The sequence below is a fragment of the Trachurus japonicus genome, chromosome 2, assembly GCF_045865225.1.
Source record: "Trachurus japonicus isolate A0001 chromosome 2, Traja_1.0".
Lineage (NCBI taxonomy): Eukaryota > Metazoa > Chordata > Actinopteri > Carangiformes > Carangidae > Trachurus > Trachurus japonicus.
In genome coordinates this window covers 15,281,270-15,345,524 of record NC_140908.1, presented here as the reverse complement: position 1 = coordinate 15,345,524, position 64,255 = coordinate 15,281,270, and the positions used below count along the sequence as shown (strand labels likewise).

General features: G+C 38.3%; 3 protein-coding genes across 3 annotated transcripts in view; 1 reads left to right on the top strand and 2 right to left on the bottom strand.

The window, feature by feature from the left end:
* Positions 1 to 3,773: 3,773 nt before the first annotated feature.
* Positions 3,774 to 35,444, bottom strand: arhgap1 (Rho GTPase activating protein 1). The gene is made up of 13 exons (XM_085802607.1): positions 35,298 to 35,444; positions 22,474 to 22,702; positions 19,792 to 19,890; positions 19,603 to 19,690; positions 18,033 to 18,164; positions 15,959 to 16,045; positions 13,424 to 13,522; positions 12,802 to 12,909; positions 11,655 to 11,731; positions 11,481 to 11,558; positions 9,238 to 9,366; positions 8,474 to 8,577; positions 3,774 to 4,034 (listed from the first exon to the last, which is right to left on the bottom strand). Exons 2-13 carry the CDS (start codon positions 22,595 to 22,597, stop codon positions 3,867 to 3,869), a joined length of 1,293 nt encoding a protein of 430 aa, XP_085658733.1. The 5' UTR covers positions 22,598 to 22,702; positions 35,298 to 35,444; the 3' UTR covers positions 3,774 to 3,866.
* A 4,082-nt stretch (positions 35,445 to 39,526) lies between these two features.
* On the top strand, positions 39,527 to 43,362 carry arl6ip6 (ADP-ribosylation factor-like 6 interacting protein 6). Its single transcript, XM_085803622.1, has 4 exons — positions 39,527 to 39,844; positions 40,627 to 40,680; positions 42,897 to 43,062; positions 43,155 to 43,362. The coding sequence occupies exons 1-4, from the start codon at positions 39,703 to 39,705 to the stop codon at positions 43,246 to 43,248; spliced, it is 456 nt and encodes a 151-aa protein (XP_085659748.1). The 5' UTR covers positions 39,527 to 39,702; the 3' UTR covers positions 43,249 to 43,362.
* Positions 43,363 to 48,978: 5,616 nt separating this feature from the next.
* Positions 48,979 to 64,255, bottom strand: part of slc19a2 (solute carrier family 19 member 2) — a 16,490-nt gene continuing 1,213 nt past the window's right edge. Inside the window, exons 2-8 of the mRNA XM_085802594.1 lie at positions 61,101 to 61,364; positions 59,055 to 59,267; positions 58,890 to 58,976; positions 54,452 to 54,704; positions 52,708 to 52,900; positions 50,418 to 50,559; positions 48,979 to 49,204 (exon numbers count right to left, since the gene is read on the bottom strand). Coding sequence (XP_085658720.1) covers positions 49,046 to 49,204; positions 50,418 to 50,559; positions 52,708 to 52,900; positions 54,452 to 54,704; positions 58,890 to 58,976; positions 59,055 to 59,267; positions 61,101 to 61,364 — 1,311 coding nt within the window. The 3' untranslated portion in view covers positions 48,979 to 49,045. The remainder of the gene's footprint in view (positions 49,205 to 50,417; positions 50,560 to 52,707; positions 52,901 to 54,451; positions 54,705 to 58,889; positions 58,977 to 59,054; positions 59,268 to 61,100; positions 61,365 to 64,255) is intronic.

Genomic DNA, 64,255 nt, shown 5'->3' with positions numbered 1-64,255 from the left:
TTTTGGTGTTTTTTTATTCCACTTATATCACTTTACTATGTTTCAACTACTGACATTTGGAAATTTGGCCACTGATGAAATTACAATAACTCTTGGGTTATTATTATATAATAATAATAATAATAGGAGGAGGCTTTTATTTTGACACAGGAAGTGAAGAGCTTTGGACGAGCCGACTCTGTGACGACGCTGAGATGAGATGAGGACGTTTAACGATAAACTTAAGGCTTTGGAAAACAATAAAACATAAAGCTTGAAGATGTTGTAGCTCGAGGTGGAATTAGGGACTGCATTTCCCAGAATCCTCCTTTTTTAAATTCACTATATTACTTCCTGTAATGAACAAAAACCCAAATTTCACATTAAAGCGTTCCAACACAGGAAGGACAGGAAGACTTTTACTGTGAAAAATGGGGGATGAATACGCCTGTGCTCAGGGCCGTTGTATAGGGGAGAAAGGTGATGATAATTCTAGGTAAAAAACCCCAGTAGTCTAATCTTTGTATGACTGATTTATTCTGCGTAAGACCCTGACTAATACTCATAGTACACTGTAAAAACTCAACATCTTTCCAAGAATATTTGTCTTATTTCTTGTCCAAATGTCTCATTTCTAGTCAAAACTAATCTCTTTCCACTTAAAATAAGACCCATGACCTAAAAATCAACTTGTTTTTAGATCATTTTCACTTAAATTCACAATAAATAGAAAAATCTGCCAGTGAAAGTAAGTTTTTTGTGCTTGTAATAAGGAAGAAAAACTTGCTCCACTATCAGATTTTTCTACTTATTCCAAGTGAAAATCTGCTTGAAAGGAGTAAAAAGTGTCTAAAAACAAGCTGCTTTTAATATGATGAGTCTTATTTTAAGTAGAATGAGATTTGTTTTGACTAGAAATGACATTTTGACTAGAAATAAGACAAATATTCTTGGTAAGATACTTGAGTTTTTGCAGTGTAATGCTGCATTAGCATCAAAACAAAGAAGGCTAAATAAAAAACGATAATACATACGTAGTCTAAGACCACTTTAGTATTCTTTAAGGGGGCCCAGAATTCCTAGCAACGGCCCTGCCTGTGCTACTGTGCCGTACCATTAAAAACAGAATGTCACCGTGGCAACAGAGGGGGAAACACTGTTATTGTATAAACGCGATAAGATAAGAATGAATTACAGCATCGAACTGATTGTCCAAAACATCTGAGACCATCTGGGTCCAGTCGCACAAAGTCATTTAAGATTTCACTTAGAATAAACACTTAACCTTAAGTCTTCTCTTTAAGGGTTCAACGCAACTTCCTGTTATTTTTAAGACATTTCCAAATGTCCTTAAGATTAAAACAAACCAAAAAAACATAACGTTATTCTGCGAAATTGCCCTTAAGCGGATTTGTGCAACCAGCGCCCAGAAGAACCTCAGGCTGTTTGTCCTCAAGAACTGATCCCAGACCTGATATCCCTTTAGAATCAGGTTTTAAACTGGAAACCTGCGTTATTAAAGGGATAGTTCACCCAAAATTCAAATTTCACTACTCATTATCTACTCACCCTCATGTCGACTAAGAGCTGGGAGGATTTTCAGAGTCCTCCGTGCCTGTATTTGTCCATATGATGGTTGTGAATGGAGCTCACTTTTCTTCGTAACAAAAAGACACACCAAAAAACATCCAGATACCTCCATGCTGCTCGTCTGTAATGTCCCTCTTGTATTGAAGCCCCGACATGAGAAATTGTTCCGAAAAAAATTAAATAAGTCTATATTTTAAGCTTGTTTGTAGCGGAAGCTCCCAGTGTCTCAGTTCACTGCTCTTCCTGTGTGACCGGTGGGACAATTTCTCATGTCGGGGCTTTAATACAAGACGGACATTACAGACGAGCAGCATGGAGGTATTTGGATGTTTTTTGGTGTGTCTTTTTGGACAAAGAAAAGTGAGCACCATTCATAACCATCATATGGACAAATACTGCTGCACGGAGCCCCGCTGTAACTCAGAGAAGGAACGGAGGACTCTGAAAAGTAGATAATGAGTGAAATTTGGGTGAACTATCCCTTTAACTACGGTAATTAAAAGACCCTGTTACGCTGCGATACGAAGGATGTAGTACGATCCGATGTGCGGAGAGAAGAACAACTTGGTGTGCAGCTCTTGGATGCTACGGAAAATTAAAAAAACAACACAATCACAAAATGACTTCAACGTTCCAGTCAGGCTTTGGCCCCGCCCCCATCGATCGATCAGATCGGATCGACGATTGACGATTCACCTGAAATTTATTTGCCTGCACTTATCAACATATGAACCGGTCAGACAGACGTTCGTTCGTTCGTCGACTCGGCAGTAATCCAGGGCCAATCAGAACGCGGATGAACGACGCTAGAGGCTAGATGAAATGCGATTGGTCCGCTGGGATGATGGGGGGGTGTTTGGACTAAGTGCTGTAGGTAGAAGTAGAGCACTGGAATAAAAGAGAGGAAGGACACCTCCATTGACTCACATGGTAAGGGTTTAAGGGTTTAAGGGTTTAAGGGTTTAAGGGTTTAAGGGTTTTGCCCCCTAGTGGCAGGATATGGGTATTGCAAAAGCGAAGCCCAGAAAACCCATTCACTCCAATGTATTGAATGTGTGTTGTCCACTTGCTTTGTAAATGGATGAAAACGGCCGTGTTTTTGTTTTTAGGTGTCTTGGTCATATCAAATTACACTTATAATTTGTTTATTACAAAATATAGATTGAAACATTAATGTACAGTGTTTTACTCTCCTATGTGTTAATGTTTATCTGTAAAGGGTCCTCAATGATGCTATTAACGTGGGTGATCTATAAATGTCCTTAAATTATTGAAAACACCCAGGGCCGTTGTATAGGGGAGAAATCTTTCCAAGAATATTTGTCTTATTTCTTGTCCAAATGTCTAATTTCTAGTCAAAACTAATCTCTTTCCACTTAAAATAAGACTCATAACCTAAAAATTTACGTTTTTTTTTAGATCATTTTCACTTGTTTCGAACAAATTTTCACTTGAAATAAGTAGAAAAATCTGCCAGTGAAAGCACGTTTTTTGTGCTTGTAATAAGGAAGAAAAACTTGTTCCATTATCAGATTTTTTCTACTTATTTCAAGTGAAAATCCTGCTTTTAATATGATGAGTCTTATTTTAAGTAGAATGAGATTTGTTTTGACTAGAAATTAGACAAATATTCTTGTTTTGACAAAACTTTATTAACCCTGGTCGTGCAAAGCGCCACACTGCAAAAACATTCTTGTCAAAATGTCTAATTTCTAGTCAAAACTAATCTCTTTACACTTAAAATAAGACTCATCACCTAAAAATGAACTTGTTTTTAGATCATTTTCACTTGTTTCAAACTAATTTTCACTTGAAATAAGTAGAAAAATCAGCAAAAAGCAAGTTTTTTTGTGCTTGTAGTAATAAGGAAGAAAAACTTAACCCCGCTACCAGATGATTTCAAGTGAAAATCAGCTTGAAAGAAGTACAAAGTGTCTAAAAACAAGCTGCTTTTAATATGATGAGTCTTATTTTAAGTAGAATGAGATTTGTTTTGACTAGAAATGACATTTTGACCAGAAATAAGACAAATATTCTTGGTAAGATACTTGAGTTTTTGCAGTGTAATGCTGCATTAGCATCAAAACAAAGAAGGCTAAATAATACGCTTTTGCAATTCCCATATTCGTCCACCAGGAGGCGCTGCCATTGGACCAATGCTGTCGTTACTCTCTTTTACAGAGCTCTAGGTAGAAGTACCTGATGAAGACTAAATGCTGAATGAGAGGAGGAAGAGGGAGGAAGAGGAGGGAGGGGGAAGGGTCACAGTGGTGATGTCACTGCTGGGGGGGCGGGGCTCAGGTGAAGACCAGGTGCTGCTGGTCCAGCAGGGTCCTGGTGAAGTTGTTGATTGGCCCGATGGCGCTGAGCGACATGGCGTTGTCCCGCCCCCACAGCAGGTTGGGGCCGAAGACCACGGCCAGGTTGCTGTTGGTCATCTTGTTCACCTCGCTGTTGGCCGACACCTACACAACACAACACAACACAACACAACACAACACAACACAACACAACACAACACAACACAACACAACACACCGTGTTAGTGGTAACACACCAGAGATGTTCACAAGTCTTTTTTGCAAGTCCAAGTCAAGTCTCAAGTCTCTAAAAAATAAGTCTCCTGTCTCTTCTGGTTGTAATGACCCTTTATCATCTGCTGCTATCCGGTCTAGGCTACTAAGGATACTGCACAGCTAAATCTAAGAGATTCAAAGCATTTACTGTAGGTTATTATCACTCCTTTATCTATACAGTATTGATTAGTTGTTTAGGCTATTAGCATATGATCACTTTAAACAGGATATTGCAATGCAATATGAAGAAAACACACAATGAAAGCTTTCCTTTAAAGGAAACTGAACAGAATCAAGGCTGCTCTGTCCCTCTGCACTGGCCTTTCCTCTCTTTTTTTGCTTTGTTGAATTCAGAAAACCCAGATGAACAACATGGAAAATGATTTAGGCTGTTAATTATAGGTCATTAGATCTGGATGGTACCTATAGCTCACATCTTTATGTGCAGCAAAACCTTTCTGGAACCGCATGTTTCTGAGAGAAGAACTGGTTGTTGTTATTATTTCTTTAATTAGCTCCGTCAACTCATGGGGGCGTGTCGACATGTCCAGACTTCCATACATAGCCTACAGGCCTTCAGTCATATTTCGCAGCAAAAACATAAATAAACAGGAGGATTTATCCTACAGTAGCCTGATATGTGCCAGTTATGCAGCAGCTAGTCCCCGTGAAGGCAGGTCTGACAACAAATTGACGTCGAACCTCACGTGTAGGCTACGGACGGTGCCGCTATTTTAAACCACCACGCTATGAGATAATGACGGAACGATACGAAACGGAGCCGTTTTCGAGGTAAATTCATACAAAACCGCTGATGCGCGTTGCGTTCAGGGACAGTTTTTCAGCAAGCAGTCTCCGTATTTACCCTGTATTTACCTCGAAAACGGCTCCGTTTCGTATCGTTCCGTCATTATCTCATAGCGTGGTGGTTGTGCAGCTCACAACTTGTCTACAAAAGCGCTGTGGAGTTTTGGGATGTTGAATTTGATGAGTTTAATGAGGGAAACCAAGAAATTCCCTTAGCCTCCATAGCGTAGCTCTGAGCAGCCAGCTGCTGCGCTCCGCCGTACTGAAAATAGCTTACACCTACAATTAAAGGTAATGAACCTACTGCTATGACTATAGCGATTATGGCAATGGGCCAATTTGCCAAAATGTTGAACTATCCCTTTAAGTAAAAGTGAAAGTACTGATCCAAATATCTACTCAAGTAAAAGTAAAAAGTACAGGCTTTGAAATTTACTCAAAAATATTATTAAGAGTAAAAAGTATTTCCATTGCACGATTCACTGCAAAGCAAATAACCACACGATAATTTATCTTGAATCCATTTCATCAATGTTATTGTTTAAACAAACATTGTTCACACAGCCTAAGTTTACCTGCCGGACACAAAATATATCCTAATCTACTTCACTATGGTCAATCGTAGGCATTTGTATTGTACACTTCAGGTTTACACATCACACTTATGAACATTACATTTTGGACCAGGATTGGCTTCTAAACTGTGGTGTCACAAATCATGCTCGTAGTCCCAATTAATAATCTTGTGGATTGAGACACTTTATGGGGGGTTATTATTTATGGCCCTTTTCCACTAGCGCGACTCGGCTCGACACGTCTCTGTTAGTTTTGTTTGGTTTTTTTTGTTTTGTTTTTTTTGGGGCTTTTCCACTAGTACTCAGCTCAAGTCGAGCTGTAATTTTATTTTGCCGTGGAAACCCTGATATATTAAAAAAAGTCCGACCACCACCGCTTCCTTCCTCCATGCTGCTGCCTCCATGTTGCTGCTACAGTACAAGTTGGTAACTCGGTTCTCTCTCTACCGCCCCCCCCCCTCCCCCCATCCCTCTTCTTCTCCCTCTTTCCCTCTCTAGTTCGTCACGTCTTTTACCGGTGCTTTTACGTCGTGTCAAAAAAAAAAAGTAACGAGCCTGTTTTTACAATGTAAGGAGTAGAAAGTACATATTTTTGCGTATAAATGTAGGGAGTAAAAGTAAAAAGTCGTCAGAAAAGTAAAGTACAGATACCTGAAAAATCTACTTAAAGGGATAGTTCACCCTAGAATGATATTTCGCTCATTATCTCCTCCCCCTCATGTGGACTAAGGGCTGGAAGAAGTTTCAGAGTCCTCCGTCCCTTCTCTGAGTTACAGGGGGTCTCGGCGTAGCAGTGCATGTCCATATAACGGTTGCAAAGGGACACCGGAGCTCTTCGTAAAAAAACACACACAAAAAAACATCCAAATACCTCCATGATGCTCGTATGTAATGTCCGTCTTGTGCTGAAGCCCCAAATTGCGTAATTGTCCCGAAAAAAATTAAATAAGTCTATATTTTAAGCTTGTTTGTAGCGGAAGCTTCTCGAAGCTCCTCTTCCTGGTCCGTCCAAATCTCGCGTGATTCGCAGTAACGACGGCCGGCGCAAATCACGCGAGATTTGGACGGACCAGGAAGAGGAGCTTCGAGAAGCTTCCGCTACAAACAAGCTTAAAATATAGACTTATTTCATTTTTTTCGGGACAATTACGCAATTTGGGGCTTCAGCACAAGACGGACATTACATACGAGCATCATGGAGGTATTTGGATGTTTTTTTGTGTGTGTTTTTTTACGAAGAGCTCCGGTGTCCCTTTACAACCGTTATATGGACATGCACTGCTACGCTAAGACCCCCTGTAACTCAGAGAAGGGACGGAGGACTCTGAAACTTCTTCCAGCCCTTAGTCAACATGAGGGTGAGTAGATAATGAGCGAAATATCATTCTAGGGTGAACTATCCCTTTAAGTACAGTAACAAAGTATTTGTACTTCGTTACTTGCCACCTCTGCTCTTTAGACTCTGGTGTTTGGCTGCACTCTGTAGGAGTTCAATATAAAGATCTACCTCCATCTGAGTAACGTTACCGGCCATGTGGCGCTGCTCCGCTACTGGTGTGTTAACGGCAAAAAAAAAAAAAAAAAAAAGGTTTGTCGGTCGTCCTGTCAGGAGGGAGGCACGAGCCAAAAAAATAATGATTGTTCACGAGTCTCAAAACACGAGTCTGAGTCCAGTCTGAAGTCTCTGTGGGTGAGACACACACACACACACACACACACACACACACTGACACACACACAGTGGCCCTCATTTATCAAACTTGCGCAGGATCTGGTGTAGATTCTGGTGTAAATATCAGCGAGCACCAAGTGTCACGTGTGATTTACTAAAAGTGTGTACGCTGCTGATTTCGGCGTAGAACCGGCGTGGTGGTGATAAATCCGGCGGCTGAAAACGAGCGTCATTTAAATGTCACGCCCCGATATATTCCTGCTTTAGAGGCGTCGCCCTGCCCCTTTTACGACATGGAGACACGGAAGACGGCCAAGAAGACGGACTTTACCGACATTACCGCGTTGAACAGGGAGAGGGCGGCAACATTAAATATCTGGACATTGATAGATTGATAGGTTTTGTGATTGATAAGCGTCATCCCGGTGGATGGAGGCTGCAGACGCACGTGTCACCGACCACGTCAGGAAACCCAGCGACCTCATGAAACGCTCCTGCAGTTTACTAAACACAAGTGACTGAGGAGAAATCACAGGCATATTACTGCTGCGAACGCGACTTTATGACCATCAGCACCGCTGGCATGGTTCGGCTGATGGAGGGATGTGAAACACCGGCCCGATGTCCCGCTGACAGGTCCCGGTGGCGAGGGAAAAAAAAAAAAAGAAAAACACTCCGCCACGGAGATCAGCTGCACCTGGACAGGTAGCGGAGCCCCCCCCCCCCGGGCTCCGGTGTCCGGCAGAGAGAGAGACTGAGGAGCCGTCCGGTCATGCTCTGGTGCTGCAGATGTTGGACGTTTGTGTCTGTGATCTAACAATAACAGGTCTGTCTGTCATTGACTGTTTCTGTTGACACATCTGATTAATGAGCATCTGTCACGTCGTGGTTTTTAATTCATCTCAGTTGCTCAAAATAAAAGTCGAGTTAAATTTTCAACACGGACTTGGTTGTAGCGTTTCTCTTTTTTGGCTACTTTTTATCTTTTTATCAATATAAACAACAACAACAACATGTGGTCCACATCGCTGCGTTATTAGACTATGGTTTAATAATCATTCTGACACAGCAGCACTCCTTCCTGCTGTTCTACGCTGGTTCCAAATGTACGTACACCTGGTCAGAGCTGGCGTGAGATTTGTGCGTACCGTACGCTCACGCTCAGATTGATAAATGCCGATCCTTGCGGTGAATTTGGTGTACACCCATTTTTTTGGTGTACGCAAGTTTCATAAATGAGGGCCTCTGACAGGCTCTGGGTGGAGGTTGTGTACCTGAGCCAGGAATGTGATGAGGTATCTCAGAGAAGCGTAGTTTTCCTCCGGCAGCGACTCCACCAGAGTCTTCATGGCCGACACCTGGCTGTCACTGGACACAGCTGCAACACAACACAACACAACACACACCTGGAGTCACATCTGGGCTGATCCTAGACCTGCTTCTACAACAGGGTTCCTACATCTTAAGACAAGTTAAATTTAAGACTTTTTTAAAGCCACTTGAAATTAAATTTAAGACCAACTTCACAATGAACACAAATGCAGAAAAAAGAAAAAAAAAACCCCACATCAATTACATAGGGTTAGGGACAATTTGACCCACTTTCCTATGTGATCCAAGGTAAAGTGACTGCTACATGAACATTGGATTGTGTCTCTTTCCAGCTGTCCTTTCAAAATAAATGTCTCTTTCCAGCTGTCCTTTCAAAATAAATGTCTCTTTCCAGCTGTCCTTTCAAAATAAATGCAGAAAAAGTCCCGAAAAAAAAAAACACTGACTCTGGAGCTGGAGGCGGTGAGAAATTTAGTGTTGACGGCCGCCACTAACTTCTCTATGTCAGAATGTTACCAATTATTTTGAGATTTGAGACTAATTACAACCATAAAATACCACTTACCAGGTGTTAACATTTTTAAGACTTTTGAATAATTGATTTAAGACATTTTAATGCCAATTAAGGCCTTGTTTTTAGATTAATGAATTCAATGCCTTTTAAGACTTTTTAAGGATCATTAAGAACCCTGTGTCTCGAACATACAGGTGAAGTTGACGATGTCGTTGTAGAGCTGGTAGGTGAGCAGGGGCTCGGGGAGCTCCCTCAGGAAGGTTTTCAGGATCACAGCAGCCAAGTGAACGTCCTCCATCTCGCTGAAGTTTACCAGTGCTCCTATATTCACAACAACAAAAAACAAGTCGTCAGGACTTCTGTAACTTTGTGATGTCACAACAAAGCCCTGTCCAAGTACACCCTTAGGGGTCGTGAAGGATTAGAGTGTGTAGACCAGGGGTACTCAAATACATTTTTCGAGGGGCCAGAATTTTTCTTAACAGACACCTTGGGGGCCGCACATTCAAATAGGCCGAGATTGAAATTAAATTCACCTTTTTCGTCTAATAATTTAAATATTTTTTATTTTACTTGTAAGCACATAATTTTTATTTATACACTTCATGGTGTTTTGTATGATATAAAATGAAAAATCTTGACATTATCATATCATCATTACATATCATGCTGGAGCTTTACACTACTGACTTGTATCCTCAGACATGCCCTGTGATTTACAGCTTAAATATGACCTGACCATCACAGGACATGTCTGACTCTGTTCTGAGGATACAAGTCATTGGTCCTGAAATGTGTGTTTCTCTTCTATAACACACATTCTACATCTCGGAGGCGACGTCTTTCCACACACGGACTTCCTTCACCTGTCAAACGAGGCAGAGCTCAGTGGGAAACAGTAGGAGACACAGGCCGATGGCACCGGGACACAACACCGGGGGAGAAGCAGGTCGTGCAGCTGTGCGCAGCAGACGTGCACGAAAAAACAATTGCGTCTCATCAAATGCGCGCGGCTACGGCTTTGAGTTGTGAGCGTGCATGACTCGCGGCTACATTGAATGAGTTTGAGCGCGCGAAAAAGACGCTTCATCTGAACGGCCCCCCATGCATGATGCACACACAGGTGAACCAAGACGGCGGTGAAAATCACCCACGGTCTCTGCAGACAGGCAGGGAAAACCCTGCAGTCCAGCCCGCTCCCCGAACACTCGCGCATGGTGATTTGGGTTCGTCAGCGTTTCTGTATCCCAGTGCAGGGCCTCACAGGCACACACAAACGCTCCGCACGTGTTTCCATGTCCCAGCGCTTTGACTTACAGGCGCACGGAGCCCGAGAAATACAGTATACAGTAATATGTAAACTAGTAGAACTCAGTCGCGGGCCTGATTGGAAGGTTCGGCGGGCCGGATGCGGCCCGCGGGCCGCCTATTGAGTACCGCTGGTGTAGACAATCTGCCAAAGTGCAGAGATCGTAGGGTCGTCTGGGGCTCATTCTATAAACTGCAGTTCTATGCTGCAAAGAGCAAACAAAGGACATTTACAAAGTTTGCTAAAAGTGAAAACAACAGTTACTTTAGTTTGTATTTTTATTTGACCCTTTTCAGTAGGACTGGGACGATACGCTTTTCTCCCGATTCGATTCTTCTAAGATTTTTTGGATGGCGATTCGATTTAAATTGTGATTCTACGATATTGCCGATTCTGTCTATGATTTTTAGTCTTTAGCATTTTTAACATTTATCTGCACACAAACACTGCAGGAGCCTAGAAATTAACATACTCCATTATAAAGTGAACTTAAACCCTTTTCAAAACCTGGACTCTCTGCATGTAAAAAAGGCGAACAAATGCACATTGCACAATATTTAAAAAAATTCAAAAAAAAAAAAAAGATTTGATTTTTGAAAAAAAAAATCGATTTAAAAATCGTCAAAAAAGATATCGCGATATTTGTGTGAATCGATTTTTTTCCTCCCACCCCTACTTTTCAATCAGCTATTTAGTGTTTTGATACTTAAAATCCTGTTAAAATGACTGTGTTGAATAAAACAAACAGTAATGTCTTCATTGATATTTTACTTTCATGTTTATTGAAAGCTACCTTTTATGTTGTTTGCACATGTTGGCAAAACTGCAACTATTTAGATTAAAATCTGTTCAGAAAGGTTCTTTGGCCTAAATTGTTGTTTTTCTTTTTTCGATTTAAGATCGTGATGAAATCGAAATCGTGACTTCATTTTAAAAAAAAACGTGATATGATATTTTTGCCATATCGCCCCCCACCCCTATACACCCACCATCCAAACTTGCAGAATTTGCGTTCTGTTGACCTGAAATCTGCTTTAATGTCCCCAAAAAAACCAGTTGGGCCAATCAGAAGAGAGTCTCAGAGCCTCCTCTGTTCTGATTGGCTTACGGACGGAGCTCCACATACCTGAGTTGTATTTGAGCTGGACCTCCTTCACCAGCGTCACGTTGGCCGACCGTCTGAAGATCCCCTCTATATCCAAACCTGACACACACACACACACACACACATTGACACACCGGTCAGTTCTGATTGGACGAATTCAAAGACATGTCTCTACCACCACAGAAGAAGAGTCACCTTGTTCTGAGAGGAAGCCGATCGTGTCTCTCATCACCACGGGAACGGCATCACCATCTGGACTCCTCTGTCTGAGCCTGAAGTGGACATAAGACATATCCACAGTCATCACTTCATTAGGAACACCACAGTCTTAGTGCTGACGATAACTAATGCTGCGTTCAAGACAACTCGGAAGTCGGAAAAAAACGAGCTCCGAGTTGTAAAAAAAACAAATTGAACGGCGTCGAACTCGGAAATTACAGGTGGGAAACTCGGGTATCATATCAGAGCTCCGACTTGATGTCACGACAACATCAAAACATGGCGGCCCTCGTCTTAAACGGTTAGAATTTAGACATTTGAAGTTATTTGTTGAGGTTTTAATGCATATCTTTGCATATTATTGCAGTAGCCTCTATGAAATACGTTTATATTAAGCTGTGATTGTTGTATGGTGTGCAGGGTATATACAGGAATCTTGAAGTTAATTTTAATACCTTTTTAAGACTTTTTCTAGACCTTCTCAACATTTTTCAACACCTCACCGCCACTTCAAGCTGTAACCATTTACATCAGTGACACTTTTAACTTAACAGTTTTAGTTTTTGTAATAAAAACTATAGATCACTATGATACAACAGAATTCAAAAAAGGCTGTGATAATAAATCAAAGGCAAAGTTAATCAAAAAAAACATTGTTGTTTTTGTTTTTTTGAGAGTGGAGCAATCTTCTTTTCTTTTTCATGAACCGGTTCATCTTTGTTTTTAAAAAAAAAAAATAAATTCACACACTTCCGCAATGTTTTTTACAACTCCAACTCTTGGACAGCTAATTCAGAAAAAATACCTTCAATATTTAAGACTTTATAAAGTCGTGAAAAGACTTTGTAATACTTTTTAAGGGTCTTAATTTTCCCAAAATTGATTTATCACCTTTTAATACTTTTCAAGACCTTTTGGGACGATTAACAACATTTTGTATCGCTATAAAAAGTGTTAGAAAGTCTAAGCTTTGGGTTTCTGTTCAGGACCTGGTCTAATGTGGTCCAGAGAAATGTGGTTGGGAACCAGAAGAAAATTCAAAACAACAACAAATAAAACAACCAGATCCCAAAGGTTTCTAAAGGTACATCATGTCCACGTGTTCCTGGCTTGATTGACTTACAGTGTGAGTGGAACTCCAAACACCTGGTTGGGGAGCGGGGGGCTGCGAGGAGGAGAGAGGGGGGGCTGGGCGGCCGGTTTCAGAGACGCTCTCAGCTTGTTGTCGTACCTACAACACAGACCAGGTAGATAGAGATCATCACACTGCAAAAACTCAAAATCTTTCCAAGAATATTTGTCTTATTTCTTGTCAAAACGTCTCATTTCTAGTCAAAACTAATCTCTTTCCACTTAAAATAAGACTCATCACCTAAAATGAACTTGTTTTTAGATCATTTTCACTTGTTTCAAACTAATTTTCACTTGAAATAAGTAGAAAAATCTGCCAGTGAAAGAAGGTTTTTTGTGCTTGTAATAAGGAAGAAAAACTTGCTCCACTATCAGATTTTTCTACTTATTTCAAGTGAAAATCTGCTTGAAAGAAGTAAAAAGTGTCTAAAAACAAGCTGCTTTTTATGTGATGAGTCTTATTTTAAGTATAATGAGATTTGTTTTGACTAGAAATGACATTTTGACTAGAAATAAGACAAATATTCTTGGTAAGATTTTGAGTTTTTGCAGTGAGATGGACAGATACAGATACATAACCTGTGTGAATGGAAGTTTAGTTTTAAATATCGTACTCTTTGACCCGGGCTGGGATGAGCAGCTGGTCACACTTCACCACGTCCTCCAGCTCGCTCAGGTAGCTCACGTAGTTGATCTTCCTGCCAAACTTAAAACTACACACAAAGACAAGATTACACATGAGCAGCTGTTGCCAACCTCTTAGTTTGTCTCAATCATTCTGTTGCAATTCCAGTTTTAAATGGATTTTCATTCATTTGCTTCAGCAATTTCTTCACTTAATTCAGCATTGTTTCAACAATTTATTCAGCTCATTCAGCTTTTTCAGCATTCACCAGTCACTAGGGCTGGACGATTATGGAAAAAATAATAATCACGATTATTTTGATTGATATTGAAATCACGATTAATAACCACGATTATTAATTGATTTTGGAAAAAAAAGTATTTATTGAGCCACCAAAACTCAACGTTAAATATAACTTCAACTGAGGTTTCACTACAGGCTTCTTCTGGCTTCAGCGATGAACGAATAATACCAATACCAATGTGAAAACAATAAATAATCCATATCCAGTGCCATTTCATTACTCGGACACTGCAAAAACTCAAAATCTTTCCAAGAATATTTGTCTTCTTTCTTGTCAAAATGTCTCAATTTTAGTCAAAACTAATCTCTTTCCACTTAAAATAAGACTCATCACCTAAAAATTAACTTGTTTTTAGACAGTTATGACTTGTTTCAAACTAATTTTCAATTGAAATAAGTAGAAAAATCTGCCAGTGAAAGTAAGTTTTTTGTGCTTGTAATAAGAAAGAAAAACTTGCTCCACTGTCAGATTTTTCTACTTATTTAAAGTGGAAAATTTGCTTGAAAAAAGTAAAAAGTGTCTAAAAACAAGCTACTTTTTAAATGTGATGAGTCTTATTTTAAGTATATTGAGATTTATTTTGACTAGAAACGACATTTTGACTAGAAATAAGGCAAATATTCTTGGTAAGATATTGAATTTTTGCAGTGGACCATTTCACTGTGCTTTTACAGCACAGTAACTTGCATACACGCTGCGCGGCGGCAGCACATTCATCGTTTTTCTTCGATTACAGTGTTTTCATGATCGTGAGAAGCCAAAATCGTAATCACGATCAAAATTCAATGAATCGTCCAGCCCTACCAGTCACCCGTATTTCCTTCAGGAAATGCATTCTCTAGTTTTAATTGTAACTTCTAAACATCATTCTCACTATCCTTATAGTCCTTAATGCAGTTAATTTACACACAAGTGTGACTTAGAGGACTGTAATGCTTCGAGCATACATTTATATTTGTGTAGACTTCAGCCTTTCAATTTCTTCATACTAATCTTCAACAATTCAAGTAATTTCCAACAATTTCATACAACCTCCTTCTTACATGTTTTGTTTTACTCTTCAGATATTGTTTCATCTTTTCCAGATTGCTTCAGCAGTTTCTTCACTTAATTCAGCATTGTTTCAAGAATTTATTCAGCTCATTCAGCTTTTTCAGCATTCACCCGTATTTCCTTCAGGAAATGCATTCTCTAGTTTTAATTGTAACTTCTAAACATCATTCTCACTATCCTTATACAGTTAATTTACACACAAGTGTGACTTAGGAGGACTGTAATGCTTTGAGCAGACAGGCCAATCAAAACCCATTAATATGAAGCTATTTTTTTAAAATTAAGTCCATTTCATTAAATGTACTTCTATAGAAACACTGATTTCTTGTTCATAAAATATTTTTGAAGGGAAATATGTTTAAAGCAACCTACAAAAATAAAAGACTACAGTCTCACAATCCGTAATAAAACCTGTTCTTCTTAATAAAGTGCTCAGACTAGAACCAAACACCAAACATCCCATGTCACAGTGGTGCTGTACTTTGCTGCGGCCACTAGATGGCGCTGCAGCCTCAGTCATTGTGCTGCCAAAGCTTCACCAAGTCACCACAACAGTCTAGTCTGCTCTTAACCATAATCACTGGTTGGAGTAAAACGTTCAGTAAAAAACAGAAAACAGAGGAGCTCAAAAACAACTTTTAACAAATGATGTTGAACAAAACGGCCCCGAGGCTTCTTCTTCTCAAGGCTTCCTTCAACGGGTCACTGGAGTATTTTAGCTGTTCTCCTTATTTGGTCTTGTATTTAAGGAATCACTAAAGGTCAGTTCAGCTATTCCGCAGAAAACCTCAGAGACCAAACTAAGAAGAAATGAGCTGCATCCGACTGTATCTGAACCTGAAGCACTTTTGTTTTTGTTTTTTTGAGAATTGTACCACTTTTTTCCAGAAATCTCTCTATAATATTTCCAAAAAATTCACACCATTGGCCCTAATTTGAATGTACAAAACTTTATTCAGTCTCGAAACAAATATTTATATGTGTATTTCTGGCAGGGCTGCCCCCAAATAGTCGACCAAGATTTCAAAATTTTGGTCTAATTTGTGTCAACTTAGGGGTCCTTGATGTAAAAAAGTTTGAGAACCACTGCTCTAGAGGAGTTGAGGTTTGAGCAGAATCACCCTTTACCTATTTCATTCAACAGTATTAAATAAAGGGATAAAGTACCTGATAATTGGTTTGAAGAGGATGAGCAGAGTCTTGATGAACATGGTGGGGTGGACGATGTACAGGGCCTTGATGTTCTTCTTGTACCTGCAATCGCCCAGAGCAGAAACCATGACAACGGGAAGGATGGAGGGGTATAAACCTGGTACAATGTCTAGTCTTTCACACATCAGCTGACCTTACCTGGTCTAGAATCCAGTCATCTGGACTTATCGGGGGCAGAAGGCCCCTGTAAAGACTAAAGACCACCTTCTATCGACTCCAAAACACTTTCCTTTGTGAACCAGTATCTTGACTTCATTATTACAGGGTTCCTACACATTTTAAATTTCCAAATTCCATACTTTTTCCAGACCCAAATTTCATTTTCATGTCATTTCTAGTCAAAACAAATCTCATTCTATTTAAAATAAGACTCATCACATTAAAAGCAGCTTGTTTTTAGACACTTTTTACTCCTTTCAAGCAGATTTTCACTTGAAATAAGTAGAAAAATCTGACAGTGGAGCAAGTTTTTCTTCCTTATTACAAGCTCAAAAAACTTGCTTTGACTGGCAGATTTTTCTACTTATTTCAAGTGAAAATTAGTTTGAAACAAGTGAAAATGATCTAAAAACAAGTTGATTTTTAGGTGATGAGTCTTATTTTAAGTGGAAAGAGATTAGTTTTGACTAGAAATTTTGACAAGAAATAAGGCAAATATTCTTGGAAAGATTTTGAGTTTTTGCAGTGTCTCAGTAAAAAAAATCAAATAATTTGTGACATTTGAGCCAATAGATGTGTTTCATGTTATAAATCATGCAATTAATCACTTGTTTTCATTATTCTGAATTTGTATGCCATTATGTAACCAAATAATTTCCAGGAGATTGTAGCTAGGTAGCCTACAATAGCGCATATATATTTCCATACAATAGTTTCCATTTTCCATACTTTTCAAGACCTGGAAATGTATAAAATCAAATTCCATATTATTCCATACTTTCCATACTTGCGTAGGAACCCTGTTATTACCACTTGGGTAACACTTTACTGTAATAGGTATTCATCAGATTGACATAACACTGTCATAAACACCAATGAATACTTATGACAGCTGTGGTTAAGTGTCATTCGGTAAGTTATGTCACTTTTGATGCAAAGTTGACATTGTTTGAGATGTTTTTGTTCTGACAACTTGACATCATTGTTAAAGTTTGTCCATTAGGTCTGCTATGACAGTTTAAATTGTCTTTATGTCAAGTTGTCAGAACAAAAACATCTCAAACAATGTCAACTTTGCATCAAAAGTGACATAACTTACTGAATGACACTTAACCACAGCTGTCAGAAGTTTTCATTGATGGTTATGACAGCTGTTATGTCATGGTTAACAGTTGGTTAACAGTTAGTTAGTTAGTTTAAGTTTATTTCAGACATGTTAAAAGAAATAAAACATAATAATACAGAAATGGACAGACATAACATATAAAAACTTTGCAAAAACAACATATGAACAAAAAAAAAAATATATATATATATAATAAAAAAAAAAAAAGAAAATAATTGAAAATAAAGGTAATTTGTTTTTTGTTTTGTTTGTTTATTTGTTTGTTTCATATCTGAAAAGGAGTGGGAAGAAGTAAAACTTATTTACTCCCACCCCTTATTCATAAATTATCTATCAAGTTATCTAGTCATTATAGTCTATACAGTAAGTTAATTTATGAGTTATTTAACTGGATTTATTCTAATATATTATCATATTTATATACATATAGATTTATTCTAACATATGATTACTAATCTTTATCTCTCTATATAGTCATATACATATAATGTATAAACATATAATACAGTGTTATGTCAATCTGAAGAATACCTATTCAAGTGAAGTGGTACCAAAACGTGAGTGGGTTAAGAGTGTCTCTCAATTTCTGATTGGATAACCGTTGATTTTGGTCAGTCCCTCTCAAAAACACAGCTATAGTTGATTGGATTCTAAAGTTTTGGAGCGTTTGAAGTAAAAACTTAGACGTTAAACCTTGAAGCTGCAGCAGTCAAACCAAAGTTTTAAATACCAGACTAGACTTACTTCCTGTCAAACTCCCTGTAGGCGTCTCGCAGCCAGCTCAGGGACGGTTTGTTTTCGCTGGTCAGTCCGTGATGGAAATAGATCAGAGTGTAGTCGCTCTCCACATACTGGTCCAGAGTTCCCTTCAGGTACCTGCAGAAACAAAACACATCTTCTGTCAAAGTCTTTTCCACTGGTCTCCAGGTCCTTCAAGGAAACACATCTTCGGTTTGGTCGTAGGAAGCTGGACCGACTCATCTAACATTTGGTGGACCGTTTCTGAATATTAGTATCAGTTTTGTTTTTGCTAGATTTGGGTCAGGATTAGACCAGATTGAACTTTTTCCATAGTTGCTGGCAACATCTCTTTGAGGAACTAGTGCACACTGCAAAAACTCAACATCTTTCCAAGAATATTTGTCTTATTTCTTGTCAAAATGTCTCATTTCTAGTCAAAACTAATCTCTTTCCACTTAAAATAAGACTCACCACCTAAAAATGAACTTGTTTTTAGATCATTTTCATTTGTTTCAAACTAATTTTCACTTGAAACAAGTAGAAAAATCTGCCAGTGAAAGCAAGTTTTTTGTGCTTGTAATAAGGAAGAAAAACTTGCTCCACTATCAGATTTTTCTACTTATTTCAAGTGAAAATCTGCTTGAAAGAAGTAAAAAGTGTCTAAAAACAAGCTGCTTTTAATGTGATGAGTCTTATTTTAAGTAGAAAGAGATTTGTTTTGACTAGAAATAAGACAAATATTCTTGGTAAGATTTTTAGTTTTTGCAGTGCACTTTCTGGCAGTCCTTTATATTTACGTTTTAAAAAAACCCAAAAATAGCTGTTTTCTGTTTTTTCCGCCAAAAATTTGACCTCTATGTCCATGTCCTTTAACTACTTTTCTCCAACTTTAAAGGGATAGTTCACCCAGAATTCAAATTTCACTCATCATCTCCTCCCCCTCATGTCGACTAAGAGCTGGGAGAAGTTTCAGAGTCCTCCGTGGCTTCTCTGAGTTACGGGGGGGTCCGCGCAGCAGTATTTGCCCATATAATGGTTGTCAATGGATACCAACTTTCTTCGTCCAAAAAGACACACCAAAAAACATCCAAATACCTCCATGCTGCTCGTCTGTAATGTCCCTCTTGTATTGAAGCCCCGACATGAGAAATTGTTCCGAAAAACATTAAATAAGTCTATATTTTAAGCTTGTTTGTAGCAGAAGCTCCCAGTGTCTCAGTTCACTGCTCTTCCTGTGTCAGTGCAAATCTCGCGTGATTTGCACTGACATTACAGACGAGCACTATGGAAATATTTGGATGTTTTTTTTTTATGTCTTTTTGGACGAAGAAAGTTGGTATCTCTTAGTCGACATGAGGGTGAGTAGATAATGAATGATAGTGAAATTTGAATTTTGGGTGAACTATCCCTTTAAAATTTTACCAAGAGAAAATTATAAAAGGGACATTAGTTAACACCAGAACTGAAGAGTTTCCTCAAAAATGTTTGAAAAAAATGTCTGTATTTCTGTATTTTTTTATTTCTTTATCACTATTCCACCTAATGTTTGACTCTCTGTCCCACCAGGACTTACATCAGCAGCTTGTGGTGGTCCAGCTGGTGCTGGGGGGGCATCCTGCAGGCGTTAAACACTATCACCTTCCTGCCGAAGTTATCGTCACCTGCACACACACACACACACACACACACACACACATACTTCATAAGTGATTCATATTAACTTCTATCTGTATAGAGCTGTTTCCTCTGGACCAGGACTGACCGGCCACTTCAATGATCTGATGCCGGGCGATGTCGTAGAAGGGGTGGTCCCACGGCAGGTGGGGGGAGCCCCCATCGAAGCGCTGGGAGATGTCTGTCTCTGAAACACACACACACACACACACACACACACACATACACACACACACACACACATACACACACACACACACACGATCCAGGATGAATATATAGTTAAAACATTCAGGATAAAACAAACTAGAGAATGCATTTCCTGAAGGAAATACGTGTGAATGCTGAAAGCTGGATGCTGAATAAATTGTTGAAACTAGGGATGTCACCATTACTTGTTTTCACAATTAACCGCGGTATTAAACGCCACAATTAATTAATCGTCATGATTCCTAAATAACGTCACTTTACAAAAAAGATTATGTCGGAACTATATTGGCAAATAAGCGCCAAAATAAAGATAAATGCTCAGATACTGGTTTAAATTAAGTTCATTCTCCTAATGTAACATTGAATTGGTATACTGTATGTTAGCGTGTCATTTGTAATAAAAAAAATGTAAATAAACTTTTTGGTATAGATGACAATTATTAACTATATTATTTTGTGTAAATAATTAGTAATGTAACCTATAGTTTGACTATATTTGATTTTACACTTTCATAGTGTTGTGAAATTAATTCATGTACAATAATCGTGATAATCATAACACCGTGATTATTTCTCCGACAATAATCGTACCAACAAAATGTATAATCGTGACATCCCTAGTTGAAACAATGCTGAATTAAGTGAAGAAATTGAAAGTCTGAAATCTACTCAAATATATTTAAAACCAACAGCTTGAAAACATTGTAGAACCATTACTAATATAGATGAAACAATATATTGATATATACTGTATATTGTTTCATCTTTTCAAGATTGCTTCAGCAGTTTCTTAACTTAATTCAGCATAGTTTCAACAATTTATTCAGCTCATTCAGCTTCCAGCTTCCAGCATTCACCCGTATTTCCTTCAGGAAATGCAGCATTCTCTAGTTAGGCTATGAAATGGTTGGAAATTACTTTAATTGTTCAACATCTACAGAAAACTGATGAACCGATGCTAACATGGCTGAAGCAACAAGGGAAAACAGATTAAAAAGTGTAAGATGGAGGCGGGTTTTGTAAGAAATGGTTGGAAATAACTTGAATTGTTGAAGATAAGTGTGGAAATAAATTAACATTCAAGTCTACTCAAATTAATTAATATATATTATAAACTAGGGGTGGGAGAAAAAATCGATTCACATAAATATCGCGATATCTTTTTTGACGATTTTTAAATCGATTTTATTTATTTTTTAAATATTGTGCAATGTGCATTTGTTCGCCTTTTTTACATCCAGAGAGTCCAGGTTTTGAAAAGGGTTTAAGTTCACTTTATAATGGAGTATGTTAATTTATAGGCTCCTACAGTGTTTGTGTGCAGATAAATGTTAAAAATGCTAAAGACTAAAGATCATTGAGAGAATCGGCAATATTGTAGAATCGCAATTTCAATCAAATCGCCATCCAAAAAATCGTAGAAGAATCGAATCGGGAGAAAAGGGTATCGTCCCAGCCCTAAAACATAAACAGACAGCTTGAAAACATTTGTTGAACAAATATTAAGTAACAAATATTATATTACTCAAACTTTTATTAAAAAAATCCAAGTTTTTCTTGGAATTCTGACTTTTCTTTTTAAAGTTGTAAAAGAAATTCTTACAATTCTAAGATTGAAGTCAGAATCCTAAACAAAAAATAAATCAAACGTGGTCCTAATATAATTCTTTATTTCAAATGAAAAGTCCTGAACTCTGCTGCAGCCTGGACTGTGCTGTGTCAACTCGAAACGACATAATAAAACTGTCAGCAAACTATTTCAGGAAGCTTTCCAACTTCTTCCTCTCATTCAATAAATCTGATTTAGAAGAAGAGGAAACGCCGACAAAACATGAGACCAGGCTCCCAGAATTCATAGCAACCTGTGTGTGTGTGTGTGTGTGTGTGTGTGGACAGGGCCGTTGCTAGGAATTCTGGGGCCCCTTAAAGAATACTAAAGTGGGCCCCTCCCCCTAACTTTTCCTTTTTTATTTTCTTAGACTACGTATGTATTATCATTTATTATTTAGCCTTCTTTGTTTTGATGCTAATGCAGCATTACACTGCAAAAACTCAAGTATCTTAGCAAGAATATTTGTCTTATTTCTGGTCAAAATGTCATTTCTAGTCAAAACAAATCTCATTCTACTTAAAATAAGACTCATCATATTAAAAAGTAGCTTGTTTTTAGACACTTTTTACTTCTTTCAAGCAGATTTTCACTTGGAATAAGTAGAAAAAATCTGATAGTGGAGCAAGTTTTTCTTTCTTATTACAAGCACAAAAAACTTACTTTCACTGGCAGATTTTTCTACTTATTTCAAGTGAAAATTTGTTTGAAACAAGTGAAAATTATCTAAAAACAAGATAATTTTTAGGTTATGAGTCTTATTTTAAGTGGAAAGAGATTAGTTTTGACTAGAAATGAGACATTTTGACAAGAAATAAGACAGATATTCTTGGAAAGATGTAGAGTTTTTACAGTGTACTATGAGTATTAGTCAGGGTCTTACGCAGAATAAATCAGTCATACAAAGATTAGACTACTGGGGTTTTTTATGGTTTTTTTTATCTGTCTTACCTGACTTGGTGAGCGTGGCCTCGTCGGCGGGCCACTGCTGGTCCTCTATCGTGGCGAGCTTCAGCTGTCCCAACTGAGCCGTCGCAGGGTCTTCGCCCAGGTCCACCAGCAGCTCCGAAGACATCACACACACACTAGCGGGACGACGCTACGCCTACGCACACACACACACACACACGCCGGGCAGTCTCAGATACGCAAAAAGCTGCGACTTCCACGTGGCAAAGTCCTGCAGGAGACACAGACCTGGAATCAGCTGGGTGAAGCATTTCAAAACAGTTTCCCTGTAAACAGTCAAATGAATTCCTCTGGATTCTGGACTTTTATTACTACCAAGGAAAATGTGGGTCAATTTGTAAAAACAATTTGTAACTTCCTTTATGTCACGTCTGAGCTGCTGAGTGTGGTCAGTTCACTTTGAATAGGGTTGAATGATAAGAACAGGACTACAAAAGCAGAAGGAGAACTACATTTCCCACTGTACCCTCTGTGTGTGTTCAGGGCCGTTGTACAGGGGAGAAAGGTGGTGATAACTCTAGGGGCCCAGCGCCCAGTGGGGCCCATAAAAACCCCAGTAGTCTAATCTTTGTATGACTGATTTATTCTGTGTAAGACCCTGACTAATACTCATAGTACACTGTAAAAACTCTACATCTTTCCAAGAATATTTGTCTTATTTCTTGTCCAAATGTCTCATTTCTAGTCAAAACTAATCTCTTTCCACTTAAAATAAGACTCATCACCTAAAAATTAACTTGTTTTTAGATCATTTTCACTTAAATTGACAATAAATAGAAAAATCTGCCAGTGAAAGTAAGTTTTTTGTGCTTGTAATAAGGAAGAAAAACTTGCTCCACTATCAGATTTTTTCTACTTATTCCAAGTGAAAATCTGCTTGAAAGAAGTAAAAAGTGTCTAAAAACAAGCTACTTTTAACTCATTGAGTGCCGCGCTCCTTTCCAAAGTTTTAGTCAAGTGTACCGGCAAATTAGACCATATTTGACTTTTTATTTTAGAGCCATAGTGTATTCTATATTATTGCCACCAACACATACTGTAGCTCATTTGAAAGGTTTAACTTTATCCTTCAAATGGCCACAAACCGTTTGTTTCTACGTGCCTCCGTTCCTGAGAAAAGTCAAGCTAAACATGGCTGGGTTTCACCAAAATCCCTCCTTTTTTTCTAGAAAAGGAGATAGAGCGTCTTTTATGAAAGGTCTGTTTGTGTCTGTCGCTCTTCTGACACTCGCATTTCTGGATCAAAGGGCTCGTATAAGATAAATATACACAACAATTGTTGTTCTATTCACAAAACCACCATCGGGGGCGGGGGGGGCGCCACTAAACAACAATAACACAGACGCACCGTGCCGTGTCACAGCCTCTCGCCGCGGAACGTGAGGCTCTGCCGGCCACAGCGGCTCGCGAACACCGGTCCCGCCGGTGGTCGCGGTCCGTCTGTGGTACGGGTCGGTGCCGGCGGTCTGCTTTGGTCCAGAGACCATCAGATTTTACCGCGGGAGGACTTTGGGGAGGACACGGTGTTGCTCCAGATGAAGACCGGGCGAGACAGTGGGCTGAGAGCTTCCTGGTTCAGCTCCCAGCTGCTGCAGCCTCGCGGGTGAGAGCGGAGCAGCAGCGGAGCAGCAGCGGAGCAGCTGCTGCATCCACATGCAGACCTCCGTTTGCAGAAGCTGAGTTATGATAAAAACTTCCAGATCATGAGCTGTCATGTGACTTTGATCGTCATCTATTTCAGTTCTCCTCGTCGTAGAGTCCCCAAATTTACATATAATGTGTATTAAAGTGTCTATTTTCATAATTTAAAAAAAAAGCAAAAAACGAAAAATTTCGTTTTTGGCACTCAACGCATGGGAACGAAAAACGAGAAATTACGTGGTTGGCACTCAATGAGTTAATATGATGAGTCTTATTTTAAGTAGAATGAGATTTGTTTGGACTAGAAATGACATTTTGACTGGAAATAAGATTCTTGCTAAGATACTTGAGTTTTTGTAGTGTAATGCTGCATTAGCATCAAAACAAAGAAGGCTAAATAAAAAACGATAATACATACGTAGTCTAAGAAAAAAAAAGAGGAAAAGTTAGGGGGAGGGGCCCACTTTAGTATTCTTTAAGGGGGCCCAGAATTCATAGCAACGGCCCTGGATGTGTGTGTGTGTGTGTGTGTTGAGTTTGGGGAAGTCTCAGAGAACACCACTAACAAACCAACTGGTCATTTCCTGAGCACCAACTGTAAGCTTTTAAATTATACTTTCAACGTTTAGGGTCTTTTATTTTGGTAACCTTGTTGCCATGACAATGAGTATGATTACGATATCATTAAAGGGGATGAAAGGAAGCTGATTAAATGGTGCGTTGCAAAGAATTTCCAAACTCTGAGTTGCAATTTTATTCTGGAACGCCCCGTGAAGTCCGGCGAATCCCACACGCCACAACATAAGAATTCAAGATGGCCGCCACTTGCGCCAACGCTACACAGTTTTACAGTTTGTTTTATTTCTCTCGTAACTGTTGGCACATTAAAGGCAGCCCTTCACATGGTACTGTTCAATTCTTATCCTTGGACATTTTCCTACATCGTTTGTGTGTAAAAAACTGCCTAGAGTGTTGCTATGCTAACAATGGCTAGCCGTGGCTAACGACTAGCCCGTTCGTTTTGGTGAATGTTACATATTTTTGTTCTAAGTTTGTACGACTTTTTGAAAACGTTACCAATTGTTTGCATTAAAATTCAATATTTACAAGTAAAATCATAATATTTTCTTTCGTTAGGTATATCAATCGTCCATTTTTCCAACTTCCGTGTTTCGTTTTCAACTGGAAAGCTAGCTCTGACTTCTGACTTCCGACGTAAATGTAACGCACAATAATTAACGGAAAACAAATGGAAAGGTATTATATGAGATATTGTTGCATCACCTCGGATTATGAAACTCCTGCTAACAAGCTATTGTGTAAATGTGTATGTCATTGTGCTTTGTATTTTTGGTTACATTACTGTAAATAGTAATAGCTTGTAATATTATCTTAAAGGGATACGCCAACTTTTTTTTTTTCCGTGTCTTGCCTCACTCCCGAGTCCATGACCAGCAGATAGACACCATCCTTTCTACTGTGCGTGCAGTAACAAGGGAGATAGAGCCGTATCGCCGTAATTAGCTTAGCTCAAACACTGGAAGTGTATGGGTAGTGTTAGCCTAGCTTAGCTCAAACACTGGAAGTGTATGGGTAGTGTTAGCCTGCCTCCAACTAAAGTCACTAATTAGCTTAGCTCAAACACTGGAAGTGTATGGGTAGTGTTAGCCTGCCTCCACCTAAAGTCGCTAATTAGCTTAGCTCAAACACTGGAAGTGTATGGGTAGTGTTAGCCTGCCTCCACCTAAAGTCGCTAATTAGCTTAGCTCAAACACTGGAAGTGTATGGGTAGTGTTAGCCTGCCTCCAACTAAAGTCATCAGAGAAACTCTTCAGCAACTCTAAACGGACCGATCTTGGTCTCAGAGCTGACAAAACTCTCCGGTAAGGCATCTTGAGCGGTCAAATGCCGCTAACGGGACCAGATCGGTCAAAACGGAGGGTTCAAGCAAAGACGCTTTATTTTGGTTCAAGCTAGCTACATCGAGGGTAGGTTAGCTTCCTGTTTCAAAGTAAAAGCACAAATTCTATCGTCATGGTTTTCTGTATGTAAAGGGCAACGGGTGTTTTATTTTGTGAAAGTAACCGGAAGTGCGTTGGTCACAACGGCTAGCTTGAGTAGCGCCGAATTCGTCCGAACAAAATAGTAAACAGCTGTTATTAACGACACACTGCTGATCTAAACGGCTACTTTCTCACCTAAACATGTTTGAAATGTTGATAAAGTGATATATTTACAGAGTTTAGAGCTAAAATGAAATCAGCTTCTGACTGCTGATTTCAGCTCAGGTAGGAGGCAGGCTAACACTACCCATACACTTCCAGTGTTTGAGCTAAGCTAATTAGCTACTTTAGGTGGAGGCAGGCTAACACTACCCATACACTTCCAGTGTTTGAGCTAAGCTAATTAGCTACTTTAGGTGGAGGCAGGCTAACACTACCCATACACTTCCAGTGTTTGAGCTAAGCTAATTACGGCGATACGGCTCTATCTCCCTTGTTACTGCACGCACAGTGGAAAGGATGGTGTCTATCTGCTGGTCATGGACTCGGGAGTGAGGCAAGACACGAACAAAAAAAATGTTGGCGTATCCCTTTAATGCTTATTTCTTATCTTTTATTTGCTTCGATGTGCGGAAATATTTAAAAAATCCATTTAAATAAGTACGTTTTAACGGTAATTTACTGATGCTGTCTGTGTTTATAATGTACATTACATATTATATGTTCATTTTAGATTTTATCGCATCTTCAGCCTCTTAGGGACTGTCGCTAAGGAAACTGGAGAGCTCGCCTAGTTGAGCATCAGTACGCTTCACCATCATCTGGCTAAGTGTGTGTGTGTGTGTGTGTGTGTGTGTGTGTTATGCTACTTTATATTCCTGTATGTAGAGAGCAGTGAGCCTGACTGTAATCTGCATCTCTGATCCTCTTCTCCTCTCACACATTAACTCTCTCCCCCTCTTTTTTTCTTCACTTCCACTTCCTCTTTTGCCCCAACCCCCACTTATTTACTCAGCTTTCTCTCTCTCACACACACACACACACACACAGACACACAGACACACAGACACACTCATAGCCTGTGTTCCCTATCTGCTGGGTGACGTTATACAGGCTGACAGCATGTTGCTTTAAATAAATATTGCTACTAACCAACAGGCACAGTTCAGTTGGGTCTATCATCGCTGCTGCTGCTGCTGCTGACCAACAAAACACACACATGCACACACACACACACACACGTGCACACGCATAGCGAAACAGCTCAGTCAGCCAATGTGGAGGTAACTGCTTCCTCTGTTTTTTCCTGTGTGCACCTGAATGCAACATAGAAGGTCAGACAGAGGTTATAACCCCTCCCCAAGCATCTGATCCCACGGCTGCTGCTGACTGAAGCTGCATCATGTGACCTCACCGTGGTCACAAGACCGACCGACCGTCTGTGAACATCACTCACTCAGCTGATGAGCCAATAGGGAGAGGAGAGGAGATTCTCACATTTGATGCACTATGGCAACTAGAGGATTTAACTTTTAAAGAGATAGTTCAACATTTTGGCAAATTGTCCCATCACCATAATCCCTATAGTCATAGCAGTAGGTTCGTTACCTTTAATTGTCGGTGCAAGCTATTTTTAGAACGGCGGAGCAGAGCCGTGAGCTGCTCAGAGCTACGCTACGGAGGCTCATGATGGGATTTCTTGGTTTCCCTCATCAAACTCATCAAATACACAATCCAACAACTCCACAACGCTCTGGTGGACAAGTTGTGAGCTGCACATTCACCACGCTATGAGATAATAACACAACGTTACCACACAGAGTTGTTTTAGAGGGAAATTCATGTAAAACCACTGATGCGTGTTGCCTTCAGGGGCAGTTTTCCATCAACAGTCTCTGTATTTCCCTCTAAAACAACTCTGTGTGGTAACGTTGTGTTATTATCTCATAGCGTGGTGAATGTGCAGCTCACAACTTGTCCACCAGAGCGTTGTGGACTTGTTGGATTGTGTATTTGATGAGTTTGATGATGAGTTTGAAACCAAGAAATCCCATAATGAGCCTCCGTAGCGTAGCTCTGAGCAGCTCACGGCTCTGCTCCGCCGTTCTAAAAACAGCTTGCACCGACAATTAAAGGTAACGAACTATACTGCTATGACTATAGGGATTATGGCAATGGGCCAATTTGCCAAAATGTTGAACTATCCCTTTAAAAGCTAAATTTGACTATCCGGAATTAGGGGTTGCAAATGGGCGGAAAATTTCCAGTAAATTTCCAGAAAATTTCCAGAAACTTTCCATGGGAAGTTAAACTGGGGAATTTTGGAAATATTCCAAATTGGGAACTTTCCATGGGAATTATGGGAATTATTGGGAATTAGCTGGGAATTAACTGGAAATTGGGGGTAATTTGAACAAACTCTATCATATCCAAACATAACATGTTTTTATTTTTTGTTTTTATTTATTGTATTTGCACCAGGGAACATCTATGTATGGGACAACGGATGGAAATTAGCCTGTAGCTACAATCCGGCTTGTTTACGATTTTATGTTTCGTTCATGAACATGCACTGTCCCACTTCAAATAAATTGAATTGAAGCAGACATCCATGCAAAATAATACAATTAAAAAACATTTCAACTGATTTATTTGAGTAGTACTTTATCAAGTTTTGAATCTTGTATGAACAATCAGTTCTTTAACTGAATAACAACATGATGAATGTAAAATACTACTCCCCCCCCCAAATAAAAAAGAGTAAGCAGTGTGCTGTGTGCATGTGATTGAGGAATAGCAGAGATATTCAAGTGTACTTGCATTAAATCTGGTTGTTTTAGCCAAGATTATGCTACAATATATTTCCCCCAACTATATTTAAGTTCCCTGTTAATGGCCAACCTTCAATTGGATAAATTTCGGATTTATTCCTGTTTCAACGTCATTTTGACTAGTCATAATTCCATTTACAGATATCTACAACTTAATTTAAGATATCTGAAAAGGGACATGTAGGCCTAGATATCTTGAACTGGAATTATGACGAGTCAGAATCAAATTGTAGATATCTCAAACTGGAATTAGTACTAGTGGTAATTCAGTTACAGATATCTGTAATTCACATAGTGGATATCTGCAACTGAATTGTAGATATCTATTCTGTAATGACAAACCCCATACACATGAATGGTTAAAGTGACGTAATTTGTCCTAGGAAGAATGTAGTTGCGGATATCGGGAATATTCTTTTTGACTAGGCAATTTTCTGCAACACACATCCAGTCTGGCTTTTAAATGTTAAAATGGCTTGACATCGATGTGCGAGGCCTGAACTGAAACCACATAGCAGCAATGTGGTTCACCACCGAAAACCTGCACTGACTTTCCAAGAACTGTGGACTCGCTCCGTGAGGAAACTGGGCGGTGCTTATCTTATATTTCAATTCTGCTTTTTGATTCTGAAGAGCAGCAAAGACTTCTGCAACTTCTGCGGTAAAAAATGTTTTGTGCAATGGAGGAACCATCACCGACGTGTCGAAACACTGAGAGAATGAAAGAGTGTTTGATGTGGGTGTCCAGCCCACAATAAAGAACCAGGTAGCAGCTACACCGAGGTCAAATTACATTTTCCCTCGACAGCCATCTTTGAAATATATATTCAAGATTTCTTTTGGTATTTTATCATTTATTTGAAAAAAAAGGGGTTTTTAATTGTATTTGTTGGTCATCTCTTATAAGAAAGTGATATGTTTTAATTTATATTATACTCTATTAGGTAACACTTTACAATAAGGGTCCCTTAATTAACGTTAGTTAGTACATTATTAAGCATTAATACATAAACTAATGTGTTAATTAATGCTGAGTAATGCATACATAATGATAACTAATTACATTATTCAAATTTTAAATGTATTAGCTAACTTTGAGTAGTAAGCATTAATTAACTGCTTACTAATAGGCTACATTAATTAATCTGTTTCCTAATCCTAAATAATACATAATAATGATTGTTAATATATTAATTAATGCTTAATAATGTACTAACTAATGTTAATTAAGGGACCCTTATTGTTTGCAGTTAAAACCTGGGGCTCAGTTTCACCACAGTTTCTAATCCAAACTGTACAAACACCACACCAGTCTAATTATTATAAATCTAATCCAAAGTAAGTGTTAGCCTGGCTAATACTAGCTTAGCATTAATAAAATTGAACCAACAAGAGTTTAAAGTAAACCCTAATATAAGTTAGCGCTTATTTGGCTAAGCAGCTCACGTCACGTTGGAGCTGCCAGTAAAATGCTAACGATGCTAATGCTAGACCAGTGGAATATGGCTAATGCTACATCCAAACAGCTAATGCTAAGTTAAGTCTCACAACCCAAAAAATGGGCATTTGTGGTGTTTAAAATGCAGAAGAGAACTCCTCAACAGCTACGGGCAAGGACAACCCCCTTGTTTTTCATTATTCCACGGTGATTTCACCACTGGTAGTGTAGGCTGATGATGACGGCACCATTTCCGAAGGCTACGGTGCAGCCCTTTAATTTTCAGACTGCTATAATATAGTAGCAAGGATGTAGCCTGTAAGGTTAGCATCATATAATAGGCTATGAGAGATCTCTTGCGGGCGGTCCCAAATTGCTTCATCCTTACACTACATTAGATCAATCAATAGTAGCCTAGGGTTGCAAAATTCTGGGAAGTTGGAAACTTTCCATGGGAATTAATGGGAATATATGGGAATTAACGGGAATATATGGGAATAAATCCGAAATTTACAAAATTGAAGGTTGGCCCTTATCAGTAAAAGAATTGATTGTTCATACAAGAATTAAATCTTGATAAAGTTTTACTCACAAATAAATCTGTTGAAATGTCATGTTTTTTTAATTGTATTATTTTGCATGGATGTCTTCTTATGACAAAACTAAATATTTACATTTATGTGTGGATATGGATATGATACAATTTGTTTAAATTACCCCCAATTTCCAGTTAATTCCCATAAATTCCCCTAAATTCCCATAAATTCCCATAATTCCCATGGAAAGTTGAAAATTTGGACTATTTCCAAAATTCCCCAGCTTAACTTCCCATGGAAAGTTTCTGGAAATTGACTGGAAATTTTCCGCCCCTTTGCCCCTTTATTGTAGTCGTTTGGTGTTTTATTTTGAAGGGTAATTAGGCCTTTTGCTTACAATTAAGCTCCCTATTGATTAAATTACCCTTCAAAATAAAACACCAAAAGATTACAATAAAGGGGCATTGATTACAATAAAGGGCCTATTGATTAAATAGGGAGCTTAATTGTAAGCAAAAGGCCTAATTACCCTTCAAAATAAAACACCAAAAGATTACAATACATTCCAGTTGGAGTAGATTATTAGGGACTGTCTGCATCCAAGAGTTTTCTGTCAATTGACTAATAATCATTAAAGACTAATAGATAATACGTGCATCCATCCGAGAACAAACATGATTATTATAACATCAGCCAAGACCAAGAGTCATCTGTTCTGTTCTGACTAATGCTCCATGTTCACTCAGTTATTATAGCGGTTCAGCAAGTCAGTCGGGATGCCAGCGGGCGGCGGAAAACTGTAGCTAACAGCAACATTAAAGCAGCTGTTCGTATGTCACTGTCAGGCAGGGCCGTATAGGGGAGAAAGGTGATGATAACTCTAGGGGCCCAGCGCCCAGTGGGGCCCATAAAAAACCCCAGTAGTCTAATCTTTGTATGACTGATTTATTCTGCATAAGACCCTGACTAATACTCATAGTACACTGTAAAAACTCTACATCTTTCCAAGAATATTTGTCTTATTTCTTGTCCAAATGTCTCATTTCTAGTCAAAACTAATCTCTTTCCACTTGAAATAAGACTCATCACCTAAAAATTAACTTGTTTTTAGATCATTTTCACTTGTTTCAAACTAATTTTCACTTGAAATAAGTAGAAAAATCTGCCAGTGAAAACAAGTTTTTTGTGCTTGTAATAAGGAAGAAAAACTTGACCCATTATCAGATTTTTTCAACTTATTTCAAGTGAAAATCTGCTTGAAAGAAGTAAAAAGTGTCTAAAAACAAGCTACTTTTACTGTAATATGATGTGTCTTATTTTAAAGGGATAGTTCAACATTTTGGCAAATTGGCCCATTGCCATAATCCCTATAGTCATAGCAGTAGCTTCATTACCTTTAATTGTAGGTGTAAGCTATTTTTAGTACAGCGGAGCGCAGCAGCTGGCTGCTCAGAGCTACGCTATGGAGGCTAAAGGAATTTCTTGGTTTCCCTCATTAAACTCATCAAATACAAAATCCCAAAACTCCACAGCGCTTTTGTAGACAAGTTGTGAGCTGCACAACCACCACGCTATGAGATAATGACGGAACGATACGAAACGGAGCCGTTTTCGAGGTAAATTCATACAAAACCGCTGGTGCGCGTTGCGTTCAGGGACAGTTTTTCAGCAAGCAGTCTCCGTATTTACCCTGTATTTACCTCGAAAACGGCTCCGTTTCGTATCGTTCCGTCATTATCTCATAGCGTGGTGGTTGTGCAGCTCACAACTTGTCTACAAAAGCGCTGTGGAGTTTTGGGATGTTGAATTTGATGAGTTTAATGAGGGAAACCAAGAAATTCCGTTAGCCTCCATAGCGTAGCTCTGAGCAGCCTGCTGCTGCGCTCCGCTGTACTAAAAATAGCTTACACCTACAATTAAAGGTAATGAACCTACTGCTATGACTATAGCGATTATGGCAATGGGCCAATTTGCCAAAATGTTGAACTATCCCTTTAAGATACTTGCAGATGTAACAATACTCAATAAGTGTTTTATGTCTTTTTGAAAAATGTCCAATCCCTTGTGAAAACACTCCTTCAGTCATGAGAATGAACTGTTTTGGTGCTTGAAATAGGATATGAATACAGTAATAGATACGTGTAGAAAACAAGTCTAAAATGACATTTTGTCAGATTGTTTTTTGAGTACAAATGTTGTCATTCTGCTGTTCTATTTTCACCAAATGTCTCAAATGTGAGATAAAAGAAGCTGAATATTGACTTCACATTACATATAAAGCTCATAGCTGCACGTGCAGACCTCAGGATGTTTAAATGACTTGATGAACCCCGGTACCTTTCTGATCATGTGGCCCCCCACCTAACGGCTGTGGCCCTAAACAACCACATAGAGGGTTTATGCCAGCGGCCACCGGCCCTGGGTATGGTACTGTAGCCCCACCCACAACACAACACCTATCACAGTTCTGCAGAACAGATTAGCTAAAGTAAGTTTCCTCCAGGGCGTTGGAAATTGGTTTCAAGCTAAATTACACTGTAAAAAAAAAATAAAAAAAAAAGGTAAGAAGTCAGTTCCTGTTAACTTTACCACAGAGACAGGGTGTTATCACTGATCTGTTCTGATACATTGCACTTCACTTCCTTCTATGTCTATGACACTGTATCAGTCAACAGTGCAGCAGTTTATACACACACACACACACACACATTTTATTATATATATTTCCTCTATTTATCAAAGAGTTGAGCTAACCTGGTTCTAGGCTCACATTAGCTAGTAGCGGTGGGTAATCTAGAGGATAGAAGTGTGTCATAAACATGGAAAATAAATGACAGTGTTGTGATGCTAGCTGCTGAATCATACAAAAACAGCACCACCATCATCATATGCACGTCTTTCAGTGAAGTGAAATGCAAAAATGATTCATCATCACAATTGCAATATCTGCCGAAAATAATCACTTTAGAATACGATTATTATTATTTATTTATTTTTTTGCATATTGTTCAGTGCTAATTGCTCTTAGCTAGCTGTCAAATCAAATTAAGCTGAGAACAAAGCAGCTTGACGTTTTTCTCTGCAGCCCAGAGAGGAACTACTACAAAGATTGTGTGACAGTGGCTTTTGCAATATGTTTCTCTATAGCTTCCTGGCTGCTGGTACTCCTTTTAACATTATGGGATGGTTTTACATATAAGCTATATGATATTTGCTGCTTTTTAATATTTAATAGCATGCTTTGAGGTTGAGGGCCGAGCACTGAGGCCTCGCCCTAGGGCACCATCCAGTCACAAGCCTGGTCATCATCTGACCTTTAGGGTCACACCACTACCCTCATAGCTTTTAGGCATTTCACTACACATCCCATAATGACTAAACTTCAAGCCCACACATGCATTTATGATCTTGGTCTACAGCTTTTTTGTTACTGCCACTAGAATCCGACACAGAGCTGTCAGATTACTTAGCAATGAGGTGAACAACATCAGTGAGAGTCATATTAAAGGGATAGTTTAATATTTTTGGAAATATAAGGGTATAAGGGGGGGACCTGTACCATTCACCTCCATTGTGTTCGCTGAGCATCTTTACATCTCTGCCTCGCGGATCTCAAAACAACATGCACCGATAACTAAAGATAATGATGAACCTACTCCTCTGACTATTAATTGTCAATAGGCGAATTTGCCAAAATATTGAACTATCCCTTTAAACTATAAGGTTTTACTGCACGTAATGGGGGAATTTGAAAAGGAGCATCCTTATTGCTTATCCTTGGACTCGACTGTGTGTTAAATATGCAAATGTCAATCTAACACTGACTCACTCACTGCATTGGCAAATACAGTATGTAAGTGCAGTGAACAGGAGGTGCTAACAGCTAGCAGCTAACAGCTAATGTGTCCACTGGCTGTTAAAGCAACAGGTGAACACACTGAGGTAACTTCAGGTAACATTTCAGCACAGAAAATGCTTCAGTTATTATATTTATTCAGTTATTTTAGCTCCAGTAGATAACAAGAAGCTAACTCCCCTCCAGCTATTATCACACAGGCGACACATAGCTTGTTATGTCGCACAGTTATGTCTATTTTAGCTTCTTTAACACTGTTTCTGTTGTGTAATTGTGTTGCTTTAGAGATCTACACCTCGATAAAAGCATATTATTGCGTTAAATTCAGCGTTTTCAACAAGTTAGCCCCCATTATAGGCGGCTGGGAGCGACACAACAACACAACAGCAACACAGCAACACGTAAATTAACGTTAACGTTACGTAGCTTTTCCCGCCGCTAAAGAGTCTCTGAATTCAATATGGCGGCGCAGTGAACGTACAGAAATAACCGTTTCTTTACCGTAAATGTGCCGTAGCTCTGCGGGGAAACCCTGTGGTGCTTTGTGGCGTCTCTTCTGTCTCTCTCTGTGTGTTTGATTGTGTGACTGTGACCGACAACAGCCAACAACTGAACTGCGTCAACCCCCTTTTCCGCCCTGTGATTTTCAAAGTAAATGGGTTTTCTGGTTGGTTTATTATGGTACGTTTCAAAATAAGAGCACGTAGTTAGTAGGTGAATCGTTTGCCCCCTTGTGGCCATACGCCGGTATTACAAGTGGTAAAACAGGGTATCCGCGGGGTGATAAATCAATTTTGGGAAAAGTAAGACCCTTAAAAAGTATTAAAAAGTATTTTCATGACTTTAGGCTGGATTGCACCAACAAGGTTTAATTTAATCTAAGATTAGCTCTAATCAGAGATTAGTAAAACTCAGTTTAAAATGAGTTAATCCATGTTTAAAATTAAGCAGAGCTCTGTTGCACCATTTAAAATTAATCTCAGTTTAGTAAAACTCAGTTTAACTGAATTTAAACTGAATTTAAACTGATTTAAATCAGTAGGGACAAGTGTGTATAAAGGAAACTAATTAAATATGCGAAATGGAGTTTTGTTCGTTGCAGTTAGTAAACAAAACATTCAAGCTGGGCGGGCTCAACTGTGTAGACTAGCCTCCTGCCCCTGACAGCAGCAGTCAAGACCGCAGAGGAAACGAAATACAGTCTGGGCCGATACCCGGCATCACCAACACGGAGCCTCTGGTTTTGTTTTGTTTTTTAAACAGGAGAGCCGAGCTGGGAAGATGGTGTTAGCGGTGGATGCTAACCACTACCACTAGCCGGATTTAGCATCGAGCTAGCTCCCCACAACGGTCCTCATACATGTTACCAGTCGAGGCTTTAGTTGTCAGTGACGGTCAGGAATCGGTCTGCAGCTCCAGCGCTTCACTCAGACTGTGTTTCTTTCTTTTGTCCTCCTGACTGCTGCTGAGAGAGAGGGAGAGACGTGCTAGCACTCGTTAGCATCAGAGACAGCTAGTGCAGCTAGCAGCCCTGAGCCTTCTACTCTGCTGCAGTAGCTTCACCTGAGCTCTGTCAGAGAAAACACTGTCTCTCTCCGCCCAGAAACGTCTCTGTGCGCAACAAAACAAAGCAAAAGAGAGAAAATTGAGAGACAGAGCCTGTCTCTCAATTTTCCTCAAGGAACTTCATAATTTTGCTCACTCCAGCTCAAAAATGCAGCCATTGAAAAAATTAAACCTCCTCCACTGTCAGTTTAAAATTAACCCTAGATCACAGTTTAAACTGGAGTTTAAAGTTCTGGTGCAACAGGATTAAAATTAAACTTAGTTTAGAGTAAAAATTAAACTGAGGTTTAAAGGGAGGTTTAAATCTAATCTGTCTTAATTTTGAACTAGGTTTAAAGTTTAGTGCAACAGAATTTAAACTTAAACCATGATTTAATCTGGTTTTAAAGTTAAACCTTGTTGGTGCAATCCAGCCTAAGTCTTAAATTTTTAAGGTATTTTTTCTGAATTAGCTGTCCAAGAGTTTGAGTCCTAAAAAACATTGTAAAAGTGTGTGAATTTATTCATTTTATTAAAAAACAAAGATGAACCGGTACATAAAAAAGAAAAGAAGATTGTTGTTTTGGTTTTTTGAGAGTGGAGCAATGTTTTTTTTTTTTTTATAAACTTTGCCTTTATTTATTTTCCTAACCTATTTTGAATTCTAGTCTTTATCACAAACTAAAACAGTTCAGTTAAAAGTGTCACTGATGTAAATGGTTACAGCTTGAAGCGGCGGTGAGGTGTTGAAAAATATTGAGAAGGTCTTGAAAAAGTCTTAAAAAGGAATTAGAATTAACTTCAAGGTTCCTGTATAAACCCTACCCTGTAAAATCAGAATCAAAATCCAAAATTATAAATGAAATCTGTGGTAATATAGTATTATATTATGATGCTTAAAGCTGTTTATTTTAATAGTAAACTTTAGTAGTAGTAGTATTAATTTGTGTGGTAATGGATGGTTATATTGTTTGATTGTGTGACTGTGACCGACAACAGCCAACAACTGCGTCAACCCCCTTTTCCGCCCTGTGATTTTCAAAGTAAATGTATAGCTAGGGGGTTTCTGGTTGGTTTATTATGGTACGTTTCAAAATAAGAGCACGTACTTAGTAGGTGAATCGTAACTTTGCCCCCTTGTGGCCACACACCGGTATTACAAGTGGTAAAATTAGAAACAAAATTATAATACCACGTTGAAAATCTGTGTTTATGATGATTAAATGCATATTTTAATAGTACACTTTAGTAGTAGTAGTAGTAATTGTGTGGTAATGGTGGTATTGTGCACATAATACTGTCACTACTATAACAATGGTCATTATGATAGATAGACAGATAGATAGACAGATAGACAGATAGATAGATAGATAGATAGATAGATAGATAGATAGATAGATAGATAGATAGATAGATAGATAGATAGATAGATAGATAGATAAGAAAGAAAGAAAGAAAGATAGATAGATAGATAGATAGATAGATAGATAGATAGATAGATAGATAGATAGATAGATAGATAGATAGATAGATAGATAGATAGATAGATAGATAGATAGATAGATAGATAGATAGATAGATAAGAAAGAAAGAAAGAAAGATAGATAGATAGATAGATAGATAGATAGATAGATAGATAGATAGTAGATAGATAGATAGATAGATAGATAGATAGTAGATAGATAGATAGATAGATAGATAGATAGATAGATAGATAGATAGATATAGATAGATAGATAGATAGATAGATAGATAGATAGATAGATAGATAGATAGATAGATAGATAACTGTATTGATCCCCAAGGGGAAACTGCTTTGCCATGCAATAAAAACACATACATCCACTTAACAAACAATAACAAACCTGTTATATTCATGTAGTCACTACTACAACAAATAAATAACATGAAGCCCAAGTCCAGTATCCTGGTAAAATCCTAGTAAAATCCTGGTAAAACGGCTGCAGGTGCTTTGACGGTTGAAATATGTGAGTAATGTACGACAGCAAACACTGAGCACATTCCTGTTTGTGCAGGTTGACTCAGTCTCTGGAAAACAAGTCTGACAACCGGCCCTGGCTGATCCCAGATCAGGATTCCCTGCACAGTTCTGACCAGGCAGCTGTATGAGGGTATGAGGTTGTATCAACTGTCAACCCAGATCTAGAAATTCATAATTTCAACCCTGGACCAATATTAGAGGGTATTAGAAGAGTCTCTTACTTTAAAAAAATTAAAATAAAAAATCCAATTTTTTATTTTTTGCAAATCAAGCTGAGGAAGTGTAACCTTTTTTTTTTCCAAAAGGTGTAGTCGTATATATATATATATACACATATATATATACTGTATATACACACACAGATTAAGTTAAGAGAGCATTAAAACAAAAACATGTAAAAAGAAAAGGCTTTAGTTAAAAAAAAAAGAAAAACTTAAATAAATTATTATATTCATCATCACAAAATAAATTCCTCAAAGCGTTAAACCTTAAGATTTAACAAACTTCCATATATATATTTTATTTTTTTATTAAGACATACACACACACACACACACACACAAATAAACAAAAGAAATATACATAGAAAGGGGTATTAATATTATATGATGTTATATATTATAGGTATTATTAAATCATATAGTTGTTGTTGTTGTTGTTTTTTCAAAAAAAACTTTATTGAAAGTGACCAGCACATACAAATGCAAATACCATACAATACGTTGTAGAAAAAAAGGAGAGAGAGAGAAAAAAAAAAAAAAATAATGTTAGCAGCAATAAAAGTAAATAAATAGTAATAAAATAAAGAGGTGCGAGAATAAGTTATCAGATTACGTAAATACCTTAAAAGTCCAGCATACACTCAGAGTTTTGATCGCTTTTTTGTTCTGTGAGGGGGAAATAGTTGAAATATACTGTTCCATTTCTTTCATAAACACAGTGAAGTTTGGTTTTTTGCTTGTGAATTTACATTTGTGAATGTGAAATTTAGCTATAAACAGTAAAATCAGATTAATAAGAAAAAAAGCATCCTCATTTTTACAGCTGTGTTAACAAACTTCCATAATAAACAGGAACTCCAGCCTCTCTGTGACCTCATGTTTTGAACCAATCAGCTGGAAGATCAGGTGAGCGGAAAAACTCCTCTACGGAACTCCTAAAGGGACAATTTAAAGTGCGGAAGTGTTATTACAGTAGACATACAGGTTTATTACTGGGGGGTAGAGGACCGAGACCTGAACCCGGACTGGACCAGACCAGCACCTGTTCACTGCGGTTCTAACATGCAGCACAGTCAGCGAGGAGAGGCTGCAGACTGACCCAGGATCAGCTACAGGGCGACGGCCAGAGAGAGAGACCATGCCCGGGGAGGGGACCAGGGGCTGGGCGGAGAGCTGCGGCCCAGGACGGTGGTCTGTGGTCGGCCTGTCGGTGCTGAGCTCCGCGGTGTCTGTGGCCGCTGTCGGCTGTTTCTGCGCGCTCATCTATCCCATAATCAAAGGTAAACACACACTCAGAGCTCTGAAGACTTTGGAGAAAGTGGTTGAAGTTTGAGGTAAAGTTTGATGTAGCTACTTCCTGGTCAGACTGACATAATAACCTACCTACTATAATAAAACAGGAAGTCATGAGTCTGATCTCAACTTCAGACTTAAATTTGTTGTAGAAAACTGTTATATTTGTAAAAACGAATCTGGAAACAACAGAACACCTGTTTTACGAAGGTGATACTGTCCAAAATTTGAGGAAATCTCTCCACGACTTAATATAATCCAGTCCCACATAACCTAAATATTAATTTCTGGTCCTTTCAAAACAGCCTAGGTGTTATCCTCAATGATACAAACAGAATTATTACACATTGATAGCTAATCTCAACCTGCTCTGACTTACATATATATATATATAATTTTTTTTTTCTTTGAATTGTCCCTTGTTTATTTCTTCTTATTTTTTCTCTCTATTTTTTTATTTACGATATGTCATATATCTATTTTCATATGTGATAAGCGATGCACTACCACAATAATATTTTTTGTTTGAATTTTCTAAGGAGGTGTGAGTTTTATTTATTTGTATGTAAAAGAATTGTCTTACTTCTGAGTATGTCCTTGTTCATGTTATGTGACATGTTTAAATAAATAAAATAAAATAACAAACTTGGACATCATACTCAAAGTGTAAAAGTATTGAGCCTGTGGGGGGGATGAAGACCATGAGATGAAGCTGAAAGGTCCAGAATGTCCTGATGTTGAGCAGATGTTGTGATCCTGACTGTTTCAGAGCTGCGGTCAGACAGACTGAGACGAGAGGATGGGACTGAAGAGAGGATGCTGGGTAAGTTTACAACTTTGGGGTATGACATTGGATATCCATGTTTTCTCTGATTTGAAATAAACCTTTGATTTGGTTTTACATTTAAACTTTTCCGAGCTTTTTAATAGAGCTCCAGAAAAATAAAAACAATAAAGAGAGATGTTATGACTTTATTCTCATAAATTTACGACTTTATTCACGTAATGTTATGACTCTTTTCTCGTAGGAAATGTACGACTTTATTTACGTAAATTTACGACTTTATTCACGTAATGTTATGACTCTTTTCTCGTAGGAAATGTACGACTTTATTCTCGTAAATTTACGACTTAATTCTTGTAATGTTATGACTTTTTTCTCGTAGGAAATGTACGACTTTATTCACGTAATGTTATGACTTTTTCTCGTAGGAAATGTACGACTTTATTTACGTAATGTTATGACTTTTTTCTTGTAGGAAATGTACGACTTTATTCTCGTAAATTTACGACTTTATTCACGTAATGTTATGACTCTTTTCTCGTAGGAAATGTACGACTTTATTCTCATAAATTTACGACTTTATTCTCGTAAATTTACGACTTTATTCTCGTAAATTTACGACTTTATTCTCGTAAATGTACGACTTTATTCTCGTAATGTTATGACTTTTTTCTCATAGGAAATGTACGACTTTATTCTCGGAAATTTACGACTTTATTCTTGCAAATTTACGACTTTATTCACGTAATGTTATGACTCTTTTCTCGTAGGAAATGTACGACTTTATTCTCATAAATTTACGACTTTATTCTCGTAAATTTACGACTTTATTCTCGTAAATTTACGACTTTATTCACGTAATGTTATGACTTTTTTCTCGTAGGAAATGTACGACTTTATTCACGTAATGTTATGACTTTTTCTCGTAGGAAATGTACGACTTTATTTACGTAATGTTATGACTTTTTTCTTGTAGGAAATGTACGACTTTATTCTCGTAAATTTACGACTTTATTCACGTAATGTTATGACTCTTTTCTCGTAGGAAATGTACGACTTTATTCTCATAAATTTACGACTTTATTCTCGTAAATTTACGACTTTATTCTCGTAAATTTACGACTTTATTCTCGTAAATTTACGACTTTATTCTCGTAATGTTATGACTTTTTTCTCATAGGAAATGTACGACTTTATTCTCGTAAATGTATGACTTTTTCTCGTAAATTTACAACTTTATTCACGTAATGTTATGACTCTTTTCTCGTAGGAAATGTACGACATTATTCTCGTAAATGTACGACTTTATTCTCGTAAATGTATGACTTTATTCACGTAATGTTATGACTCTTTTCTCGTAGGAAATGTACGACTTTATTCTCATAAATTTACGACTTTATTCTCGTAAATTTACGACTTTATTCTCGTAAATTTACGACTTAATTCACGTAATGTTATGACTTTTTTCTCGTAGGAAATGTACGACTTTATTCTCGTAAATTTACGACTTTATTCTCGTAAATTTACGACTTTATTCTCGTAAATTTACGACTTAATTCACGTAATGTTATGACTTTTTTCTCGTAGGAAATGTACGACTTTATTCTCGTAAATGTACGACTTTATTCTCGTAAATTTACGACTTTATTCTCGTAAATGTACGACTTTATTCTCGTAAATGTACGACTTTATTCTCGTAAATTTACAACTTTATTCACGTAATGTTATGACTTTTTTCTCGTAGGAAATGTACGACTTTATTCTCGTAAATTTACGAATTTTTCTCATAAATTTACAACTTAATTCACGTAATGTTATGACTCTTTTCTCGTAGGAAATGTACGACTTTATTCTCGTAAATGTACGACTTTATTCTCGTAAATTTACAACTTTATTCACGTAATGTTATGACTTTTTTCTTATGGGAAATGTACGACTTTATTCTCCTAAATTTACGACTTTATTCTCGTAAATTTACGACTTTATTCACGTAATGTTATGACTATTTTCTAATAGGAAATGTACGACTTTATTCTCGTAAATTTACGACTTTATTCACGTAATGAAATGACTCTTTTCTCGTAGGAAATGTACGACTTTATTCACGTAATGAAATGACTTTTTTCTCGTAGGGAATGTACGACTTTATTCTTGTGAATGTATGACTTTATTCTCGTAAATTTATGACATTATTCTCTTTTTTTCTCCATGTGGCCCTAACACTGGGTGGTATAACCTAATGTAACTGTGTGCAGGTTTCTGGAGCATCCTGGTGTTGTCGGTGTTAACAGGATGCATCTTCTACATCTCCTCCTGGACTCTCACCTACCTGGACTCGCCTCGGCCTCGGCCCGGCAGGACCAGGACCGCCCCCAGCGCCCCGCTGGACCTGGACCTGGACCTGGACCGGGTTCACACCGGGTAACAACAGTTTAACATCATGGCATCATCAGTGTGTGACCTCTGACCTCACATGACCTCAGCATCATATATACTTTTCCTTTTTTCCCTAGTGACCAGCCTGGCTCTGAGCTCCACATGGGTTACGGTGTCGCTGTCCTTAACGGCGTCATGGCGATGCTCACGGTCATCTGGAGCCTCACCTAACACACACACACACACACACACACATAATAGAAACACTAGATCTATCCAAGAATATTTGTCTTATTTCTTGTCAAAATGTCTAATTTCTAGTCAAAACTAATCTCTTTCTACTTAAAATAAGACTCATCACCTTAAAATTAACTTGTTTTTAGATCATTTTCACTTGTTTCAAACAAATTCTCACTTGAAATAAGTAGAAAAATCTGCCAGTGAAAGTAAGTTTTTTGTGCTTGTAATAAGAAAGAAAAACTTGCTCCACTATCAGATTTTTCTACTTATTTCAAGTGAAAATCTGCTTGAAAGAAGTAAAAAGTGTCTAAAAACAAGCTGCTTTTTAATGTGATGAGTCTTATTTTAAGTATAAATTGATTGTTTTAACTAGAAATAAGATAAATATTCTTGGTAAGATCTTGAGTTTTTGCAGTAATAAAATTGTAATTTGTAATAATGGTTTTTGTGTGTTTTTATTACCACCAAACTGATTGCATGTTTTTAAAACTTATCTCAAGGCTACTGCTCATTCTTTTATCCCCATGTAGCCACTGTGTTTCTGCGTTATCACCAAATTTTTGGTTTATCACTATACAAATGTCATCAAATACACAATCCAACAACTCCACAACGCTCTGGTGGACAAGTTGTGAGCTGCACATTCACCACGCTATGAGATAATAACACAACGTTACCACACAGAGTTGTTTTAGAGGGAAATACAGAGACTGTTGATGAAAAACTGTCCCTGAAGGCAACGTGCATCAGTGGTTTTGCATGAATTTCCCTCTAAAACAACTCTGTGTGGTAACGTTGTGTTATTATCTCATAGCGTGGTGAATGTGCAGCTCACAACTTGTCCACCAGAGCGTTGTGGAGTTGTTGGATTGTGTATTTGATGAGTTTGATGATGAGGGAAACCAAGAAATCCCATAATGAGCCTCCGTAGCGTAGCTCTGAGCAGCTCACGGCTCTGCTCCGCTGTTCTAAAAATAGCTTGCACCGACAATTAAAGATAACAAACCTACTGCTATGACTATAGGGATTATGGAAATGGGCCAATTTGCCAAATGTTGAACTATCCCTTTAACTAATTATTATTCTTTTAAAAATGATGATTAAAACCACCATGCACAATCTTAAACAACTGTATTCTTTACTTTCACTTTCTTGATTATATAAATCAAGTTCAAATCAAATGCGGCATATAAAAATATCTCAGCTGGCGCATCTTGATTGACTAATTGAATAAAAAAATTGAATAAAATGAAACAAAAACACAACTTTACACAAGACAACAACAATGTGTTAGGTAGAAAGGTTGATTTATCTGACAGAAATTGCATAGAGACAGCTTTACAGTTTTGGCATTGTCACATCCACTACAACACATGAAGTTGATGCTCAGTCGGGGCAAAACAAAAGGTTTTTAAACCGTTATAATGACATGAATCTTTAACAGAAGAGACTCATGTATTTCATATAAAAGTGAAATTATTGTATAAATATATAAATCTATATGCATGGAGCAGCTGACATGTAACAGTATTCGTTCGGATTAACATGAAGCTGCCTATTAATAATACATTTTATTATTTATAGGTGCTTCCCAAAACTCCCATGGTCCCCTTACAAGGCAGAGCTGAATAAAAATGTAACAATAGATAATAAAAATGTAAAAATGTTTGAGCCCTTTATGCAGTTTCTGTAAAAATCCACATTCCTGCAAACTTTGCCTGAGAGAATTACCTAAAGTTCAAGAAGTATTAAAAAAGAAAAGAGGTAAACACCAGCTGTAAAACCATAGAGAAGGATAAAATCAAACATTGTTATTTTATTGAGAAACAGGAAGTGGAGAATAAGAATATAGAACGTAAAATAAAACAGATGCAAATCTACATTTGGCTTCACTGCGCAATGTAAATACTGAAGTGTCAGGTACAAAGTTTAAAACCCAATACTGCTATCAGAGTTTTACATCGATATAACGCAACACATTTTAACTCCTGCTGGTAGTTAATAAAAAACACTGAGGTTGGTCATGTTTAAAATAAAGTCTCTACACACACTAGACTCTAGAAAGTAACAGCAACATGAAGATTTATCTCTGCAGTCATTTATATTATATATTCTACAAACATCTGGTGATCAAGTTTATTCTCAGTCCCACACACACAGCAGTACCACATGTGGATTTATCGTAATGCAACATTTTCTTTTCTTTGCGAAAAGTTTGGTAATATATCATATTATTTAAAGGGATACACCAACATTTTTTTTTTCGTGTCTTGCCTCACTCCCGAGTCCATGACCAGCAGATAGACACCATCCTTTCCACTGTGCGTGCAGTAACAAGGGAGATAGAGCCGTATCGCCCGTAATTAGCTTAGCTCAAACACTGGAAGTGTATGGGTAGTGTTAGCCTGCCTCCACCTAAAGTCTCTAATTAGCTTAGCTCAAACACTGGAAGTGTATGGGTAGTGTTAGCCTGCCTCCACCTAAAGTCATCAGAGAAACTCTTCAGCAACTCTAAACGGACCGATCTTGGTCTCAGAGCTGACAAAACTCTCCGGTAAGGCATCTTGAGCGGTCAAATGCCGCTAACGGGACGAGATCGGTCAAAACGGAGGGTTCAAGCAAAGACGCTTTATTTTGGTTCAAGCTAGCTACATCGAGGGTAGGTTAGCTTCATGTTTCAAAGTAAAAGCACAAATTCTATCGTCATGGTTTTCTGTATGTAAAGGGCAACGGGTGTTTTATTTTGTGAAAGTAACCGGAAGTGTGTTGGTCACAACGGCTAGCTTGAGTAGCACAGAATTCATCCGAACAAAATAGTAAACAGCTGGTATTTAGACAAATTAACGACACACTGCTGATCTAAACGGCTACTTTCTCACCTAAACATGTTTGAAATGTGGATAAAGTGATATATTTACAGAGTTTAGAGCTAAAATGAAATCAGCTTCTGACTGCTGATTTCAGCTTGGGTAGGAGGCAGGCTAACACTACCCATACACTTCCAGTGTTTGAGCTAAGCTAATTAGCGACTTTAGGTGGAGGCAGGCTAACACTACCCATACACTTCCAGTGTTTGAGCTAAGCTAATTAGCGACTTTAGGTGGAGGCAGGCTAACACTACCCATACACTTACAGTGTTTGAGCTAAGCTAATTACGGCGATACGGCTCTATCTCCCTTGTTACTGCACGCACAGTGGAAAGGATGGTGTCTATCTGCTGGTCATGGACTCTGGAGTGAGGCAAGACACGAAAAAAAAATGTTGGTGTATCCCTTTAAATCAGGTATTTTTAATATCATTTGTAGGAAACTGGTGCTAGCTCTGGTCTTTTCGTGGTTTTTGGCTCATCAGCACCAACGCAATAATATAAAAAATACAAACATATGCTTTTGGCTAGTGTTAAATTAAACACAGACTTAGCAGCATCTGGTGTAAGGCATCAGCTTCACTATGGGATGTTGGTTGTGGTATACAGTAGAGTCTGCCAGTAAACCCAGAACTCTGTTAGCGCTTTTAGCATTTCAAGTCAATATGTTTTTTGAATGGGATTTTGGTAAAATACCTCAAATCAGGTCTGTGGTTATATTAACAAAAGCTTAAGCGAGTTTCAGATTTTGTTTTACGACATAAAACACGCCAGTAAATACCCTACTGGTGAATTTTATAGCTTTTACGTGTGGTAAAAAAGGCGTGTAGTAGGTAGTGCGTAGTAGGCTAACGTTAGCTTTTTACTTCTGGACATCGCATTAAGCTTCAGATACGGTAGAAAATGAGTTTATATGTGAAGATTATCTCACTGAACTAAATTTTATAGTGCGTATCTTTGCGCCTCACCTGGTAAAGAGCGTACCATATAGACTTAGAGCTTTGCGGACTTTGCCCCCCGCTTTGATCTTCCTCTTTTTCTTTTGCAATAAAGTTTTTTTTTATGCTGCATTTTACATTGTTATATAGCCTAGTTAAAAAAAAATTATTTTTTGACCTTTAAAGGGATAGTAGCATTTTTTTTAAAGTAGTGTTGTATGAAACGGGCCGCGAAAATAGGCCGTTTCTTTGGGTCTGTTCACAACACTGTATGTTGTAAATCTCTGGGCAGGGCTATTATGGGCTGGCGTTGCTAACGGGAGGAGTGCAGAGAGTCGTCTACTGCAATTAAAGTACTTAGGGGCTATTTGTAGATCATACAACCCCACTTTAAAAAAAAATGCTACTATCCCTTTAACCTTCTACTAAGTAAGCTACTGTAAGTCTAATGTCAGTAACACCTAGATAGCTTTTTATACTGTTCTAATCTATGTTTTATGATTATGTTTAAGTGTTTTATTGTGTAGCATCTTGGAGCCCAGATCTCCAAATGTAGCTACTCTTAAAATACAGTTTTACATATTAACTTAATGTGCTTTTTTCTTTTCTTTTCAAAGTAATATCTTTGTGGTACTTTGATAGTTGCATGTGTACAGATTTTACCCTAACCCTGACTCCTGGCAAGTTCAAGTGTAAAGAAACATGTACTTTTTATTTCCTCACTGTAATGATCCCAAAATGGCAAATAAATAAACTGGCTCCAGTGTTAAAGGTGAAGTGCAAATGTTAGCGCGCGCTGGGGATGTGCGGCGCTAATGATTGTTCACATATACTGCAGAATATCTGCAAGCTTCATTTAGCTGGTGTTTGTTATTAATATAACAACTCACCAGCAGGGGGCAGCACTTTCTTTACTGCCTGAAGAGCTTTTATTCTGAAAGGGCTCTGCTCTTTTCCACAGGAAAGAGATGTGCATGTGTTTTTACAGTAATAACATGAAAATGTTAAACGCTGCTGCTGTTGTGTCTTAACCTTTAGCAAAAAGTAGTTTAAGTGTACTGCAAGTTTACTCATTTTATACTAAAACTGAGGCAGTATACGTATACTTATACTCAAGCATACTTAATAAAATGAACTTCAAGTATACACTGCAAAAACTCAAAATCTTACCAAGAATATTTGTCTCATTTCTAGTCAAAACTAATCTCATTCTACTTAAAATAAGACTCATCACATTAAAAAGCAGCTTGTTTCTAGACACTTTTTACTTCTTTCAAGCAGATTTTCACTTGAAATCATCTGGTAGCGGGGTTAAGTTTTTCTTCCTTATTACTACAAGCACAAAAAAACTTGCTTTTTGCTGATTTTTCTACTTATTTCAAGTGAAAATTAGTTTGAAACAAGTGAAAATGATCTAAAAACAAGTTCATTTTTAGGTGATGAGTCTTATTTTAAGTGTAAAGAGTTTAGTTTTGACTAGAAATGAGACATTTGGACAAGAATGTTTTTGCTGTGTGGCGCTTTGCACGACCAGGGTTAATAAAGTTTTGTCAAAACAAGAATATTTGTCTAATTTCTAGTCAAAACAAATCTCATTCTACTTAAAATCAGACTCATCACATTAAAAGCAGCTTGTTTTTAGACACTTTTTACTTCTTTCAAGCAGATTTTCACTTGAAATAAGTAGAAAAAATCTGACAGTGGAACAAGTTTTTCTTCCTTATTACAAACACAAAAAACGTGTTTTCACTGGCAGATTTTTCTACTTATTTCAAGTGAAAATTAGTTTGAAACAAGTGAAAATGATCTAAAAACAAGTTAATTTTTAGGTGATGAGTCTTATTTTAAGTGGAAAGAGATTAGTTTTGACTAGAAATGAGACATTTTGACAAGAAATAAGACAAATATTCTTGGTAAGATGTTGAGTTTTTACAGTGTAGCCTACTACTTTTTGCTAGACACAGGAAGCAGCTTCGGTACTTCATCATGTTCTATCGCCGACCGGCGTCGTGGAGTCAGATTCCTGTTCCCCGTTGGCCAGGACTTCCTGTTTGGAGCGCCGCCGGCTGAAGACCAGTTTGCAAATCCCTGCGACCAGGAAGACGGCGGAGATGACGGCGAAGTATCCGCCGTAGATCAGGAACTGCGGGAGGAACGGCGGGAAAAAAAACCGTCAATCAAATCCACGTTATACCCAGGGGGCAAAGCAAAAAAACAGACAGGGAGCGTTGTAAAAGGTTTGACACCAGAAATGATCTCTAGGACCTTCAAGGATTAAAACCTGGGTGGACAACCTGGTCAACTAGCTGCTGGAAAGCTACAGGGGGTCAAAACCTCTTTCTGGGGTCATTTTGCTGGTGAAATTATTATTATAAATGCAAATATTTAGGTACTACAATGGCATAAATAGTCATACAACTATAACATTTGGCAGAGAGTATCTTGACACATAGGGGGAGGCAGGAAAAAAACATTCTGGGGTTTGTTGCAACTCCATTTTAAGATATCACCCTCAACATCCCAAAAAAGACAAAAAAAAAGTACTGTTCGCCTGACAAATTCTCGTGAAAATTATGATTTTTCAGCACTTTATGGAGAATATCTGTCTAACATGTATATAGAAAACTTCCTTAATTCACAAGCTTCCATTTGAGTCCAAGATAGCCTTTCTATCTCCAAAGCCCCACTTGCTGTGGCCAACGGTCTTCTCTATCTGTCTGTTCACTTTGACCAGAAATAGAATGGTTTCTGATCAGACCAGTTAACATGTAGTTTTTCACAATAGGTGTTGCATTGTTTGGAGACAGCCTGTAGCTTTCCAGTAGCTAGTAGAAAGGCTATCTGGGACTCAAATGGAAGCTTATGAATTAAGGAAGTTTTCTATATACATGTTAGGCATAGATATTCTCCATAAAGTGCTGAAAAATCATAATTTTCATGAGAATTTGTCAGGCGAACAGTACTTTTTTTGGTCTTTTTTGGGATGTTGAGGGTGATATCTTAAAATCCAGTTGCAACAAACCCCAGAATGTTTTTTTCCTGCCTCCCCCTATGTGTCAAGATACTCTCTGCCAAATGTTATAGTTGTATGACTATTTATGCCATTGTAGTACCTTGATATTTGCATTTATAATAATAATTTCTCCAGCAGAATGACCCCAGAAAGGGGTTTTGTCCCCTGTAGCTTTCCAGCAGCTAGTTGACCGGGTTGTCCACCCAGGTTTTAATTCTTCCAGTTCTGGTGTCAAACCTTTTACAACGCTCCGTGTCTGTTTTTCAAAAAACTGGGATTTTGCCCCCTGGGTAGCTATTATATGTGCGTTACAGAGGGTTTAGGTGTTGTGGGGTCAGCTCACCTGTGTGAAGACGTCCAGGCCCAGACCGGCCGAGTCCACCACCACCACGGTGAGCAGCGACTGCAGCGCCAGAGCGACGAAGGTGTTGACTCCAAACACCAGAGCGTAGCGCTGCATGTTGAGACTGGCTGCAATCTGAAACCTAAACATGACACACACTGCAAAACTCAAATATCTTACCAAGAATATTTGTCTTATTTCTAGTCAAAATGTCATTTCTAGTCAAAACTAATCTAATTATACTTAAAATAAGACTCATCACATAAAAAGCAGCTTGTTTTTAGACACTTTTTACTTCTTTCAAGCAGATTTTCACTTGAAATAAGTAGAAAAATCTGATAGTGGACCAAGTTTTTCTTTCTTATTACAAACACAAAAAAAACTTGCTTTCACTGGCAGATTTTTCTACTTATTTCAAGTGAAAATTTGTTTGAAACAAGTGAAAATGATCTAAAAACAAGTTCATTTTTAGGTGATGAGTCGTATTTTAAGTGAAAAGAGATTAGTTTTGACTAGAAATGAGACATTTTGACAAGAAATAAGACAAATATTCTTGGAAAGATTTTGAGTTTTTGCAGTGCATGTGTAACTACAGAGCTGAAAGAACAGCGAGGCCGCGGTGCAGCCTTGACTTTTGTGTTAGTTTTGCAGCTTGTCGGACGGTGACTCAGCAGTTTTCCCCCACACACACAACAACATGATAAATGTGCACTCGGCCTTCAGATATTTAGACATCAGTCAGTGGTTCATTGCCACAGTTTGCACTGCAGTTAGACAACTTCCTTTTCCCGCTGCCTGTGAAAGCATCTTGAAATACAATATGTTATATAAACACTGCTGTTAAAGGGATAGTTCACCCAGAATTCAAATTTCACTCATTTTCTACTCACCACATTTCATCCGTGCCTTTTTGGAGTTACAGGGGGGGTCCGTGCAGCACAAATATAGACTTATTTAATTTTTTTCAGAACAATTTCTCATGTTGGGGCTTCAATACAAGACGGACATTACAGACGAGCAGTATGGAGGTATTTGGATGTTTTTTGGTGTGTCTTTTTGGACGAAGAAAAGTCATATGGACATGCAGTGCTGCGCAGACCCCCCCCGTAACTCCAAAAAGGCACAGATGACTCTGAGATTTCTCCCAACCTTTAGTCGACATGTGAGTAGAAAATGAGTGAAATTTGAATTTTGGGTGAACTATCCCTTTAACTTACAGCAATAAATGGCAGGGAAAACAGAAAAGTAGCTTGTATTTGTCTATTTATTACTTTTTAAAATACTCTGCAGTGTCCAATTTGTTCTATTTTATGTTATTTAATATATAACCTCTTGAAAATGTGTGTGATCTTTCTTTAAACATTCAGCGTGGTTTGTTTTTATATTTAAAGAATAATAAAAATGATGGATATATTGTACATCAGTGGTTCTCAAACTTTTTTTTTTACATCAAGGACCCTAAACTGACACAAATTAGACCATGGACCCCCATTGGACAAAATTTTGAAGCAAACACCAGAAATACACAAATATTTGTTCCGAGACTGAATAAAGTTTTGTACATTCAAATTAGGGCCAATGGTGTGAATTTTTGGAAATATTATAGAGAAATTTCTGGAAAAAAGTGGTAAAATTTCTCCAAAAACATTTCTAGAAAGAAGTGGTACAATTCTCAAAAAAAAAAAAGTTAAAAATTTTCTAGAAAAAAAAAGTGGTAAAATCTTCTCAAAAAAAAGAGTTAAAAAACTAAATCTAGAAAAAGTGGTAAAATTTCTAAAAAGAAAATAAGAATTCTCAAAAAAGAAAAAAAAAGTTTAAAAATTCTAAAAAAAAAAAAAAATACTTCATGTAAAAAAACAAACAATTTTTTCCAAAAAAGTTGAAAACATTAAAAAAAAAAAAAAAAATTTAAAATTTTTCTAGAAAAAAGTGGTAAAATTTCTGTAAATAACAATTCTGGTGAAATTTCTCAAAAAATGGTCAAATTTCTCAAAAAAAAGTTAAAAAAAATTCTAGAAGAAACGTGTTAAATTTCTCAAAGAGTAAAAAAAAATAAAATAATATCTAGATAAAGTGGTTAACAGTTAAAAAAAAAAAAAAAAAAGGAAAGTAAAAAAAAAAATTATTAAAAAAGAAAAAACTTCTAGAAAAAAGTGGTAAAATTTCAAGGAAAAGTTGGGGACCCCCTTGAACCCTCTCAAGGACCCCTGGGGGTCCCCGGACCCCTCGTTGAGAACCAGTGTTGTACAGCGGCATTTTCTTTCCACAGAACTGATGTCGTTGTACTCACGTTGCCACGGTGATGAGCAGCATGTAGGTGGCTCTGAAGACGACGTAGCAGCTGTAACACACCCAGATGTCGGGGACCGAGTCCATGAGGAACAGGCAGGCGGCCATCAGCACCGAGAACAGGCACAGGGCCACTTCCCCCCAGGAGGACCAGGACACGGGCAGGTGGCCCCCCAGCAGGGACGCCAGGGCCCCTAGGGACCAGCAGGACACAATACTTATTATACTACTGACAGGATGAACGACTTTTCCTGTTTGAACTCCACAGAGCCAGGAAAAGGACAGAAAGTAACCCTTGAGTTGAGGTTATTTCTAGAGGTGGGAGAAATTTCTCATTTTCTCAGGTTCAAAAGTTACAGAAGAGGATTAGGGCCGCTGTGGGGGAAAAAAAGTGAGTTCTGAGTTTAAAGTCAGAATTCTGAGAAAAAATTCTGACTTTAATCTCAGAATTCTGAGAAAAAAGTCAGAATTTTGGTTAAAAAGAAAATCTCCTAGACCGTCCCTGGAGCTCTTTATTTTTTATTTTTTTTACTCAAAATAAAAATGAAAATAAATTCTGGCTTTTTTTTTCTCAGAATTCTGAGTTTTAAGTCAGAATTCTGAGAAAAAAACTCAAACTTCTGAGAAAAAAAGTCAGAATTCTGACTTTAAACTTAGAATTTTGAGAAAAAAGTTGTTGTTTTTTGGTTAAAAAGAAAATCTCCGCGACCGTCCCTGGAGCTCTGAAGATTTTTTTTTTTTTTACTCAAAAAAAAAAAAAAAAACTCAGAGAATTCTGAGTTTGAAGTCAGACTTCTGAGAAAAAAGCCAGAACTCACTTTTTTTTCCACAGCGGCCCTAATCCTCTTCCGTAAAAATTGATTTATAAACCTAAAGCCTACAGTCTTGGTTTACCGTTGACCTGTCTTGAAGCGTTTGAACACGTTTCATTTGTTTCATTTTAAAAGCAGTTATTACTGAAGTTTAAAAATGAGCCAAATGCAAAATTAAAGTGTGTAGCCTATAGTCTTACTTGTTATAACTTTTTTATAACTTGTGCACTGCAAAAACTCAAAATCTTTCCAAGAATATTTGTCTTATTTCTTGTCAAAATGTCTCATTTCTAGTCAACGTGCTCTTTCCACTTAAAATAAGACTCATCACCTAAAAATTAACTTGTTTTTAGATCATTTTCACTTGTTTCAAACTAATTTTCACTTGAAATAAGTAGAAAAATCTGCCAGTCAAAGCAATTTTTTTGTGCTTGTAATAAGGAAGAAAAACTTGATCCACTGTCAGATTTTTCTACTTATTTAAAGTGGAAAATTTGCTTGAAAAAAGTAAAAAGTGTCTGAAAACAAGCTACTTTTTAAATGTGATGAGTCTTATTTTAAGTATAATGAGATTTATTTTGACTAGAAACGACATTTTGACTAGAAATGAGGCAAATATTCTTGGTAAGATATTGAATTTTTGCAGTGTGTTCATAGCTTTCTTCTTTTTTCATGTTTATATGTGTTTTCTAAAACCTTGTGAAATGATAATGGGCTAAATTTATTCTTGTATGTAGTATTTGAATCCATGTTTTCTGGGATACTATAAACAAAAAAAAGTCTTTAAATAATGTGTCAGGCTGGGTTGGATTTTTCAAACTGGATCAAATCATTTTGAATCGTGAACAAATTTTGAGATAAATCGTGACTCAAAGAATTGGAATCGTATCAAATTCCGAGATTTATTTACTTCATATTTCAGTTTGACCTCACCCAACAAGGTGGACAGAGTCTCCACGTAGCCGTTGTAGATCTGGTATTCCTGCGACGGCCGTATCTTCTCCCACAGCGGCTGGGCGTAGTTGACCACCTGGAAGTAGCCGCAGGTGGCCAGGGCCCACCACAGGGACCAGGCCAGCAGGGGGCGACACCTGTAGCACTGCAGGAAGTCCTCACACAGCGCCCACAACACCTCCGCTAGACCCGCACGGCCGCCTTCTGCCTCAGAGCTCACCGACGTCTGCACCTGGATGGAAAACAATCGACCCTTTGTCAAGTCCAGCCCCCCACGGTTACTGTTGCTAGGTTGGACAAACAGTGGTCACAGAAGGGTTAACTCCCATTGGAAACCATTGAAAATTAGGCAGATTTAAATTGCTTGTAAGGAAAATTTGAATTAACTTATACATCAGAAAAATAGTGTCCGTGATAGAAGACAGACGAGGCTAAAGGGCGATTGAACGGGCATTACCCGACTTTTCCGAAAAGTGTGGAAAAATCAATGTTTTGGTCACTCGCTAGCTAGTAGCTAACGACGCTAGTTAACGTTAGCTACTAGCTAATGCTTAATCTCCACCGATTTTTTTGGATGGCGATTCGATTTAAATTGCGATTCTACGATATTGCCGATTCTCTCTATGATTTTTAGTCTTTAGCATTTTTAACATTTATCTGCACACAAACACTGTAGGAGCCTATAAATTAACATACTCCATTATAAAGTGAACTTAAACCCTTTTTAAAACCTGGACTCTCTGGATGTAAAAAAGGCCAACAAATGCACATTGCACAATATTTCAAAAAATTAAAAAAAAAAAAAAAATCCCCCCCCAAAAAATCGATTTTTGAAAAAAAAAATCTATTTAAAAATGATCAAAAAGGATATCACGATATTTATGTCGATTTATGTCGATTTTTTCTCCCACCCCTAGTTGCTAGAACGGTATTTAAACCATATCGTACCATGTCCACAGATAGACGTTGGACAGTACTTCGTGTACCACTAATTTAATTTCACAAAAAACAAAACATACACGTGTGCAGTGCTTAATTTGTAAATCATAAGGTGCCGGAACGCAAAGTACACATGACAGCTCGGGGATGACGAGACGGGCAGAGGTCCCGGAACGTATGCTGCTCACGTCGAGGGGGGGGGGGTGCGGACATGCCATGCTGTCAAATAATAGGCTATCCATGTTATGACGTTTACTTGAAATTATTTTAGGCACAGGCAAATGCCCACATCACCACAGGCGGTGCTTTACAGTCAGGAATTTTCTCAACAGGTCTAACTTGTAAAAAAAAAAAAAAAAGAGCTTATAAAAATTCACACAAATCTTCCTATTATTCAAAGACTGGCACGGCGACCTATTAATAGACAGTAGCCTATGCTCAGCTCAGTTGTGCAGTAAAACCTGAATTTTCCATAAGAATCCAGGGGTAATAAGTCTGCTTCACCTTGAACTGAGCTGCTGCACTTGTGCATCTCATCCCTGACCTGTCGCTGAACGTCCCACACTACTCTCCACTCACTGCCTCTCCTCTTCTTCTGAACCTCCCTGCTGTCAGCGGGCTGATGCCAGGGTCCAGCCTGTTGCTCCGGCCACTGTTTCCCACAGTTTCAAATAAATTACGTCCGCCACGAATAGATTTTTCGGCAATATCGTTCCGTTCATTCATCTCCGCATAACGCTCTTTCGCCGTTATTGGCATGCACACGCACACGCACACACACACACACACACACACACACACACACACACACACACACACACACACACACACACACACACACACACGCACACATGCGCGCACACAGAAACAGACAGAGAGGGGGGAGAGAGGAAAGGACGAGTGCAGCAGTGCACAGCGCGGTAAAAGCGAAACTACCGTATACGGCCCGGTCAGTGCGTCAACTTCAACAGATCTCCGACTCTTTTAAATGACTTTAAATCTTAATAAACAACATGGATTTATGGGGATCTGTTCTGTAAATTAATATATACATATTATATATTTTTTTAAAACATTTTTTTTTATGAGAGGTACCGGATCTGCCCAAATAAGTACCGGAACACAGGGAGGCCAAAATTGAGAGGTGCCGGATCTTGTTCCGGCAGGATCCGGCTCAAATTAACCCCTGCACGTGTGCTAATAAATAATACATTACGAGAGCTTTAATTCACTACTGTTGATGTACGGCGCAGCCATGAATGACGTTTTTATGACGTTGTGGTCAAGTCGGGGTTGGTGAGGTTCGTCCCCCTTTCTGAGTCGGATTTGCGACTTCAGGGTGCGTTCCAGGTGAACGGAAAGTCTGACTTCCCAGTACAACTGGAACGCACCATAACTCCCATTGGAAACCACTGAAAAACCATTATAAAATTATTTACAGATTTTAATTGCTTGTAAGGAAAATTTGAATTAACTTATACATCAGTCCGTGATAGAAGACAGACATAGCTAAAGGGCGATTGAACGGGCATTACCTGACTTTTCCGAAAAGTGGGGAAAAATCTTTGTTTTGGTCACTCACTAGCTAGTAGCTAACGATGCTAGTTAACGGCGCTAGCTAACGTTAGCTACTAGCTAACGCTTAATAATAATAATAATAAAGTTTATTTATATAGCACCTTACAACATCGGACAGATGATCAAAGTGCTTTACAGAAAAGAAATAACATTTCAGGTGACGAATGGCATGGAAAAAACAAAACAAGAAAACACAACAATAAAATACATATCAAAAGGTAAAAGTTAATCAATATTAAAAGCCAGTTTAAACAAATGAGTTTTAAGACGTGCTTTAAAAAGTGCCAAGTCATCAATAAAATATAATTCAGGGGGTAGGGAGTTCCACAGTTTTGGTGCCGCTATTGAAAAGGCCCGATCCCCCCACTGTTTGCAATTAGAGAAGGGGACCTCTAACAGGGGCTGTTCTGAGGACCGGAGGGCTCTACAGTGTCGTCTAAGTTTTAAACAATCGGACAGATACTCTGGAGCAAGACCGTGAATAGCTTTAAAAACAAATAATAACAGTTTAAAAGTGATTCTAAATTTAACCGGGAGCCAATGTAGTGAACAGAGAACGGGAGTGATGTGACTGTAACGGGAGGTGTTGGTTAAGAGGCGTGCTGCAGCATTTTGTACCAGTTGAAGGCGGGAGAGAGATGATTGCTTAATGCCAAAGTACAGGGAATTGCAATAATCTAACCTAGAACTGATAAAAGCATGTATAGCCGTTTCAAGATCGTTCCTGCTGAGGAATGGTTTAACTTTACTTAAAAGGCGCAGTTGAAAGAAACTTAGCTTCACTACTGAATCAATCTGCTGATCAAAACATAGGCCAGGGTCTAAAATAACTCCCAGGTTTCTTACAGCAGGTTTAAAAAGAGAGGCAACGGAAGAGGAGACACATCTCCGCCGATCTCCTGTTTCTCCTTGTAAAACTTCACAAAGTTCAAAAGACATTAGCAACGGTAATTTTAACATTTGCTAGATAACTTTGAAGGTTAAAGTAATATGTAGTAGCCTATATAGGTTAAGTATGTTTATTGATGTCCTTTGGTTTGGGGAATGGGATAAAAATGACTCCGGGAATACGTTCCAGATATCCTGAGTCGTTATTGCAGGAACCCCAGGAACACATTTTAACTAGGCCTGTAACGATACACTTGTCGAAACCGAAACCGCGAAACTCTAAGACACGAACCTGTTTCGCCAATGAAATGGCAGAACTGCGACACACCCGTTCCAACGCTCCGTCTGTTTTTTTGGGGGGGGGGTTTTGCTTTTTTTTTGCTTTTTTTTTGCTGCTACGTGCTTCCACGACAGTGTCAACATCGGAAAAAGTCGCTCTTGACAAGGAAAAAAAAAGTAGGAACCAGACCTGCCGTGTAAAAAAAAAAAACACAACAAGAAAAAACTGACAGCGAGTGCGTGTCACGACTTCCTGTATCTGGCCCTTCAAATTAAAAGCCCTATAGCCTTTCATATACAGTTCAGTCATATTGATTTTGACTTAATTTTGACAAGATACGGCTCCAAATGTTTGGGTTTTTTTTTTCCTGTGACCAATGAGATTTTGGTCGGCTAATGTTTTTTTGGTCGACCAGTGCTTGGTCGACTATTTTGCTACCAAAATCTCTTCTTTTTTTAACCTTAAAAAATTCGAATTGAATCGAACCGTGGGTCAGAAATCGAGATATGAATCGAATCGTGACTTTGGTGTATTGTTACAGGCCTAATTTTTAACCATATTGAAAAATTATAAAGCAGTTTTTGCCGAAAAAAATTCTGTCTACCTATCTCATTTCTGATTGGTGGATCAGCAGACCAATCAGAAGGCCAACAAAGGGTCAATTGACAAGGTGTTACGTACAAAAACTTGATGCCTGTGGGTTGAACATCTGCCAAACATCTGGTCACTCACCGCGGGAGCTTCCTGGCTGCTTTGAGGCACTTTGTTGTCGGCGTCCTCTCCAGCCTTCTCTATAAGGGGAGTGCTGCTGCGTCGGTTGTCTGCATCCTCTCCAGCCTTCTCTATGAGGGGAGTGCTGCTGCGTCGGTTGTCTGCATCCTCTCCAGCCTTCTCTATCCTCTCCTCCGTCGGCCCGTTGGTCCTGTGGAAGAACAAGCTCTTCCTGGGCATGGGCAGGAACCAGGGGGCCACGAAGGCCAACGACACGGAGGTCAGAGTGGCGATGACGAGGTGCAGCAGCCGGACGCGGGGCGAGGCGAGCAGCAGCTGGCCCATCAGAGACCCGGCGGCCGATCCCAACAGAGTGACGCTGCGACAGTAACTCGTCACCTTCAATCAATCAATCAATCAATCAATTTGTTTATTTCGGGCATGTCCGTTTAAATCATCATCATCACACTTCATCTTAGTTCAAATAATACAACACACATGGCCGAAAGGGAAAGCGGGAGAAGCTAAAGCTGATCTAGTCCCGCCCCCGTTACCCACAGAATAAAAATATTTATCATAATCTTTTAATTTTTTTTTTTTTACATTTTGATATAACATTCTTTTACTTCTAGTGGGGCGGATTAGCTGAACAATCGTTCACTTTGTGATAAAAGCATGAAATTTGGTAGATGTGTTGGTGAATATGTTTCAGACAAATCTGGATATTAGGCCACCTCCAAAGCGCCCCCTAGTGGCCATGGCAGCCATTTGTTATGCGAATAAATGAATGATGAATAAAAACTGCCCTTTTAATAATACCAACTATGTATTATAGTGTCATAATTATTGGAAAAAGTGTGTTAATTTGTCTTTGTATGATGTCTGGTTTAGGAGTTATGAAAATTGGCGTTTTCGCCATTCGTGCGGACATAAATTCAAAATGGCCACCGAAAAAAACCCCATGGGACATTAGTTGACCCGGGCAACAAGCAAAAATCTTAAGTAGACATCTTAAGGGTCCTTAAAAACCATGTTTCAAAATGTATCATCACCAACACCTCCACCAAATGTTGTGCTTCTGTCACAAAATAAACAATTGTTGTGATTTATTGAGCTAATCCGCCCCATAGGGGATGCACATTTTTGGGGTGCGCTACCCACACGTTTAGCCCCGTTACTCATTCCATGAATGCACGATCCTTACAAGCTGTACCTCGTTGTAAAGGTGACTAATCAGGCTTTCCAACAATATACAATACATCACCAGTTGGTATTATTATTAAAAGGGCAGTTTATATTCATCATTCATTTATTCGCATAACAAATGGCTGCCACGGCCACTAGGGGGCGCTTTTGAGGTGGCCCAATATCCAGATTTGTCTGAAACATATTCACCAACACATCCACCAAATTTCATGCTTTTATCACAAAGTGAACGATTGGTGTAAAATATTGAGCTAATCCGCCCCACTATTATGACATTTTGACATAACATGTTACAGCAGTAGGTAGTATACAGATCATATCATAATCTTTTCTTTTCTTTTTGCTTTTTTTACATTTTGATAAAACAATACTTTTACTTATGACATTTTGACATAACATGTTACGGCAGTAGGTAGTATACAGATCATATCATAATCTTTTCTTTTCTTTTTGCTTTTTTTTTACATTTTGATAAAACATAGGGTGAATATGGATAAACTGGGACACTTTCTGAAAATGTACCTTCAACATCCTTTTTGATTATGAACCAAATGTCTTAGCCCATCATATGATACCATTCTAAATAGCTTAAGATCTCTCCTATAATATGTAGAAGAAAAAACAAAGAAACATTAAAAACTGGATGAATGACCCTTCACCAAAAAAAAATTGACCCAAAACCAAAATTTTGAGGCACTATTGGCAAACTGGGACACCTCCATTTTTAAAAACACAATAATAGAAACAACAACAATTAATTTCTAATGAATAGAAATATTAACGTTTTTATTAAAAATACAATTTTATTAATTATTAATGATGATTTTTAGTAATAGAAGTATACACATGTAAAGATAAACATGATTAAGCTTAACTGTCCACTTTACCCATTGTCCCACTTTATCCATATTCACCCTACTTTTACTTTTACCTTTACTTTTTTACATTTTGACATAACATGTTGGCAGCAGCAGGTAGTAAACAGAGCTGAAGTTTAGCTCTAGACAGTACATACATACAGATTACCTTCTTGTAGTGTTGGGGATGGACCACGCTGTAGATGTAGGAGTAGTAGGCTACGTCCGAGGCCGTGGCCAGGCCGAAGAAGAACTCCATCAGCTGCATGGCGAGCACGCCCCGCGCCCGCAGCAGCACGCCGTAGGTGACCAGCAGGCTGGCGGCCTGCAGCAGCAGCACGGGCTTGTAGCGGAGGTAGTCGGTGGCCAGGAAGACGGGGAACAGCAGCACCAGGTAGGAATACGTCCATACGGGGTAGATCTCACTCACCACCTGCAGGTAGGGACCAGGATCAGAGGATGAGAGGGAAACAAGTCTCAACAACCTTCACCTACACCTTCAAATTCAACTCTGACAAACCACAAAAGCAGTGTCTTGCCTCACTCCTGAGTCCATGACCAGCAGATAGACACCATCCTTTCCACTGTGCGTGCAGTAACAAGGGAGATAGAGCCGTATCGCCGTAATTAGCTTAGCTCAAACACTGGAAGTGTATGGGTAGTGTTAGCCTGCCTCCTACCCGAGCCGAAATCAGCAGTCAGAAGCTGATTTTATCTAATTTTAGCTCTAAACTCTGTAAATATATCACTTTATCAACATTTCAAACATGTTTAGGTGAGAAAGTAGCCGTTTAGATCAGCAGTGTGTCGTTAATTTGTCTAAATACCAGCTGTTTACAATTTTGTTCGGACGAATTCGGCGCTACTCAAGCTAGCCGTTGTGACCAACGCACTTCCGGTTACTTTCACAAAATAAAACACGCGTTTCCCTTTACATACAGAAAACCATGATGATAGAATTTGTGCTTTTACTTTGAAATAGGAAGCTAACCTACCCTCGATGTAGCTAGCTTGAACCAAAATAAAGCGTCTTTGCTTGAACCCTCCGTTTTGACCGATCTGGTCCCGTTAGCGGCATTTGACCGCTCAAGATGCCTTACCGGAGAGTTTTGTAGCTCTGAGACCAAGATCGGTCCGTTTAGAGTTGCTGAAGAGTTTCTCTGATGACTTTAGGTGGAGGCAGGCTAACACTACCCATACACTTCCAGTGTTTGAGCTAAGCTAATTAGTGACTTTAGGTGGAGGCAGGCTAACACTACCCATACAATTCCAGTGTTTGAGCTAAGCTAATTACGGGCGATACGGCTCTATCTCCCTTGTTACTGCACGTACAGTGGAAAGGATGGTGTCTATCTGCTGGTCATGGACTCGGGAGTGAGGCAAGACACGGAAAAAAAATGTTGGCGTATCCCTTTAATAACCATCCATATTCAATTTCCTGTCTCTTTATTATGATACAAACAGGAATTTGTAGACAAAATTGGCAAAAGTACAATTTCCAGTATTTAAAGAGAAAGAGACACAAATGTACCTCCATAATATTCCTGTATTTTCTGGTTGTATTCTAATGAAAGAGTCTGAGAAATAATTTTGGTCATTCAATTATTGCTAAGAAAGTAAATCTTTACAGTTCTGAGCTGTGTCAAACATTTCTCTCTAGTCCGCTGTGGTGAAAAGTCATTTGTATATCTTACATAATAATAACACAACCACAGTGGCCCAAGAACACTTCCCTGTGGCACAACAGATGCACTGTAGACAGGACTCAGAGCTTCTTATTATGGGTTACACATAAGAAATGATGGTAATTCATGTAAATCATATATTAATCTTAACCACTATGTAGTTTGACCAATTATAGGGGAAAGGTTAAAACAAATCAAGGCAACGTGGAACTTAAACAGAGCTCAAATGTTGCTCCATCTACTTTTCTAGTCATTGAGAAATGTGTTTTGTCAGGAGATTGTAAATGTTCATGAACACAAATTATAATCTGTCTATAAAATAACATTGTCAAAATAAATTTAAAAAATAGTGAATTTTAATTAAAGGGATAGTAGCATTTTTTTTAAAGTGGGGTTGTATGATCTATAAATAGCCCCTAAGTACTTTAATTGCAGTAGAAGACTCTCTGCACTCCTCCCGTTAGCAACGCCAGCCCATAATAGCCCTGCCCAGAGATTTACAACATACATTGTTGTGAACAGACCCAAAGAAACGGCCTATTTTCACGGCCTAAAAGAGGTTTTACGTGGCGAACAATGGAACTGTGGTTTTTTTTTTCAGGTAAAACCTCTTTTAGGCCGTGAAAATAGGCCGTTTCTTTGGGTCTGTTCACAACACTGTATGTTGTAAATCTCTGGGCAGGGCTATTATGGGCTGGCGTTGCTAACGGGAGGAGTGCAGAGAGTCTTCTACTGCAATTAAAGTACTTAGGGGCTATTTGGAGATCATACAACCACACTTTTAAAAAAAATGATACTATCCCTTTAAAGTGTGACTTCCTGCCTGGTTTAAACTTTCTGGAATCCCTCAACTCAAAAATTGACTTGCAGTATGGTATGGTGTTGTTTAGATGATCCAGTTTTCCTGGATGTACAATGGAAAACTTGTTCCTCTGTATTGATTTTCTACAGGAAGTTTGTTAATTCTGGACAGAAACAGACTGATCACTCCCGTTCAAACAGAAAGATTTATTCAGGCTTGTTCATTATACGAGGATTAACCAGAAATTCCAAAAGGATCGGACCACTTTTTCATGGGGGATTATTACCATCAGGTCCAGACTAACAAACCAGTCTGAGAAAAGGACCGAGCCATTCACACAACCGGTGTTTTCTTCATAGAGCTATCCACTCTGCTGAGAGAAGGCTGAATGCCAAAACTCATCCAAGTTTCAGAAGAATCCACCCTGGTAAACAGATCCCATTTGTTTTTAAAGGGAACGGTTTATATTGACCAAATCTGTCCAAATCAAAACAGAAGCAGATTCCCAAGCAGGTTGCCATCTAACTGGTTTCTTTACTTTACAAGGAAGTCCCACTGAGATAAAGAAAACCCAGTCTATCATGACATTTTTTAGGGCACAATGGCCCCTAACTTAACATTTTAGGAGTGCAAGCAGAACATTTATGGGCAGAAATCGACTTGCAAAGCAAATATTCACATTTCCTTTCCATTAATGATCCTCACACACATTGGCTTCCCACCTGTACTGACAGATACCAGATTCTCTGACTTGCCCCATTCCATGTTGCACCAGTGTTGGCACAAAAAAAGGACAAATTTACTGGTTGCGCAAGTAGATGAAACATTTACTTGCAC

Bases quoted from the DNA above. Each gene is read 5' to 3' on its own strand.
- arhgap1 (XM_085802607.1), bottom strand. From the start codon at position 22,597: ATGTCTTCGGAGCTGCTGGTGGACCTGGGCGAAGACCCTGCGACGGCT. The intron at 13,523-15,958 runs GTACTTTATCCC...CTTTGTGTGTAG, and splicing joins CTCTTCAAACCAATTATCAG to TTTTAAGTTTGGCAGGAAGA. The intron at 12,910-13,423 runs GTACGATATTTA...TCTGTGTTGTAG, and splicing joins ATCCCAGCCCGGGTCAAAGA to GTACGACAACAAGCTGAGAG.
- arl6ip6 (XM_085803622.1), top strand. From the start codon at position 39,703: ATGCCCGGGGAGGGGACCAGGGGCTGGGCGGAGAGCTGCGGCCCAGGA. The intron at 39,845-40,626 runs GTAAACACACAC...TGACTGTTTCAG, and splicing joins CATCTATCCCATAATCAAAG to AGCTGCGGTCAGACAGACTG. The intron at 43,063-43,154 runs GTAACAACAGTT...TTTTTTCCCTAG, and splicing joins CTGGACCGGGTTCACACCGG to TGACCAGCCTGGCTCTGAGC.